The 72,089-nt window shown below is 42.7% G+C and overlaps 2 protein-coding genes across 5 annotated transcripts; one reads left to right on the top strand and one right to left on the bottom strand.

Moving 5' to 3' along the window:
* The first annotated feature begins 29,709 nt into the window (after window positions 1-29,709).
* LOC148026805 (uncharacterized) lies at window positions 29,710-64,744 on the top strand. 4 transcript variants are annotated; one of them, XM_087691336.1, is made up of 8 exons: window positions 29,710-29,977; window positions 61,813-62,117; window positions 62,272-62,403; window positions 62,768-63,032; window positions 63,326-63,480; window positions 63,932-64,098; window positions 64,400-64,484; window positions 64,607-64,744. In XM_087691336.1, the coding sequence occupies exons 2-8, from the start codon at window positions 61,866-61,868 to the stop codon at window positions 64,718-64,720; spliced, it is 1,170 nt and encodes a 389-aa protein (XP_087547462.1). In that variant the 5' UTR covers window positions 29,710-29,977; window positions 61,813-61,865; the 3' UTR covers window positions 64,721-64,744. The 4 variants fall into 4 exon arrangements, with proteins under 4 accessions (XP_087547462.1, XP_087547461.1, XP_087547460.1 ...); XM_087691335.1 differs by lacking the exon at window positions 29,710-29,977 and adding an exon at window positions 29,991-30,461; XM_087691334.1 differs by lacking the exon at window positions 29,710-29,977 and adding an exon at window positions 42,461-43,824.
* Window positions 64,745-64,822: 78 nt separating this feature from the next.
* LOC148026804 (NAC domain-containing protein 1-like) lies at window positions 64,823-66,563 on the bottom strand. Its single transcript, XM_087691338.1, has 3 exons — window positions 66,374-66,563; window positions 65,854-66,149; window positions 64,823-65,769 (listed from the first exon to the last, which is right to left on the bottom strand). The coding sequence occupies exons 1-3, from the start codon at window positions 66,561-66,563 to the stop codon at window positions 65,176-65,178; spliced, it is 1,080 nt and encodes a 359-aa protein (XP_087547464.1). The 3' UTR covers window positions 64,823-65,175.
* Window positions 66,564-72,089: the final 5,526 nt, after the last annotated feature.

Here is a 72,089-nt window from a genome sequence, read left to right as displayed (position 1 = left end):
CAGCGATGGGTTGAAGTTGTGGTTGGCCAAGTTGAGTCCAATGATCGTAGGTCAAGACGTTGAAGTTTGCTCCCTCGTTGATCAAGGCGGTGAAAGCACATGTTTGTTTTGCCGTGACGGTGATACGGAGGTATGCGAATTCCACGGCTTCCTCGTCCTCGTCATCGATTTCAGTGATTATGGCCACTCGGACTTTGACAGGCGGTTCTAACATCCGTGCCTCATGCAAAGGATGCGTAGGAGGGTAGTACTTCTTAACACGACTACCATTGAAGAAGCCTATTCCTTCACCATTTAGGGTCTCAAGTTCAACGTTGCTTGTTTGGCTGATTGCACGAACTTTGAAGGGTCCAAGACCTCTAAATTTCATCTTTTGCTTATGCCCTTTAACCGAGTAGAGGAGCACTAAGTCACCCTATTCGAACTCACGCTACTTGACGTGCTTGTCAAACCAGCTCTTACGTCGGGCTTTCTCACAGATCAGTGCATGGGTGGCAAGAAGATGAGTCTCCAAGAGACATTCGAGCTCAACTAGTCGTTGGGTCCACGCCTCCTTCCCTTCCCATCGCTCTTGAAGCGCTATTCTCAGGCTAGGAACGAAGAACTCTAATGGTAGATTCGCTTTTGTTCCATACGTCTGTCTAAAGGGGGTTTGACCGACAACTGTTTTATAAGCGGCTCAATAAGCCCACAAAGCTGCCATCAACTTGTTGTTCCAATCACTACATGAAGCAGAGACAACCTTGGTTAGGATGTTGACAAGAATCTTATTCGTTGATTCAACCTGGTCGTTTGGCTGAGGGTAGTATGGCGAGGATTTGCGACAGATGATGAGGAAGGTGGACAAGAGATGCACAATCACTTCATTGATGAAGTGCGTGCCTTAGTCACTGACCAATTCGATGGGGCAACCGAATCGTGAGATCACTTGCTCCCATAAGAACTTAGCCGTCGTTCTAGCATTGTTTTTTCGTGTGACTCGCGCTTCTGCCCATTTAGTGAGGTAATCCGTGGCCACAATGATGTACTTAGCCTGCGAATACTGTGCCGCAGGACTGATGGGCCCAATGAAATAGATTCCCCATTTTTCGAAGGGTTGTCGAGTAATAACCGGGGTTAATTCCAATCGATCTTTGCAAATTGGGACCTTCATCCACTGGCACTCGTCACAGTGCTTAACGAATCGTGCTGCATCATGGAAAAGCGTGGGCCACCACAGTTGAGACTGCAACACTTTTCATGCTGTTGTGTCGCTGCTAAAGTGACCTCCAACAATGCTGTTGTGCACTTTTGAGAGCACATCATGCATCTCATATTCACACACGCATCTGCGCAACAATCCATTTTGCCCCAACCTACAGAGTTGCCCTACCATCAGCTGATAGGGCTGGATCTTAAGGATTAATCACCTAAGCCGGGATTTTTCTATTGGTTGGTCAGGAAATCCATGCTCAAGCACTTAGACTATGTCATCTGCCCAATATGGCGTTAGATCAGCCTTAAATATGTCTCTCTCACTGGAGAGGTTAAACAGATGGGCGTCGGGCAGTTCATCAATAACACCTTGTCTAGTGGCTTCTCTGATGGAAATGCGCGACATGTGATCAGCCATGTAATGCTGTTTTCCCTTTCGTACCACTACGGAGAAGTCGAACTCTAAAAGCAGGAGGAGCCATCGAGCTATGCGTCCTGTATCATAAGGTTTGTTTACTAGATAAAGCAAGGCTTAATGGTCCACAAAGAAGGTGAAGGGCGTGGCCAAAAGGTAATGCTCGAATTTCTTCACTGCAACTACCATGGCTAATCCCTCTCTTTCCGTCGTTGAGTAATTCATTTATCTCCCTGAGTTGTCTGCTGGCAAAGCTCACTCGATAGTCTAGATTATGTTCGCCAGGCTGGCACAACATTGCCCCCACGACAAACTTAGAAGCATTGATATGCATGTGGAAGGTGATGGTCCAATATGGGGCTTGTAGGATTGGTGCTATGGTTAGAGCCTTCTCCAACTCTTCATATGTCCATTGGCATGCTTTAGTCCATTCGAAGACAATAAGCAGCTTGTACAATGGTCTAGTGATCAACGCATAATTGAGTACAAACCGCCGATAGTACCCACTATGGCCTAGGAAGCATTGAACTCCTTTGTAGTTGCTCGGGGGTGGAAGGTCAACAATGACCCTGACCTTCGAGAAGTCAGTGGCAATGCTGTTCTTCGACACCACGTGCCCTAGAATGCATCCATGCTTCACCCAAAACTGGCACTTTAAGGGGTTCAAGGAGAGACGGTATAAACAACGCCACTTAAATACTGCTCGGAGTTTGTCTAAGTGTTCGCGATCCAGGTCAAGTGGACACAGAGGTCATCGATAAAGACTTCTAACTCCTTGCAAAGCATGTCCTTAAAGATGGTGCACATGAGGCATTGGAAAGTGGCAGGGGCATTAGTCAACCTGAAGGGCATGACTATGTAAGCAAAGATGCCCCACTCAGTGGTGAAGGCAGTCTTATGCCTGTCCGTAGGATACACTTGCACCTAGTTATACCCTGAGAAGCCGTCCAGGAAACTGTAGGCTTCCTTGCCTGCCACTCTCTCAAGCATGTGCTTGGTGTATGGCAACGAATAGTTGTCCCTCTTGGTGGCAGCGTTTACCTTCTTGTAATTGACTCACACTCAGATTTTTCCATTCTTCTTCATCACAATGACTATGGGCGATACCCAGTCTATGTGCTCAATTTCATAAATGAATCTTGCTCTCATCAGCTTATTAATCTCTTCCTTGATAGCATGACCATGTTTTGGATTCATAGGGTACGGTCGCTGCTTGACCGGTATTGCATCTGGTGTCATGGGTATGTTGTGAGTCACGACACTCGGATCTACCCCCTTAAGCTCTCCTAAGGACCAGGCGAACACGTCTATGTACTCTCGCAAGAAAGCGACAAGACTCATTTCTTCTTCATTAGTCAAGTCATCAGCAATGAAGACTAGTCGAGGTGGTTCCCCTTCTTGGGCTGGGTCCACCTCCTTGACCTTGGCTGGTCCCTCGATTGGTTCGCTTGTCTGTGCTTGACGTTTGGCACCTAACAGAACTACCACCCTATCCCCCTTTTTGAATTTCGTAAATCATTTAGGGAGGTCCTGCGGTTTTCGTTGTTCTTCCGTTCGAGTATCCTTGGGTTGTTTTGCCTTTTCCTATCTCAATCGTCTGCGCCTCAGGTGGACGGGCAGGTCCCCCTTGGTGCGTCTGGTTGTGGGCGGCCTAGGGATCTTTGGATCACTATCTGAACCAACCTCTGATTCAAAGTCGAATCCCCTGCCTTTGCTAGAAGAGGTGGTCTCCCCTAGTGGGCATAATTCAGATGGTGATTCAGTTCTAAATACTGAAGTCATTCCTGGCTGGGCTAGTCCTGCTTGCTCAAGGTCTATGGCTCCTACGCGTTCCAACCAGGCGTGATCACATTCCACGCGCATGACTCCTCGCTCCATCTTGAAGATACTCTTTCTCTGCGGCTTGGAGTCTGCTCGTATTTGCTCTATTTCTTGTCCTTCAGTGTTGTATTCTACGGTATCTACCTCGCCCTCACTTTCATCATTGAAGGATTGGCAGTCTTCGTATTCGTCGTTAGAATTCCCTTCATCAGACTGCTCGTTGTCTCCTAGGACTTGTCTATCCCTGGTCATTGGTCAGGCACTAGGGCCCAGTTATACATGAGGTTTAAGTCATGCACTCTGGTCCATTGCCACTTTGGATTCATCTAAGAGATCCTGGAGTGGTTTGAGATTTGCAACTGGATTGCCAGCTAGCTTGTCCGATAGACATTCCAATATCTCTTGGAGTTCCCTTTTGTTTGTTGGGATGTGGGAATTGACGGGCTTCAACTTCCCATGAAGACTTCCTGCCATCATGCAGATTGGTACGGAGTGTGTGTTGTCAGCCTTGCCGATTGTTTTGATGGCTTGCTCACATGCCTCGTGATCAGAGAACGGCAGGTCAATTGTAGCAAGGACATGCATCCAATCTCGCTCGTCCTCTGGGCATGGGATATACCTAGTCAAGGGCCCATAGGACTTCTTAACCTGAGCATTACCCTTGAGCATAGCATAGATGGCATCTAAGTTGACTAGTGAGGCCTTCCAGGTGTCCATCTCTACTCTCACGGCATCCGTCCTATTGCCAAGGAAGATTAAGCCATTACCCCAATCTTCGATGACCCTAGCGTTGCGCATCCAAGGGCGGCCTAATAGGATGTCCTAGTCCACTCCCTTCATGACTATAAAGTCAACGGAGAACTAGACACCTGTGATCTTCACTGGCCAATTCTTAAGCACCCTGAATGGCTTGACTCTCATACCATTTGCTAGTGTGACATTAAACCTAGCAATCTCAACAGGTGGGTTTCCCCAAGTCTGAAGCACTACGTGGCTAAGCACACTAACCCCGACCCCCGTATCTACGATTCCCTTCCTCGTTGTATCGCGTAAGGCTAAGACCGGTAAGACTACATGCATCTCGAAGCCTTCCCAGAAGGAATTTACGTGCAAGGATTTAGGCATGAGGGTCTGCCGTGACCTGCTCTTGTGACCCTTCAACCCACTGCTTAAGATCTTGCCATAGGGTAGGGTGCTGCCTAAGCAGACCTCCCAGGCTAAGTGTTACAGGGGTAGTCACCAACGTGGTTAGGAGATCGTTGGGTGTTTGTCTCTCTCCTAACCTAGATTGTCCTGACCAGTGGCCGTGATTGAACCGCGGCCCTGTAGCAGCGCCGAGGCTTGGCCTTAGCAGCACCGCTTGTGGTGTAGTTGCTTCTCTTGACTTTGGTCGTGGGAGCGAGGTTGGTGTACTCACGCTGGAGAGATCATCGATCCCATCCTCTATGATGGGCTCAGCGTCTTTTAGATATTCTTGGGCTTCTTTCACCCATTCTTTCACCTTTTCTATAGCCTCTAATTGTCGCTTCGGGTGCGGGTATTCCCCTACCTTAGCGCTTCCCTTTTCAGCCGTCTGAGGGGCTGACGTCTATGTTTCTACGTCAGAGACCTTCTTTCCAGTGGACAGAGTTGTAGCACTCTCAAATTTTAGTGCGATTTTAGCTTCCGACTTCCTCCTTCGCCGTCTACGGCTCTTCTTCCCTATCAAGGCTGCATCGAGATTGCTAGGTCTTGGCAGACAGATGCCGGCTTGCTTCATTTGGGCATGGGTCATGACTCGCAATGGGATGGGCGTGGCCTTCCCATCATGGTTCTCAATACCGAACAACCCCAATGGGACAGACGGCTTGTTGGCTGAGCTAGATGATGGCTTTCGCCTTGGGCAATCGATGAAGAGATGGGTGATTCTGCACTCAGCACACCTTTGGTCAGCCCTGTCTCTGTTTTGCTGCTCCCTTTTAGGGCAGTGTGATGAGACATGACCTAGGTGGCCACAGGTCCAACAAGTGATTGAATCCTGTGTCTGCCCTCCTAGGCCTTTACCTCGTCCTCTTCCTAACGCCATCACCGGTACGAGGCGATAGTCCATGAGGACAACGTTGCCCTCGTCGTCATGCGAAACGTAAGGGCATATGTAAGCTTTCTCCTCGTTTGGTTCTTCCACATAGTGGACAGGAGCGTCACTCGGTGGGTGGGTTACGTAAGGACCAGGCGGCCTAGGAATGCTTGTAGGATTTATTTCCATCCTAGGAACGGCCGGCTTAATGTCGTTAGGCGCGGGGAGGGGCAATGGGGCTCCCCTTCTGAAAAATGGCTGCAGCCTATTCACTAGGTAAGGTTAGCCGTATGGTTGTGAGTATGGAAATCTCCTTGGCAATCTACAATGTGCGACGTCATGACTGAACCTACCACAGTTAGCGCAAGGTCTTGACCTAGGGTCTTGGCACTCGGCCGGCAAGTGGTTTCCGCCACAGTACACGCATTGGACGTGTGAGCGCGTTGGTCGTCTCAACATGTCTTGCAACTTGGCTAGTTCCATCCTAACGTTAGCCAAGTCTTGGTTCGTTTCGATGGTTTTCCCCTTATCTTGGGATGATGGGGCTGATCGCTCACTCGAGGCTGACGCTCTCTCTGAGCTTTGCGAGTTGGTCTCCTCTAGGTTCACGCTTCTAGAGCTCAACTCCTTCAGCTGATCGTCAACTCGGATGGCCTCCTCAAAGACCTTGGCTAGCGCATCTCGCTGCAAGCTCGAGTTGCCTGCCAAAGCCTTGTATAGTTCCTCATTCTGAATCCCGCTAATGAATACAGTTGATACTGCTCTTTCAGTCGATCGCTCTCCAGTGGGGATTCTCTTGAAGAGACTCCGCACATGGGTCACATAATCGTGAATGTCCTCCTTCTCTTTCTGCTTGACGTTCATCAAGTGTACTAGTAGATTATCGGAGTATCCAGGCTCGACAAATCTCTTAAGGAAGAGATCCCTGAGGCCATCAAAGTTGGCTCGCTCTACGTTATCTAAGCTCGTGTACCACGTCCTACCCTTGTCGCCCAAGCAAATCCCAAACGCTTGAGAGCGTTGAGTCTGGTTGTTGAGGCCGTTGGCTTCGCAGACTTGCTCGAACTGCTCAACAAAGCTGTATGGATCATCATGGGGATGGTACTTATCAAGTTGCTTAGCAATAAAAGGGATTTTAGCATGGCTCTTTGAGCCCTAGTTTTCTCCTAATCCTACGAGGAGCGAGGTCGCTAGAGCCGTGGCACTTTGCTCTGCAGCCGTGTTATTGAGCAATCGCTTCATGAGAAGCTCACTCAGCATTAAGTCTCCTTCTAGTGCCCTCTCATGGTCCGTTTGATTCCTACCAGCCAAGTTTAGTACCCGCTGCACCTCTCGCAACTCCATGCCTTGCCTTTGGTTCCTAGCCTACTGATCCCTATTATACTCAACCATGCTTTGCGGGCCAGCTTTCTCTCCTCTTCTAGATCTATGATGATAGCGTCTGCTGTCCTACCGCAGTGCTCATACCGAGCATGAGCATCGCAATTGCTGAACAACATCTGGAAAGGCTTCTAAGTCGAATTCCTTGCTAGATCTGCGGTCTGAACTTTCTTTTGCCATTGTCGAGTTGTCGTGCACTACCAAGCTATCGATCAGGTTCAGTAGACTCGTTAGATCCACTTCGTTGACATCCCTTGCTTGGTCCTACTTTTGCGCATTGATGGTTTGTCTATGTATTGGGTTCTCTCCTACTGGTGGGTTCCTTGAGTGGTTTATCTGGGTGAGTTCCTTCAATTATTTAATACAGTCCTCAATTTACGGCCACTCAATGTGTCTTTCCTTATGCACTTGTGCTCAATCAGGCTTTCAATTTCCTTAAGTGTGCTTCAAGTGCGAAAATTCAGAGTGAGTGCAACAACCAATTCCTAAATGTCTTACACGCTCTCGCATTGTTTTGGGCCGAATAGGCTTGTTGGTCAATTTCATGGCCGTCTTGTCAGGGTTTAGGGTTTCTCTAAGGCATTGCCTCATTCGTTTTTGGTCCAATCAAGCCTTACAACTCAGCGGTTCGCGTCTAAGCCTCTGGGTCTCGCAACTACCCACTTCTAGCTGCTAAGCAGCGGCGCCCTACGATTTTGCCTATTCCGCATGCCAAAATCAAGTTCTGAGTGCCCTACGGGCTTTCAACAGTTTGAGTTGCTGAGTTCTAGCCGGGTCCAGTCAAATTTCTGAAAATCTGAAAAAAATATACACTCGGCCCAATTGGTCCGATTGCAGGGTCTGAGTGGGTTACTTGGACGGGCTGAGGCGCATGGGCTGAGGGCTCAATTCAGGACTTGGACAAGATTGGCTCGGACGGAGTCACTCGGACGGATTGGCTCAGACGGGCTAAGTGGTTGATTCGGACAAGGTTGCTCGGACAGGCCGAGGTGCATGGGCCGAGGGCCGAATTCATCCACGGTCCGAATGATAGACTCGGGCGGGCCGATTAGGGTTTTGGTCGGATGGGCCGAATGGCGAGGGGCCGAGGGCCGATTCTGGGACTTGGCCCAGAAGTGGCCATTCGGACGGGCCGAGCGTGGCGCATGTAAACAATGCAAACTCGATTTCGATTGTTTCTCGTGCTTCACTCAATCATACCAGACATAACCCTCCAGATCCTACCTAAGGGAGTAAGAGAAGGGATTCATATACTTGGATGGAGTGGCGGGCTCGTCATTGGTGCGATCGAATCGAATCGGCCGGTAGCTCTCTCTCTCTCTCTCTCTCTCTTCTACACTAAAATGGTTGCAAATGAGTGCTTTCACACTGAAATTTTTGCCCTATTTTGCTCTGTTTTGCACCAGTAAACCCTACCCTTCTCCGTGCGATTTCCTGATCCTATCCTACTCTAAATGCAACAAGAATCGAAAGCAAAATACTGAACTGATTTCTCCATGTTTCCTAATCATCAAACAAACAAAATAACCCAAAATACTTACTTATTTTAAAGATAAAAAACACCCAAACTTCCTACCTATCTCAAGCTCCGGTTGTTCGGGGATGAATCCCTTACTTCGATGCTCAATATGAGGCGCGCAAGTGCTCAAGCTGGAATCCGTTTGTCCCGGCAACAATGGAACCAAAATGTGGGAGCTTTCTCTCAACTGCCAAGACCCACGCATTGCTTATTGTTTCAAGCGTTCCAAGCGAGCTCTAATGGCTATCTCTCACCTAGCCGACGCGCCGTCGATCCTACAAGTGTAGTGAGCTTACCTTAGTGCCAATATGAGTTGCCTCCCCTCTCCCACATACCGGTAGCTCCACGATCCTAGATGCTAGCTCAAGCATCCTCAAGCCTCCTCCACCTCCAAGCTCCATCCTTCATAGCCACGCATGCAAGAAAAGAGAAGGGAAGAGAAGAAGAGAAGAGGAGATGGTGAAGAGCTTCACCGTCTTGATCCCTCACTCTCACACACACTCACTCACACTCCCTCTCTCAAGAGAACACACAAGCAAGAAGGTGAGAAGGAGAGGAGAAGAAGAAGACTCCTTTTGCCACACACCAAAGAATGATCTCTTATTCACTTTTTGAACTTTATATATACAAACCCTAAAATCCCATGGGCACCCATCCCTTTTTTACATGACCGGCCATTGTGGCAAGGTCCTTTTTCAATTTTCCTATTTTAGCCTTGTGCCTCTAGCCTACACCCATCTAATATTTTACAATTGGCACAGGAGGGAGCCTGGCGCTCTTTTACAGGAATTTTTCGAGTTTTTTGAGGCGCCTTTTCTTTTAAGGTTGCGCTTTTTGCCCCAATTCATCTTTAGAGGCCGCCTGCGTGTCTTTGCTCTTTTTCCATTTTCCTTTTGCTTTTTCCTTCATTTTTCGCCATCTTGACTTGGGGTTAACACCTCCTGTTTGGAATAGACTAAAGTGTTGTCGAAGAAGACGAGCACGAAGTCATCAAGATATGGCCTAAAGATATCCTACATTAACCTGTTGAAGGTGGCACGTGCATTCGTAAGCCCGAATGACATAACTAGAAACTCAAAGTGTCCATATCTTGTGTTGAAGGCCGTCTTTGGGATATCTTCTTCCTTGATCCTTATGTGATAGTAACTAGACCTGAGATCAATCTTGGAGAAGATCTTTGCACCCTGAAGATGATCAAGAAGCTCATCTATTCTAAGAAAAGAGTACTTGTTCTTGATAGTTGATTGATTCAACCCTCTGTAATCAATACATAGTCGAAGTGTTCCATCTTTCTTTTTCTGGAACAATACTGGAGCTCCCCATGGTGAACTGCTAGGACGGATGTAGCCCTGATCTAGCAGTTGCTTGAGTTGTTCCTTCAACTCAATCGCTTCCGGGATGGACATTCTATAAGGTCTCTTTGCAATTGGCGCAACTCCTGGCACTAGCTTGATCTCATCATTCACTTCTCTTTGAGGCGGGAGTTCTGTCAACTCTTCAGGAAATACGTCCGCATATTCCTTTAGCCATGAAGGTCCATCACTAGACTCCTGCTTCTGATCTAACTTGTTGAGCTTAATCAAGTAGATAGGTAGTTCCTTTCTGACTCCCTTTATAATCCGAGATGCTTTGGCCAATTGAATTTTTGGCTTTCCAGCCTCACCTTGAGTTGTGACCAATTCCCCTTTAGAGTTTTGAAAGGAAAATTGGCCCTTTCCACAATGAATGTGGGTGTCATTAGGTTTAAGCCAATCCATTCCAAGTAGACACTCATGGATGCCTAAGTTCATGACCCTGAATTTGACCGAAGTCGTCTTTCCACCCAGAAAGAATTCCACCTTAGCAGTTTGCCTGGTGCAAGTGACCTCACGACCATTTGCTAATTCCACAAGCAAGGCAGGTGCTTCTACTATGACTATTCCTAATCTTCTTGCACAAGCTGGTGAGATAAAGGAATGTGTACTGCCACAATCAATCAAGGTGTCTGAATCACCAAGAACTGGCAATTCGGGCCTTTCTTATATAGAGCGGCATGGACTATCGCCCTTTCAAACTCTGCTTCCATGGTTGGATCTTCTTCTTCGCACATCTCCCTATTGGCAACGCAGGCGTTTCTTCCTCTGCCTCGGGTAGTGGCTCCTTGACCATGGCCACAGTTCCTTGGAAAGGTGCTTGGCAATGTCCTCCTCCAAGCTTGGGACATTGCCTCTTGAAATGTCCGGGCTCGTTGTAGTGGAAACATCGGAAGTTCTGGCCATTGCTTTGGGTAGGGACAAAGTTGTTGACATTATTAGTCCTTGCTTTCTTTCTTTGTCCCCAATTCTGACCTTGAACTCTCTTCATTTGAGGCCTAAATGCTCCTCTGTTCGGGTCATTATAAGACCAAGTTTTGTTACCTCTTGGCCTAACCTGCACCTCCTGAATTATAGGCGCAACTCGAATGAGTGCGTCCTGAAGATTTGATGGGCGCATAGATTCGAGACGGGTATTCACTAATGGGTTTAAATCAGCACAAAATTTTGACACCTGTTGTGTCATGTCCATCTGTGGTGCATACTTAAGAAGTGAGATGAATTTAGAGTAGTATGCATCAAGAGTGAGTCCCAGCTGTTTCAGCTCGTAGAACTCATTCATTTTCTGCATGCGATACGCAGGTGGTAAGTATCTTCCCTGCACGGCTTTCTTCAGCTTCTCCCAAGTAACAAATCCTTTCTCGATCCCTTAATCTCTGCACCATTGCTTCCACCAAAGCCTGGCTTCGTCGGTGAGCTTCAGCTTAGCGAGCATAGTCTGGTTGGCAGGTGCAGTACCGGTTGCTTCAAAGTAATCCTCCATGGATTCAATCCAAATTTCAGCATCTGCTTGGACGGACATGCCTTTCCCGTCAAATTTGGGTGGCTTAATCTGCTTGAGAAGCAACTTCTTCTCCTGGATTACAGCATTACTTGATGTAGGAGGTGAACTGGGAATCTATACCTGGGGTTGTGCCTAGATAAAGGTTTCTTAACGTCATTACTCGTTAATCGTTATGATTTATATTTCATTTCCATTTCAACTATCAACCAAGAATCCTAGCCACTTAACTTTTTTATTAATTCTCATCGACAAAATAGACATTGATAAAAAGAAGTCTTATTGCATTCATATAGGCATAGTCCTTTTGGAGTACATCAGTTCCTGAGATGATAGAGCAACTGTTACATTTAGTTTAGGGAGAATAATGTTGTATTACATTTATCTACGGGAATTGGATAATAGTATGGTTTCGGGTCATGGATCTTCAGGAATCGGTAAGTCATTGGAAGATCAAGGTATCCTTTCCTTTGGAACCCATTCTTCTTATAGCGCCCCAACACCTTGATCCTATCGGCGGGGATTATACAGGTCACTTCCTCATATACATATGAGTTCAGCTCAACCCTCCGACCTCGAATATGTAAAGTTGAGTTTACGTGAGCCTCCACAAAAATGAACAGCTTCACGATCTTGAGGTCTTCCAACCACTTGATCCTCTTGAGGTTGGTTTGAAGGTATGCAAACCGATGGGCAGCTATATAGTAGATTCCTGAGGCACCCGTACATCTTCGTTCCACGTACAAAGGTGAGGGATTATAAGCATGCTCTAAGATGTTCATCATCTCAACCCTTTGTCGATAATCCGGGGAATGCATCGCAGTCATAAACATGACTCGGAACACTAAGAACCTGTTCCATGCTTCATAATTCTGCAAGACAGCATCGAAGTAAGGAAATGTTTGGAACAGCAACATTTGCTTTACTTTATCTTATTAAGATTTCTCAAATCCTTCGTTGGTTCGCTCTAATACCAACTGTAACGTGTCCACTTGTAATCTTCAGGACACGTCTTAGCAGTCCATCGAAAAGGATGTCTAGCAAGCTCCGCCCGGCACTCCCATGGAATGTCATGTGTTTTGTGATCTAGGACTTTCTACGTCTGCCACGTAGCGGAAGTATTCTAGCCATTCCCACTCAGGACCGACCTGAATCAGGGTTTTTTCCTAATGGTCATTTCCTAAACGGCAACTAGCATCAAACCCCAAGAGAACTACTTTACACAGAAACGCAGGGCCGAAGCGGATTCTCGTTGCACTTGGTTCAAGCAAAATGGGAAACGAGAGGGATGCAAGGCTCGATCTCTCTACCATAAGGCATAGTCCCATTCCGTTCCCCTAAAACAACGTAAATTGGGATTATCGTAACTTAGACTCTAGGTCAGCGCCCTTGCTGTTCGTGTCCTTTGAAACGATCTTCTTGCTGTCCTTCATGATTTGAGAAAAGTTTCCGACCAACTGGGACCACCCATCTGTAGGACAGACCCATGGCTACATCCACCGCACTTTCCTCAGGTTGTTTTAGTTATCTAATTACCTGCCACGTTTAGTTGGACATGTATCAATCAGCTTCCTTAAATAGCCCGTTAAGCATCGGTTCATTCACGTAATCTTAGCACTTGACATAGAAAAACAGTGTCAAACAAGTTCCTTTTCAACAGGTTATCATATTTATCTTTGAAATACATTTATAAAATCCAGCTCGTAGGCTTATCCATAATCCGCTCGAAGGCTATCCAGCAATCCACAGGGATCATTAATCCAAGATTCCGCCCGTAGACTAGTATGCGGGCCTCGAGATCCAATCCTGAGTCACATTGGCCTCTTGTGCAGGGCCCGGAAGGCGAGGGATTTACGGCCAGAGCCCCCCTCTGGCACCCAAGCGTCCTCTTGCTCCAAGTAGCGCTCAACAAAAAGACCTCTCGCAGCGGGTTCGGTCCGCCTTCTCGATGCGGTTAACAACCCCCTTGGTTAGGGTCAGGTAGACAGTCGGGGATAACTGAGGCTGTCTCTCCCTTCAGGCCTTCAACTTGAAGCATTAGATATCTTTTCATCCTTTGATTCTTTGAGCAAACAAAGCAAAACGGTGCTCTTTAACTATTACAAGCATAATCATTTCCATTGGTCGTTATTTTTGGCCAACTGCTAAAGAGTGAATCCTTCTTTCCGAATGCATTCAGCATTCAATCCGGGATCAATTGCGACTTGGCAAAATTCCCAAGGGCTTGTTTGTTAACCCTTATATCCTTGGGTTAGGGCCATACCCTATTAACCCAACTTAACCAATACCTTAAGTTATATTAGCAGTAAATATGTTATTCCAATTTACTGATTGGTCTTTTGCTTCCAAGCAATTATCTAATTTCCTTATCTTGGTCACTTTTCCCAAGAAAGGTGCTATGTCAGGATGACTACTCATCCTCTTGCAATATAAACTTGCGCAAGAATTTACCAATCCTATTCCAAGGAATTGGCCATTCCCCTTATGATCAAATCACAAGATCATGCGACTCTGCAACTTGTTGCACAAGCGTCGCATCAAAAACCATGGGACTATTTTACCCATCGAATGGTGTCTTCTAATCACAAAATCATGATTAGATAGGAAACAGGGTTAGGGTGTCTTCGTACCAATCCGTTCCTGATTGCACTAGGCCGACATTGTCGGTCCTAGGGTTCCAAATTCAAATCAAGTTTCATCCTTTTGGCGAGCGATCCTTAGGGTAAAAACCCTAGATCGTTTCTCGTAATTATGTACTATTGTCCCTACATTCCGTGAATGTGGGCAAGACTTTAGAGTATAAGAGTTTCAGCTTTGGTAATAAGAGTGATTAGGCCACGTCCTCAATGTGCTAAACCCTAGTTAGCTCTTTGGGATATGTTGCATTCATTGAACCATTCCTAAGCGAGTCCCTTGCGTTTTAGGTGTTTAGGTTAACCAATCTACTTGTCTATCCTTGAAGATATTTACGATACCATTTTCGTAACTACATGATTCATTACTTACGTATGATTTGATTTACAACCCTAACTTTTCTGGTTAAGATCAAAGCATGAGTTAAGTTATGGCATAATTTCTATTGATCCTTCTGTAACATGCAATCAAGATTCATGCTACTAAGCTTTAGGGTTTTATGTTTGAACCGTGCAGCCTTTTCTAACAACTATGCAGTTGAAACGATATTTATGCCAATTGCCTACGGTTCTTAGCAACCTTCTTTAAATAATCATTTCGAAGAAATAATGCGACATGTGATTTATTCCCTCCATGCATAATCGAAGTGTACTATCATTATATCGACTTGTAAAGATGGACATTAGTTAATCTAAGTTCGTTACTTTGCAATGCATAAAAACCACTTGCTAGGAATGCATAGAGATCTTATGCTCTTCTTTTTCATTCATTTAATACAAATGACCGATTCTTTGATCGTAAATTATTTCCTTTAATTTAGCCAAGGTATTTTGATCGAAAAGTGTATCCTATTTCCATAAATAATCCATGCACAATTGAAATATCATGACGTTAATCAAAATTAGGAAAAAAAAAACTTGGACTTGTGGTGAAATGTCCACATGGATGTTAGGAGATGATCCTCTTGTGGTTGCGCCTTGTGTCTTCTTAGGGGCCATCGCAAATTCGGCCTTTTCGTCTTGGACATAGATTTATGATCTTGGTCATCTCCTTCGCACGCAAAACTCCCTTTGTGATTCGGCTTCCTTGACAGATTCCACTATCTTTCAGAATCGAGCTTTAGAAGGCCTTAAAGGTTGCCTCCACGAAGTAGGGAATGATTTCATGATTAGGACTTTACAATCGTCAAAATTGACTTCGTGGAATGCAAGGGGCTTAAACTCTAGGTTTGAAAAACCTGCTTTGTAGGGTTGATGGGAAAGGGGTTTTGAAACTCGGAAGTGAGGATTTCCACGGGAAGGTTTACTTTAAACCCAAGGCAAGGTTAGCTTATAGGATTTTCGTGGGATGAAAAAAGGGCTTAATTCTCGGGGTAAATGGGCTTTTAGAGGGGCTTGGATGAAACCCCACGGAAAAAGGGGGGTTTCTAAATGGACTTAGTGGATTTGAAAAAGGGGGGAAAGGGGGTGTAAAAGACCACCTATGAAGGGGTTAAATCCGGGGGGAAAAGGGGTTATAAAAACCCTCTAGAGGAGGGCTTAAGAAAGCCCACAGGAAGGGGGGCTTAGATCCCTCCCCTTAGAAGCTTCCAAGAAGCGTCTGTGGACTCAGTTATCCACGTGGGAAAAGAGGGGATGATTTTGAGGAGATAATGGTGGGCAAAAAGCGGACTGAATCAACAATTTGGGACGGCGTTTGATGGCGTGTTCAGCTTGTGGCGGTGGCGCTGTTGCAGCAGCGCTGGCGGCTCAACGTTATGGTTCTCTCCCTCTTCACACGGCAGCGTCTGATTATCGCATCCTTCCTCTTTCTACTCACCCTCCCCCCCGCCACAGGGGGTTTTTATAGGGTGAAGGGAGGAGGATCTCCCTCCCCCCACGTGGCCATTTGCATGGCATTCACTCCCCCATGGAATCCAGCACGGTACTCAGTCATTGCGCCTCCCCTCCCTCTCCTCCAGCACGACCGTCGGCTGGGGGAAAGAGGGGATAATTACAAAAAATTTTATCATAATTGCAATATTATCCTTTTGGCCTCCTATCAAGAGGAGGTTCTTATGAAGAACGCGGGTTAGGAATCGGAAATATTACATTCTCCATGATCCTATTCAATGTGTAGTGGTTCAAAGTGGTACTTGAAGAATCTGGAGCAATAGTTCGATGAGGTCCATCTAGATTTCTCGAAATAGATTCCAAAAAAAAATAGACAGATTTGCGCGACACGTTTGTGTTGCAAGCCCATTGGGAACAGGTGCATAAACTCATCTATTTTTTAATTGTATCACGATATGGTATACATCACAATAGTTAAATCTTTCTTGTACGTGATTGTGAACAAGCAATTTTCTATCCAAACCCCCGACAACCTCAATGGTGGTACGTTATAACTTCAGCTCCCCGATGTGAGGATAGTATGCAAATAGAGGGGTCGATATTGCAAGGGGTGGAGGCCACCGAAAGCTCCGAGCATGTAGAGGAGGATAGTATGCAAATAGAGGGGTCGATATTGCAAGGGGTGGAGGCCACCGAAAGCTTGGAGCATGTAGAGGAGCCAACATCGGGTAACAATTATGAAAATACAGGAGTCCAAGAATTCTTTGAGAACGAGCTGGACTCATCCTTTTGTGGTGACATGTCTATCGACCTTCAAGTGTATGTGGAGTTGTGTCAGGAGATTGACATGGGACCATAGGATACTTCATACTTGGAGCATCCACCTACTCAATTCGTTGATGAATCGCTTATAAGGGTACATAAGATATGCATTTTAAGTAAGATCATTTTTTAAAAGATTTATATTACCTTGCTTTGTATGATTTATATTGATTATGCTAACATCATTTTTTGTATGTGCATGTGACCTTTGTGGATATTTAGATCATCAGGATGAGTCTAGAGATGAGCGACCAGGAGCTACAGGAGATCTTCATGCGTATGTCTCCAGATCAAATGGTGAGATTCAGAGATATAGCGGACCAGGAGCTGTCTCGGACACCATCATGCCACTCTATTAGATCTACTTCGATGTGCTCCGATGCTTCAGTTTCTAGCAGATGAGGTCAACGCTCCAGACTTGGGCCAAATGGAGGGAGTGGTTCAGGGGGATGCTACGGAGATTCGAATGTAGTGAGCCCATGGTCAGCTTGGGATACAGGTGCTACTCCTCGCTCTCATGGCGGTTCGAGAGAGCATGGCTCAGGTGGTTGTTGTGGAGGTACTGACGCAGTGTCTCTGTCTCGTCGTTTTGCTAGAGTTGAGTCACCTCTAGGATTTGTCACACCTGTGGGGACGTCTTCTCTAGTCACTTTGGCTTTTGCTCAACCGTCTGCACGTGGCACCCCTGTGGGGACGTCTTCTCTAGTCACTTTGGCTTTTGCTCAGCCGTCTGCACGTGGCACCCCTATGGGTGATACTCCAAGAGATACTACCCCAGTAGGTACACCAAATGTACAGGGGTCTCTTGGATATGCCCAGGAACATGGTCGCACGTGGGAGAGGACCCATCTTAGTCATACCCCAGAGGGGTATGCCTACCTTGTAGATGATAGGTCAAGAGCCATCATCATGAATGATGAGGGGGGGAGGGTGATGCCTCGCATGAGAGAGTTGTGCCAACAAGTTTTTTGGCACAACGTCTTGGATCATTGGAAGAACTACCGGAGGGGAGCAAGGACTACATAGTAGCATCCTTGCATGAGGAGTTTCCGGTATCGACCACAGCAGATAGGTTTTCTACAGGCTGGATGATGGAGTGCATGCGTGCATACATGTCACACAGACGATCGGATGCACGCAAGGCACTTAAGAGTGGGGCTTCAAAGCCCGAGTGGCTAGACGCAGACGACTGGCGCCAACTCAAGGAGGAGGCTACAGATTCTCTAGGACGTTGGAGACAGCAGTGCGAAGTGGCGAGGGTACGACTAGAGGCCGGAGTGGTCCATCATCTCAGGAGTGGTGGCCACATGACATATCTAGAGGACTTTGTAAGTTTTTCTTTTGTTTTGTTTGCTTATTTTTTTGCAATATCCTTTGTACCGACAATCATGTTTCTAACAGTTGTATTTGGTTTTCTTTGCAACACTCCATTACAAATCGCAATTCCACCGGCCTTGAGACTCAATATGCAGAGAGGCACGGTCTCACTACATTGATCGACCAATTGATGGACGTGGTGGCCTTGTAAGTCACTCATCTTTCTTGTCCATAGTTACTATGTTTAATTAGAATGCATTATTGTATGGTAGACTGATGTGTAGTTGTTTCTTTTTTTGTAGAGTCCGTTTGATGTTTCTTTGCGGTGGGACGAGGTTTTGGATGGTGAGGATCTATAGCTCACCCTTGGATCCCTGGAGCTCACATACCCTTCTTTTTTGGTCACGTGATCTATATAGACATTTTCTATATAGTAGTAGTATCTTGCCATGATTGTACCGGTCGCTTTCATTATGCGATCATGTATTTATTTCATGTATCAGTGTTATGATTTAAGTAGACTTTGCCTTTATTTACACGAGCATTGTACACATTACTGAAACTATTTTGTATGGCCCAATTAAAGCACATAGTGCCTACCACAAAATTTTTCCCCCCTGTTATCGTCACTATTAGCGTCACAAATTTATTGCATGTGTCGCTATTAGTGTCGCAAAATGTGTCACAAAGAGTCATTATCAGTGTTGCTATTTGCATCGGTATTTGCGACGTTGATACCGACTATTCTATGGTGTCGCCAATAATGACGCTTTTTACGACGACATGGGCAAATTTCTTTATGAACATTTTCGTTGCTTTCAACATCGGTATAAGGCCTATATCTTGTAGTGTTTCCAATTGTCCCTTGAATCTCTACCCATTTCTAAAAATATTAATAGCCTCCTAGAGAGATTGCTGAGGCAAAGGCCTTACATTAACATTAATCCCAGATGGTACCCCCAATTTCTTGCTAAGGCTAATATATGTAAAAAACTAATCATCCTTGCTCATCTTTAATGTCGAGGGGAATTCGAGAGTCTAGGAGGCAACCTAGCCAAAGCTGGAAAACCCTCCCTCTAAGGCTGAAAATTTCGAAGATGATGGGTTTCAACGTGTTGCTAGCCTTCATAATACAATAGACAAATATTGAGAGAAAGGAAGAAAACAAGTAGCAAGAAAGAAGAGAAATCCACAAAGCTTGCATAACATAAGAACATTGGATACAATCTTCTCCTATGCATGGGAGAGCACCTCCTCCATGCATGTTTTAGCCTTTTTGTGCTCAAAATGTATTGAAAGCATCTTTTTGCAGTCTTGCTTTTCCTTTCTTATACAACTTGCTTTTAGCAAAATCTAACATATTCTAATAGCTTTATATCCAAAAATCATGTTTTATTATTTTTTAGGCTTTTACAATTAAAAAATCAAGTGCACATTTGTGCATACAAAGTCCTTGTGCTTGTAAGCACTTATAAAAATATAATATTTTTACATTATAAAGCATATGCTTTCTATGTACTAAATATATTTTCTAAAATATTTATTTTGCATGACTTCATCTAATAATCTACTCACCACAACGCAAAATATATTAGTATATCTATCAGGCATAATGTGACTAATATCACATCTATATACTAAAGCAACAAGTGACAAATTATGTAGCAAATGGATAAAAAATCATATTATTTTTAATATAAAAAATTATCAAAATATTATATTTATCTTAATTTTGTAACATTTATTAGGGATTAAAAAATAATTATCTTCAATTAATAAAATTTAGAAAACTACAAGGGTGGCCAACCATATGCTAGTGTTGCCTCATAAGGTAAATTTGTAAATTTCTATGAAAATAAGATTCCATGGATTTTAGATGAAACGTTACTTTATATGGTGAATCTATAATCGTGAGATATTCAATGTGACTATGAGTGGCAGGTATTTATTAGATGGTCATAAGTTGAATTTAGTGTTGATTTTTGAATATTCCACGAAATGATTTCTATATTTTATTAGATACTTATATGATACTAGTTTTTTATTTTGGCTATGATTAAAAATTACTTGTGGAATTAAACTTTTTATATCTTACTTTAACAATGGAGAGTCATCTACAAGTGGAGTAATTAGAGGTATTCTCTTAAAAGGTTTCAATAAAGTAATGCGAAAAGAATTATGAATCTACTATGCATTCGCATTAATCTTGTGAAAAATATAGAATGGACTATAATAGCTTGGAGCTAATTTAATTTTTGGATGTTTTGAAATGGATTTTAATATTCTATTTTCTTTTCATAACCAAACTAAATGATTTTCTTTAAATTTAATAGATTTACGCTTCTTATTTTCTTTGGTTGCACATCTCAATTGTGATTACTTAATCTTTTTAGTCACTTTCTTTTAAAAAATTTCTATGATGGCTAGTGAAAGTATTAGTTGGCAACTGGGACATTGGTAGCTATTCTGGTCATGGGGATATGTAGTTTCTTTCCATAAATAACTTCAAAAGATGCTCTACCTATAGCATAATGTGGAGTGTTATTGTAAGCTAATTGGAGATTGTTAGTTAGTTTATAAATGGTGTAGGTTCTAAGAAGGTCAAGAGTTATACTATGTAGTAACTTCAGTTTGGCCATTGCTTTCAAGGTAGAAAGTTGAGATAAAGTCCATCTTAGAACACGGATTTTTAAATAATACCAGCCTAAATTGATTGCAAATTTGACCATCATGATCAAAATATATAACCTTAGGAGATTCGTGATGTGGAAAGATAAGTATTAATAAAAAATTTAGCAACTTGTGGATCAAAAAAAGTATTTTTAGAATTAAAAAAATAAGTATGTTTATTGAATCTATTCCCCATTGTCCAAATCATATTATGGTGTGTGGAAGTTGTGGAAAGACTAGTAATAAAATCCATAGAAATTTGTTCCTATGATCCATTAGTAGGTATTAGGTAAAGATATAAGCAATCTATATAATTTTCCCCAATGATGTTTAATGCATTGATGCGCAATACATTTAGACACAAATTTTCCAATATCATGTTTCATTGCAGGCCAATAAAAATATTATTTGCATGCAATTATAGTAGATTGAATTCCTCTTTATTCCATATAAGCATGTATATACATTTCAATCATCATAATATTTCTAAAAGGTGCAGTAACACACAATTTTCTCTAATAATACAAAAATCCATTTAAATAAATATAATGATAAAAAATAGTGGTATTTTGAGATCTTTGCCAAATGATAGAAAAATAAGAATATGAAGCATAAGTAGTAATCATTGTATCAAAAATTTAAACTTCAATAGTAAAAACATTATTCAAATACATACTTTTGATTTTATTAAAATCAAGAAAATGATGAGATAAAATATTTTCTATTGGCCTATGACTCAAAGTATTTGCAACCACATTAATATGACCTTATTGATATTGAATCATTGGATGAAAATTTTGAATGAAAGAAGCCCATTTAATACGTCAATTAAAAAATAGGGATTGATTCAGTAAATATTTTATGGCATGTTGATTGATTTTTATGAGAATCTCATATCCCATAAGGTAGTGTTTCCAAATATATATAGCATAAACTACATTTAATACTTTTTCATCATAAGGATTATAATATCGTATGAAAGGGTTCAATTTATGACTCTCATAGGTTATAGGATGATCATTCTGTATGAAAAACAAGAAAGAAAGATTGGGAAAGTTTTGGTGATTGGAGGATACATGCATGGATCAAAAAATATTTCAAAGTATTAACAATTTTATGTTGACTAGGGCCCTATTGAAAAATCATGTTTTTACGCAATAGCATAGTTAGAGGCAAAGTAATTAATGAACATTGTTGTGACAAACTTTTGATAAAAACTTGCTAATCCAAGAAAAGATCGAACTTCATGCACACTCTTAGGATTAGGCCAATCTTTTATACTTTGAATTTTCTTAGGATCTATAGTGATGTCCTCAATAGAAACATATGTATCCCAAATATTTAATTTGGTTTTAAAATAACAAACTCTTATCAAAATTTGCATACAAGTGGTTTTGATCTAGTAACTCAAACACAATTCTAAGTATGTTTCTTATGCTCCTCTTTGGACTACTAAAAACAAGTATATCTTTGAAAAAACAATCACAAAATCTTGATAATTTAAGAAAATCCTATTCATAATCCATACAAATGTAGCTAGTGCATTAGTCAAACCAAAGGTAACAATAAATTCATAGTGTCCAATTTGTCTCTTACATGTGATCTGAAATACATTAAACGAATCTATATGAATTTGATGATATCATGATTTGAGATCTATTCTTACAAAAAAATTAGCTTCCCTAATTTGATCAAATAAATAATCTACTCTTAGAATAATGTATTGGTTTTTAACAATCGCATTATTTAAAGCTCTATAATTAATGCATATCCTAGACATTTTATTTTTCTTTTCAACTAGCAAAATAGGTGTACTGAAAGGATAAGAACTAGAATGAATCAAACCCTTATTTAATAATTCTATTACTTGTCTTTAGATTTTTTTTTTGGTGTAAAGGATTGTGCTTGTATGGTGCTTTGTGTAGTAGAGAAAACCCTAGAAATTTTTTATTTTGTGTTTGTAGTTCAATTAGGAGTGTAGTCGATGTTGTATAATTGAGTAGTATTTTGACTATTGTTGGGTGAAAGTTGAACTCAACAATCTAGTTAAAAATATCTAAGGTTTTCATAACGATGACAAGAAAATTTAGGCCTTTTATTTTGAACATTAAGACTTGGGGTTTGAGGTTTTACCTTCTTATTCGCATTGTTGTTTGTGTACATTTATGTGTTGTTACTTTTTGGTAGGATGTTAGAAGATCTATAGGGTTGAAAAGAATTAGGATGATAAGGAACAAAGGTTTTCTTCTGGTTATAGTTATTGTTGAAAGGTCGAGATAGATGAGATCGTTGACCTCAAAGAATGTGAGTGATAGATTCAAATTATTTTTTAACATCATAGGCATGGAAAAAAACATTGTGAAGTGAAGTGGGTTTAAGAGAATTTAGCTTAGCTTGGATACTAGATTGAAGTCCATCCTCATATTTGTGTTGCAGCATGCTCTTGGAAGCTTCCTCAAGCATGCATAATAGCAAAAGTCTTTGCCAAAATCTTTTAGTGTAGGTAGATATAGTATCACCATCTTACCAAGATAAATTTGACCAATTTCACCTTACCTGAAGATGAAATCGAGGTGGTAAGAAAGATTCTATAATGTTTTCTTAATAGTCATTCCATGTCTTTGGTTGATTAGTGCATGCCGAAGAAGATCGATTTGTTATTGCAAAGTGATTTTTAGAAGAGGTGTATCCATATTTACTTCATCCATATTTGAAGGATTTGACATGGTAGAAAATAAGTATTGCATAGGAACAACCCTTAAGAAATCCTTAAAAATGATTTTTTTGCATGTGAATATGTTATATAGTATTGAATAAGATTTGCTAACCCCCTACGTAAAAATAAGGGCTTTCATTAATTACTGCATAGGAACAACCCTTAAGAAATCCTTAAAAATGATTTTTTTGCATGTGAATATGTTATATAGTATTGAATAAGATTTGCTAACCCCCTACGTAAAAATAAGGGCTTTCATGGTCTTCTTGTGCTTGAAGAATAAGATTGAAACTCCTACACATAGAAATAACCTTCTAATAAATAATAAGTCGAAAGATATGAGAGCTAAAGGCTATGTGGGAAGGGGGGTTAATAAGTAGTGCCTCTCTCCTCCCCCCCCCCCCCCGGGTTACCCACTTTCATTCCACAAGACAAAAATAAAAAAAAGACTTATGGTCTAAGCTTTTAAAACAACCTAAAGGACAAATACCATCGATTAATGATGACGATTGTTTGTCTTTAACATTGGTAGAGATGGGGAATTTAAGAAAGAAGGAAGGTAGTTTCAAGGTTGGGATGCCAAAGCAACCATATCTGTGGCGATGGATTATTATAACTCAATTGAATGAAGAAAATCACATTGTTGGATGAAAACCACTATGGAAGTGGTTTTTCAACGGTCTATCATGGTTTTATGTGAAGATGATAGTGGAAAAGCAACATTGCCACATTATTTCTCTCAGTTAAATTGAAAAAGAGAGATGCTTTAAATGTTGAAGAATACCTTTGTGGCAAAACCCTCAATGTAAAGCATTTGACCACCACCAAATATTAGAATGAGCCTTAATGATGATGATGGTGTAACTTTACAAGATGGATGTATGCCTTCTCTTCGATATTGATGTGTCCACCAATCACTATACTCTAATACGATGTTGCTAGCCTTCATCATATTATAGACAAATATTGGAAAAAATGTAAAAGAACAAAATTCAAGAGAGATGAGAAATCCACAAAGCTTGCATGGCAAAAGAACATTGGGTACAATCTCCCTTCATTCATGGGTGAGTGCCTTTCCCATGCATCTATTTATAAATTATATTAGGGTTTTTGTGCTTCAAGTACACTGAAGGTATTTTTTAATATTCTTACTTTTCCTTTTTTTATACTGGTTACTTTTCAAACTAAATCTAACATTTTTTAATAGTTTACATCCAAAAATAATATTTTGACCTATTCTAAACTTTTACAACAAATAAATTAATTACACATCTTTGCATATACAGTCCTTGTGCTTGTAAGTACCTACATAAATTATAATATTTCTATGCTATGAAGCGTACAATATTTCCACCCTATGAAACATACAATTTTCAATTATATTTCCATGTTATGAAGCATACAATTTCCAATAATATTTCCACACTGCGAAGCGTATAATTTCCATACATTGAAGTGTGATTCCCAAAATATTTATTTCACATAATTGCATCTAATAATCTACTCACCACAACACAAAACACATTAGTATCCTTCCATCTATCTAATTGGCATAATGTAAGCAATGTCACACATGTGCACTCGTGCAACAAGTCACAAATCATGTGGCAAATAGATTAAATTCACAAAATTTAAAAAATATTATTTCCATAGTGAATTCATGTAAAATACCATTAATATCTTAATTCTATAACACAACCAATCTCAATAGGAAAGAGAATAATAAAAATCAGAGTCACTCATAAATAAGTCTAATAACAAAGGGAATAATGTAAAATAGATACATTCCATTACTCATGGAGCTAAACAATGGCTTTAATGATACTATTGTAAAAGGTGAAACTAGTAAGGCCAAGGAGTCCAATCCCTCTGAATCGAATGAGAAGTGGGAAAAAAGAGGTAGAGAAGCTACTAGGAGGAGAGAATACCCCCCTTAGTCCTCCTCTAATAGAAAGCTATAACAAATATTGGAATAGCTCCCAAAATTTTAAAAGGAGATTTTCCAAAGTGGGATAATGTGTTATTGGACAAGGTAAGGATTCTCAGAAGAATGATAAATTAAAAAAATAACTAAATTTACCAAATGAATAAGCATAACATTCTAACTTACAACACTAAGGGATTGACTAACCCTAAAAGAAAGTGATAGTAAGGAAATGGCTTAAAAGAGATGCCATCTCCCTTGGTGTCATTTACCTATAAGAAAATAAGACCACTAGAGAACAACTTCAAAAGAACCTAGATTTCATCGCTAGAAACCATATATGGCACTGCACAAGGCATTATAATGGAAGGGGTGCTTGCATTGGTCTTTCACACAAGCTCAAGGATTATGTACAAAAAATTATCCTAGATAATAATGGGGTTGCACCCCATCTCAAATCTAGTGAAGAATTTGTTATCATCTCTCTTTATACTTGTAATAACCTTTGGAAAGGGGAAAATTTTGGAATTCCCTATAGCTTATTCAATGCTCCATTATTTTGGTAGGGGACTTCAATAGGGTATTTGGAAAAAGGTTAGTGTGTGACAATAAAAGAAAATGAAAAATATTGAAGTATTAGAGCTTTTCATGGATTGTTTGATCATGAGTTAGGCTTCTCATGGTTTAATAATCAAGTGGGCTCTACCCTTATGAGAGCAAGACCAGACAGACTTCAATAGGCTCATTGGCCATCTTTTTTAACACAAAGTATGAGATGCTTAAAACAATAGTCATGTTAGATTTTATCCTATATAGTTGGTTGTCTAATTCTCCTTGAGTTGTAAAAGCTAGTTGGTTTTGTATAGATCCTAGATTGTTTTGTAATGGCTTTGTTAGAGTAGGGGTCAAAACAAATTGGGAGAAGGCATTCCAGGCCCCATTTTCCCTTACTTTAGCTTGGATAAAAGCAATCAAGGGGAGCCAAGCCTTTCTTAAGGCAACCAAAACTATGCAAGTTAGGGAAAGTTGAGAAATTAGAGCTAGGAAATACTCTCACTACAAGACATTAAAGACTAGAATAGAGAAGAGAAGTACACTACAATTGTTTGAAGCAAAATGAGAACTAATAGCCTCAGAGGAGAAAAAGTTACCTAACCTTCAACTCTTTACTAAACAATCTTGGGTAGGAAGAGTGGATAGGCCCACCCAAGAAATGTTCAATATCCCTAACAAAAAGAAGGAGAAAGACTTAGTTCCTCTCCTGATTAAGGACTTGATTAGGGAAGATGGCTCTCAAGCAAGCGACAATGCTGAAAACCTAATTGTAGCCAAAGATTTTTTATATAAAATATTAAGCTTCCTAGAGAGAATAAGCTTAAGGATACCATTGCCAATGCCAAGACAGCCTTAACTAGAAAAAGGGTAGTCCCTCCTAGTCTGGTTGACATCCTGGATGGAAACTTCATCCCTATTAAAATTAAGGACATTATTCGTGCCTTAGCTAAGGACAAAAGTCAAGGGTTAGGTGGACTATCTAATGATTTTTTAAAGGAATTCAAAGAACACCTCATCTCTCCCCTTCTCAAAGTTTCAAAAGAGCCCCTTAGGTATGGTGCTCTCCACCACATAGTTAATGAAGGGGTAGTCAAGTCGATTCACAAGCATGATTAAAAGGAGTTTCTCTCTAACTAGAAACCTATTACTTGCTTAACATCAACATACAAAGTTTATGCCAAGGTATTATCAAGAAGACTATTCTCCCCCATCTAGACTCTCGAGTCAGAAAGGAGCACAAAGGCTTTATAAATGGGAGATTTAGATTGGATTCCTTAACAAGCTTATGGGAAGGCATAGAATATGCTCAAAAATCAAATCAAGAATTTCTTTTTCTTTTTCCAAACTTGATTTCAATGAAGCTTGCGATAGTCTTGAATGGGATTTTGTCCTACAATCTCTTCATGACATGGGGTTGGCAAAATTATTTATTATATGTGTTAGCACCTTGTTTGGAAATGCCACAAGTAAGATTGCCATTAATAAGGTAATGATTGACATATTCTTTTCCACTCAAAATATCAAATGGGTAGGTTTGTCCCTTAGCCTCACTACTATTTGCAATAAGGTGATGATTGACATATTCTTTTCCACTCAAAATATCAAATGGGTAGGTTTGTCCCTTGGCCTCACTACTATTTGCAATAGCAATCGATGCTTGGGATGGTTAATACAAGCTAAGATTGACAAGGGCAATATCAACGACATCAAATTGCCTAATAATAGAATATGATGTTAAACTAGTTTGTTGATGATCCTAGTGGAACAATCAACAATGACCTAGTTTCATTAATGGCCTTCTGGAACTGCCTATAGATTTTATGTAAAACATATGGATCTATAGTTAACCCTACCAAAATAGTGATCAAGTCTTTAATTTGCAACCCACCAAGGTGGCTATTTGAGGCAAGCTACAATGTATTTGAATTACTTGGGATCCCTATGGGATCTCAAATAACCCTATAATAAAGATGGATTGGGTTCTAGAAAAAGTTAGGAATAAGTTTGAGAAATGGAAATGAATGTAGCTCATCTTGGCAAATATATGCTTAATCATCAAGCACATCCTCATCCCCTCAATAACATACTTCCTTGCTTGCTGGCAACCCTCTAAAGGTGGTATAAAAGCAATAAGAGGTATTAGGAAGGAAATTTCTATGGATCGGGGATGGGGATTTGTACCACTCCTAAAAGTATCATGGACAATTTGTACCACCCCTAAAAGGATGGGAGAACTTGGCCTATCCAACATCCAAATCCTTGGCAATAAGCTGGGAGCCAAGTGGGTGGCTAGCAGCTTGAATAGAGAGGGTGAGGACAAGATTGCTTTGCTATATGATGTGCCTAGAACTTTCAAGTAGAGAGATGGCCCAAAAGGAAAAACTTAAGATCATGTAACTATGATAATTGGCCCAATAAAGGTTAAAGTCAAGGGGTGACTAGCTATTGCTAAAGGACTTTGGGAGGGCTATTTCTTGTATGAGAAGTTACTAGCCCTATCACCACACCCCAACCTCAACCTTCCATGGTCTCAACATATTTGGTGTGGCTCAGCTTTTTCCATAGTTCCATCTCAAAACAATACCCAAATATTCATTGAGGGTTTTGCTTAGTAGAGGATATGCCCATTCTCCCCTCCCAGATTTGCAAAAGACCAATGAGCCTCTATGCTATGAATTGATGAAAGGTATCACATCTCCTGGAGCCTTGAACAATGGTTCTATAGATTTAACAACTCGTGGAATCAGACAATCCATCCAAAGATGTCCTGCCTGATGTGGCATATCACCCTCAAATGTTTAAGGACTAATGGGAGAGCACTCAAGGCTGGCATAGGTATTGGGATGTGCCCAAGACGCAAGACTTAGGTAGAATCTATCCCCCATCTTTTCCTACATTGTCCTCAAAATATTTTTTGTTTGCTTCAAGTCTCGGTGATGCCCTATCACCCTATTAGATTGAGTTAGAAGGGAGTCTTGTTAAGGGTAACATATGGGGCCCCCACTCTAGTGTGGAATCAGTTGAGAAGCTACTACTTATGGAATACATGGATTTATTGATATAAATTGATTTTTGAAAAGCGATATGTTGATTTGGACATTGTGTTTGAATTTGATTTGTTTGTGTAGGTGGAATTGGATGGTACCAAACTGCAAAAGCTCCATAATTTACTAAACCCTGAAGTTGAAAGTAAACATGGAGCGGATTGAGGCATAGCAACCATTCTCCTTGAAATCAAGAAGAAAGGTGAACTAGGAAGGATCATCGAGACATGGATGTACTTCAACTAATGCTTAGCAAGCTGAACTTGGTCTTTGCCGATGGAAATGTAGGTTGAGAAACTTCTTTTTTGAGAAGTGCGACTCACCAGTTTTGTAAAGAACAACTAGTTGTTGTCCAAATATGTATGGAGTATTAGGGTGCTTCTTGTTTGTAAAGCTATCCACAAAAACCCTATTGTTGTCCTGTATGGAGTATCTCAGTGCTTTTTCTTTCTAAAGCTATCCACAAAAATTGTCTCTAAAACAATTGTATGCATACTCTCATTTCCAATACAAATTTCAAGCTTCATTTAAAAAAAAAAAAAAGTTGCATTAAGAGAAAAGGAGAGTGTGAAAGTTCCCTCACAAGTCTACCTTTTCTATGACCAACTAATAGGACTAAAATCCCATGATTAGCACAAGATATGCTGTGTTAATCTCAACCTTGATAGCAAGTAACCTCATATTTCACTATTTTGTGTTGATTCGATGTTTATAATACTTTACATTTCTGGCAACTCATACTACCGATAATGATTGCAAGGTGTCTTACTTTAGAAATATATTTTTCTATTTAAAAGTTGTTGAATTTAGTGCAATGGATCTTACGTAAGAAGATCAAGATGCTCTTTATTGAATCCACAAGGTGAGGAGCAATGAAGATGGTCTATCTCCTTGAGAAATACTTGCCCGATGGGATCATGCTGTGATGCGACAGTGTGTTGTCTTGACATGTCCTGCGAGTTGGCTTTTGTTGCGTGCTCAAGACGTAACGCGATGCTGCATGCCCGTGGACCATGTTGCTTCTGCAGGTTCCCTACGGGGACCCGTGGGCTAGGTCTGCACCGTCACAGAGAGCCTTTTATTTTCACACTGAAAAATAATAATAATTAAACACAGAAAAACAATAATTAACGGAGTTTGATTGGAAAGCGATGTGGGAGAGCGCCTCTACCGTCCACCGTCTGCTGCTACAGCACAGGAGAAAGGGAGAGAGAACGGTAGCCAGGTTTGATCCTCTCCCTCTCCTTCTCTGGTTTCCGTCATGTTTCTCCTCTTGTTTCTCTTCATGTTGAACCTCTGTCAGCATGAATCTAGTATTCTTCTCTTCCATATCTGCATGAGCCAGCCACTCGGGAAATTGTCTTGAATGTTCTGTACATTGTTCAAAATCTCAATCAAACCATACGGGCCTTTGTTTCTCTTGTGCACGCTATGTCAGAAAGTCAGGATATCCCTTTCTATCGATGTCCCCCCCCCCCCCCCCCCACACACACACACACACACCAAAAAACCTCCTCATACTCATTCGGTGGTCCATTCTGTTAAGGAAATGCCACACTCATCCTGCAAGTTTTATCGACTGTTCTTTTCCTGACGCCAGCGCAGTACACTGCGGTTGGGTTGCTGCATGGCATTATGTTCGCCCGCAGCAATGCGTTGAACTATTATCGTTTGGGTAGACTGTAAAATAAACTTTAACGATGACCAAGGTATGTTGGCCCTCTGACATTTTGCTTTTAAGCTTACATGCTTCAATGCGATTATTGATAAAGCCTTTAGCTAGAGAGGTAAATCACACGCCTCTCCTACATGAAAGAAGTTTCTGAACGGTGGAAAAGGGCTCAGACCCCAGCCAAATGAGAAAACGGGCCTTGTTGACGATAGGGCTCTAGGTTCTGGTAGCAGAATATAAACAGGGCTCTAAAAAAGTCAGGAGAAGAATGAAAGGGCATCCTAACTAGCTAATGCTGGTAGACAAGGAAAAGTTTTACACAGCTAATGCTAGTAGACGATGAAAACTTACAGCTCGAATCATAAGGATCCCATTGTATGATGGAGAAATCTTTTTGAAGGCACTAGTCATTGACATCTTCAGAGCCATAGGGTCCATCATGCTCACCCTTGAGTTGTGAGGCCAGTTGCCAATATCCACGTGTCCATAGAAGACTTGGTATTTTATACTCCCAGAAACATCTGTTTGGTGGAGCATGTAGCAATGGTCCCCAAGTCTGGGTCTAAAATCTTGCGCAAGTGATGATATTTTCCATGGACAAACCGCCTAGTGCTCGACTTTCTATTTGGCCCAAACCTTTGACCATGCTCATTTGAATGTTTCAATCTTGTTCTTTGTTTTCCTAACATAGGGAACTACCTCCCTTAAATGCCCCAGATATCTGAGGTAGAGCCATCGGGTTAGAGTTTGTCCAGAGACACCTCACAACCAAGTATCACAATGTACTTGTAGATTGCAGGTGCTGCATTGTTTTGTTGGTTGAGTGCTGGATGCATATTGAATGAATCACACTCGACACACAGTGAGCCCTCTCACAAGGAGGAGGTGCTTGTGTCCACATGAATTTAATCCATGATCTCATGGCCCATGTTATGAGCCCAAAGGCCTACTAAATGTGTTTTTGTTTTGGTCACTTTAGCTGTCCACTACTAATTTTCAAGTCAAATCATATGTTACTTAAACCTTCAGATCAGTAAGCCTTCATGCCAATTAAATTGTAGTTTGACTATGTGTGCAATACACTTGCCTCTTAGGAACTATGAATGTAGGCACAATGACCATGAACTTGAAAGATGTAAACAGAGGTTTCTTGGGTGCCTCTACTTAATAGATTCTCTAGCTCTATTTTACTCTTAATAGGTGATGTTTTTTGTGATTGCAACATGGGACCTTTTCAAATGCACAAGTATCGTGCATATGAAGATAATCGACAGCTGCATGTTTATTGGTGCCTTGATTTGGTGGGGGCACTAAAAGATCAAGGTGTACAACAAGAGAGGTGCTTGTGTGATAGGCATCTTGCATTTGCATAAAAGACACACCCTTGGGAGGTAACAAGTGACAAATTTGAGACCAAGTTTACAAATGGAGGCAGCATGCATGCCAGTTACGGAGATCTATGTTCATATAGGACCTAGATCCTCGAATGAAAGAGGAGACATTGATTTGGGAAATATGAGCTATCTAGTGTCAACCTTTCCATCAAATACAATGCAAGGAATGTATGCAAGTCTTAAGGCCTTCCGTTTCTCCTTTTGAAACATAGGTAATGGGTATGAGTTATCATGAAGGCTCAAACCCATAGTACCACACCATTAACTAAGTATTCCATAGGTCTAAATCCTATCTCTTAACTGGGTGGTGCTGGTGTAAGTTGCAACGATGGTGGGAGCTCACTCCTAAACCAAGCAGTGATGGGGATGTTGAGCCACAAATATCAGGGGTTGCACTTACTCATCATCATGGATTAAACCCAACTTTAGTCTCCTTAAAACAGTCCCAGAAAGCAATTAATGCCAAATTGTCAAAAATAAATGGCCTATTTTTGATAGTAGGACAAATTCAACCCCAAATCCTCTGTAAATATGAGTTTGTGTTAATGTATCCATAATCTCTCATTACACCAGCTAGCCTCCAGCACTCATCGCCTTCTCACTGGTGCCCACACCCCTTTTGGAGGACATCGCCAGTTTGTGGAGGTTTTTCAAAGTGATACCCTACCATCAATGAGGTCTTCTACAATTGATTGGGAGCCATCCTACTGCATCATTGTCACCATCTCCACTTTGCCTCCCTGTCTACACCTCCTGAACATCCAAGTGACCTGTTCTAGACTCTTTTCTTGTGTTTGCACAGTTGACTTGCTGCCTAGCTGTTCAAGGTGATCTGTAACCTTCATCTATATCGAAAATCCTATGTTTTGGTGCTGGAACAGGCCACCCAGCATCAGACATTATCCACAAGCTGTTTTTGTTATTCCAGCATCTCTGTTTTGGTATATAGAGGTAACTATCTACTGCCACTGTTGTGTTTAACCGACAGGCGGGCTGCCTTGTTGTTCGGTGAGACATCTCCCTTGATATGAATTGCTGACGTCATCATCCAGTTTCCCCTTGGAAATGACTTTTGGTGTCATGGGCGTTAGATATTTAAATGATCTGTTTTGGTATATAGAGGTAACTATCTACTGCCACTGTTGTGTTTAACCGACAGGCGGGCTGCCTTGTTGTTCGGTGAGACATCTCCCTTGATATGAATTGCTGACGTCATCATCCAGTTTCCCCTTGGAAATGACTTTTGGTGTCATGGGCGTTAGATATTTAAATGATCTGTTTTGGTATATAGAGGTAACTATCTACTGCCACTGTTGTGTTTAACCGACAGGCGGGCTGCCTTGTTGTTCGGTGAGACATCTCCCTTGATATGAATTGCTGACGTCATCATCCAGTTTCCCCTTGGAAATGACTTTTGGTGTCATGGGCGTTAGATATTTAAATGATTTAATGTCCTAGACTAAGGTTCATGGAAAGTTTTAACACATTAAAGTCAAAGAGGTTACGAATTTAAATTTCAATAATGGTGTTTACTTGCCGTATTTGCCACCACCGGCTAACCAAGGTTAGACTATGGCCAAGTCATTTTGTTTATTAGTAAATTGTCCCCCAAGTATTTCAATTCCATGCAATGAATTATCTCCCAGCCCTTGTTTGTAGTGTACATATCTTGGGTGCTAGAATGTTTATCCTGGATGCCAGAACCCTAACTCAGAGTGTATTTTGACTGAGTCAAGCACATTAAATGTGGCTGATTGGTATTATCAACGACATTAATGCTGGCCAACATGCTATTTTGATGTATTTCCTACATAGCTAAAGGTTGCTCCACTCCACTGTAGTATTCATCAAATATGGGCACACTACATTCGTTGGAGAGAGGGAGGTTGCTGCACTTTGTTGGCTGTCCTCAGCTCATACAGTCTGCTACTCTTGAGCCTTGGTATATGGATTCCATTTCCCGAGTCTATCCTCTCTGAGTTTTTTTGTATTCTTGCTGTTCTTTTTTGTTCATTGTGTTTACAACAGATCTACCAATGCCGTTTCTTTGCTTCCATTGCTCGACTTTCTTGACATGGTATCAAAGCTCAAGTCTCTTGCTTTTGGTGCCGCTTGTGGTATTTGACTGCTGTTTTCAGGTCTGATCACATGTAGACTGATCCAAAAACTTGCATTTGTTATTGTCTTGATGTGGCGGGCCTAGACTATGGTTCCTATAGCTGGGCAGCAGCTTTCAGCCACCAAGTGGCCTGTTCTAGCCTGCCTTTTTGCTGTTTTCTACTGTACAGCTTGCACTTTGCCTAGACAGTTCATGTTTTTACATCTATAACTAATGTTTTGCTGGTTTTAACACTTGTTCGTTTTGATCATATGACCTCTATGTTGCTTGAGTATGAGGCTTCTTTGTGTTGTGAAGGAGGTTACCAGCTTGGTCTGGTTGCAAATAGAATGCTTTCGTTGCCCTCCCTAAGACTTTGGTTCTTAGGTGCTCCTTGTCTCCCTTGAGGATAGAATGTGACTTTGACTTCTCCTTTTGGGTTGCCATCTACATCTAGGGGTAAGGGGACCGATTATAGAACACCTAAAGAAAAATATGTATTTTTGGGGGGAATTCACAATTTATATCTTTTTGAAGATTTGAATATATGATCATATAGGTGAATATCAAGAGGAGTTGAATGAGTCTAATATTGAATTTTTATTTTTAGATGAGACACGTGAGTCATCATTGATGGCAAGGTAGTCAAATACAGACACATGGCCCCATGTGATAGACACCCTATAGATATGGATGACAACATGAAACTATAATGGTCCACTTTGGACACACCTAGGATGGAGGAGGTGATAGAGAAGATTGAGTATAGAGACATATTGGAGTCATGAGAGGGGATTGCCTAGAGTACAAGGATATGTCTAGGAGTTTGCATGTAGGAGCTACATGAGACATCAAGGCACCACCCAAAGGTTAGAAGTGGTAGTTTTGATCAAACAAGAGTTATAGGATAGAGTTTGTATCATGGCATGCAACCCTAATGTGCATTACATGTGAATCAGAATGGTGGTCTCTCGAGACCGGATGCTATAATTGCCCTATGCTACTTTACCCTAAGGGGTCGAGATATGCTATTGAGGATCCTCAATACAAGAGAGAGGGAGATGGAGTGGAGGATTCGTCCCCTTTCATAGACCTTTCACATGAGATTGTATACTATTCTAGACTAGGAGAGATTCTCTTGGTAGAAGATTTTAATGTCAGGATGCAGAGCAACAAGATATATGATTTTGAGGATCTAGGGCAAGTATAAGTGATGGATGTAGAGGATGCAAGCACAAACAACGTATTAGTTGATATGGGAGGAGATAGCTCTCAATACAACCTTTACCTACTAGAGCTAGGGTTGTGACACCATCTCATTAGCTACAATGGGATGAAGAAGTGGCTTTGATTTAGAGCATTGACTGGCTTTCAGTCCACTAGCTCTAGCACAGTGGATAACATACTAGGGGATCTAGTTAAATCCTTCATCATTCTCCCTTGATTGGAGTGGATCACACTTACCTATCCCTTGCCATATCCACCTCCCCACCCCCATAGGTTACAGCTACCACCCACACCCAGTTCACCACGTTCTATTTCACACACGAGCTAGCTGATATATATAGCCATCATGGCTATAATGGGCTCGCACAGTTTGAACACACTGCTCTTAGGGACACTCACCTCTGTCCTACACTTAGCCACCCTCTAGAGTTTCATATACTCAACACATACGTGGACTCACATGACTTGGGACCATGCACTAGAATAGGTGGCATGATTTTTGAGTGTAGGGAGCTATATAGACACCTTTTGATATAGAGAGGACTAGGATCTATGCTAGAGACAAAGACTCACAGGTAGATGAGGACCTTGACTCATCATAACATGGCATAGACTACGGGAACCACACTGCCCTGTACCCATTGATGACCCATAGATATGACACTTCTATGTAGAGAGCCTATATGATGCACCACGCTAGTCGCCATTGATTCCTCACCCATTGGAGCCATGCCTTACCACATTTGCTTTCTTTACACATGATGTGGTGAGAAGAGCAATAGATTGTCTCCAACATGGATGATTGATGGATCACACAGGTATATAGGATAATTATTTCATTTACGAAATGGACATTTTGTCTCCTCTCCTTGATTTCATGTTTAACGGGGCCCAACGGAAGGCTTCCCAGATGAGTGGACAATGCATACCATTGTGTCTATCCCCAAGTCCGGAGATCCCCTTGAACAGGACCATCATGGTGGGCCACACATTGGCCAAGTTATATAGAATAGTGATGGAGGTGGGACTCAACACCTATGCAAAGAGAGGAAGATTGAAAGCAGTAGGATAGGCTGGATTCAAACGGGACGAAGAAGAGATTCTATTACTGCTTTGTGGATTTCCGCAAAGCCTTTGATACAGTCCCATGAGATAGACTCCTACATAGGCTGTAGACATTGGGGATCCCATTGAACATGGTTTGGGGCATCTATACACTATACGAGAGGGTGATAGGTTGAGTGAGATGCCTAGGTGGACTTTGATTGAGGCATCTATACATTATATGAGAGGGTGATAGGCCGAGTGAGATGCCTAGGTGGACTTTCAAATGCGGTCTTTAGCACCATTGGAGTGAAGCAGGGGTGTCATCTCTCCCTACACTCTTGAGACTCTACATTGATGAGATAGAAGAGCACATCGCATGAGGAGGAGATAGCCGGATAGGTGGAGGGTAAAACTCAAACCCTAAACGCAAAACTCAAAAACTCAAACCCTAACGCAAAACTCAAAACTCAAACACAAACAGAAGAAGGGAGAGAGAGAACACAACTCTGAAGTGAATGAATGCTGTAAATGAATGTAAGAGTGTATAGTGTGCTCAAGGGCAGAGCAATGTCGGAGTGTGACATCCACTGAAGACGGATCCCAAGTTTGTGACCACCAGTCGGAGTGTAGGAGTGTTGAATAGTGAATGATAGCAGGCCGGTCACCAAAACGCAGCAGTCTAGAGGTTGGAAACTCGTAAACATAGCAGTGTACCACCGTTCGGAGGCTGGAAACTGTGCACAGTCTGCTGTAAACAGCAGGCTGAAACAGTGTTTGAGAGTGGCAGGGTCTGCACTGCTGAAAACACAGGCTGTCTGACCCTGGAGATGATGGACAACAGGCTGAACAGTAGTCTGGGACAGTCTGGAGTAGTCACCAGCAGGAGCTATCGCCTACAGCAATGGACAAGCTGAAGATAATGTGGCTGTAGTCGATGATGGCTGGACAATAGATGGAGGCGGGCTGTAGGTTGGAAACTGGGCGCCAACAGCAGCAGAGGATGCTTGGGCTGGTGTAACTTGCAAATAAGGATCATCGGTTGAATGGGGGCAGCTTGTCTATATATAGACGTGGAAGGGCATCCCAAAAAGTAGGGTTTCCACTAAACTCTCTCGAACCGCTCCCAGTTTTAGGGTTTTCATTGAACTCTCTCGAACCGCTTCCCGTTTTAGGGTTTTACTCTAAAAGAGCATTTTTAGTGTGTTTTGGGGTTGTTTAAGAGGCTAATTAGCAAGTAATGCATATTTTAGCTCAACACCCTCTCTTAGGCCCAAAACTGAGCTGAAAGGTTAGGCCAGTCATTGTGATGTTTATGTACCCAAGGCGTCCCACCCCAAAGCAGCCAAGGCATCGGACAAAGGGTGCACGTCGGCTGCCCAGTGGCCTATCAAGACTACAGAGGCGATGGATATCTTACCAAGGGAATCCAAGTAGTCACCCCAGAGAGGACAGGGCATCAGACAAAGAGGGCATGTTGGCTGCCCAGTGGCCTACCAAGCCCTACAAAGGTGGATGGAACTACATGGTTTTTTTTTTTTTTGAATAAGTGAAGTAAATTTGATGGGATGTGGCCGATTGAGTAAAAGTGACCCAGAAGACGGGAGTAGTGAGGGTACACCCAACACATCACAAAACAATACAAGCTAACCCATCCACTCAGGGTGTCGATGACGAGGAAAGATAGATGAGGTATCCATGTGATGAAGAAGGATGGTGGTGTGATAATAAGAGCTGCCGGTGGAAATAACTTAGGATCCGTGCAAGTGGTCCTCTGCACAATGAGATGCAAAGTATGCTACATATTGAAGAATGCTCATGCAGCAGGTGCCACTTGGATAATGTCCCTCGTGGGGAAATTGTTCACTTACCCAAGCGCCCTAGTACAAGGATGATGTAATCATGCAATGCAAAGGGTAAGGTACAACAGGGAGAATAAGCCAATGTCGAAGACAAAGTGTTGAAGCTTGTAGAATACTAAGAAGGGTAGGAACCCCATCTCAACCTGGATGTAGATGCTGAAGAAGGAAGAGGAGACTAATGTCGGTCTTCAAATGGTGCCGAGAACCATAAGGAATGAAAGAAGATGAAGTGGATGAAGCACCTCGCTGGAAGAGCAAGGTAGAAGATGAAGTGGATGAAGCACCCCGCTAGAAGAGCAAGGTAGAAGTCACCGCCATGATAGCATCGAGAGAGATGCTGCACGATCCGCCTAGGGAGGGAAAACTGCCATGTTGGAAGAAGAGCAAGGACTCCTAGGATGATGAAACCATGAAAGGAACGGTGCGCATCTCCACGTCTCTAGCCCAGGGAGGACGAAAGCAATCTGCAAGATAGCCCTACACTGAAAGACAAAACCTTGCAAAAGAGATGAGAATTTGCAAATATAGAGGTTAGTGGTGAGATGCTTCAAAGCAAAACAGAACAGAAAGAAAATCTAACTCAAAATATATGCAATGAATGTGTATGTGTGTGATTAAATGCAGCGGAAGACAAATAAATGAAAAAACTAAGGATAATGAATCCTATGGGCTCGACTCTAAGAGTGCGAAAAATGAATGCTAGACTCATCTAGGATATCTGAAAGGACCCAGAGGCATGCGAGTCGAAAAAGGTGGCTATCATCGCGTATGTCCAGTAGCAGGGCTCTGCCAAGGGAATGCCTGACGAGGTGGAGAGGAAGGTGAGATGAATGCATGAAGTGCAACGGGATCGAAACCTGTAGACTAATTAGCCAATCCCTCAGGGGTAGTGAAAGAGATGGGCCGTAGAGGCTGTACTCGAGCCACATGTCCAATAGTAATAACGGGTGCTGAAGGAGCAGATGAAGCAGGAGCGGAGGGCGTAGCCCCATTGGACTGTGCAATCGTAGCGGTCTACTGAGGCTTTTTAGGTGGAAGACCTTGGGCCTTGGAGCAACACTCCTCGTCCACATGGCTTGCTCTCTGGCAATGTGTGTAAAACCGGTTTTTCTTAGGGAGTTGCTGCCAGATAGGTCTAGATTCTTTGGTTCCATCTGAGGAAGAGGAGTCACCCTTTGATTGGCTTGCCTTTGCATCTACCGAGTTCTTGCCACTAGTGGTTGTCCCTTTCAAAGAAGAGGCAACCAACCCCCTCTGCTCTGAATAAGGCTGTGATGAGGATTTTTTGTGGACTTCATCATACAGCCTCACGTAACGCAAGAACTGGCACTCAAACTCGTAGAAGGTTGGCAATCTAGGTTGGGAGATGATGTGCTGAATGAAATTGAAGTACTTGTTGGGCAACTTATTCAAGAAGAATGTAACCTGATTGTCATCTGACTTTGGAGAGCCAGTAGTGGCGAACTCGGCAAGTAACCGCCTATATTCAGTCCGCTTGACTTTCAGATCATCCCCTTCCTTAATAGAGCACTCTTGAAGCTCAAAGTCGAGAGTGATGCGCCGAGTACGATTACGAGCCGCATAGCGGTCGAGAAGGTGACTCCAATGCTCTGACACTAGCAGGAAGTGCTGCAACTGAGAGTGAAACTTAGGAAGCAATCCCTGCATCAGCTCAACATTGGCTGTGGCATTGCGCATGCTCCATTGACAGATGTAATCAGGGTGACCTAGTCAAGGGTCTGGCATAGGCTCTAGACCAATGACGAGGTCCCAAAGACCCTAAACTCAAGCACTTGTTGCATGAAATTAGACCAGGTGGTGAAATTTGACCTGTTAAAACGTGTCCTATTCGTGAAGGCATTCTTGGCCGTTGCAACAGGAGTGGTAGTGCTTGGAGATGGATAGTGTGAAAAATTGTAGTGTGGCTAGGATGGGGGAGTGGAGTACACTTGGGAATGGGCCCCAGAGTGCCCACTAGACATGCGTGCAGTGTGCAAGGTGAATCCATAGGTAGGGATGGGTTGACTAAGCATGGGCATGGTAGCCACATGAGGAACCCAAGGAGGTGGGACGGGAACACGGTGAGCAGAAGATGGGAATCCCTGCGTAGGTGTAACCCAAGGAGAGTGTGAAGACGCACCATAAGCTGAGGATGAAAACCCCTGCGTATGAGTGGTCATGGGAGATGTGAAGCTGGGGATAGTGAGGGGGATACCCATCACAATCGTCCCAGGAGTTATGGGTGTGCTCATGTGCTGAAAGGTGAGAGGCACTGTGTTAAAGGGTGGGATTCCCCCTAACGAAGTACCATGGTGCAAAGAGGTAGAGAATGGGGTGAAGGAAAAGGTGCTAGGAGCGGAGATGGAAGATCCAACCCCTAGGGGGTGTGATGCAGATGTGGAGTGTAATCCAAGGTTTTGGAAAGATGATGAGAGGTGTGATATAGAAGAGGGTGGGATGGGAGGGAAGTGAGAAGTGTGTGTGATACGCTCAAATGAAATAGAAGCTGTAGATGTATCTGAATTTCGTCTGCTTCGTGAGCCCCCTCTATTAAAGTTCACATACGCAAAGCCATCCGGATCCTGTACCTCAAAAGAAGAAACAGGTGAGGGCTTTGATTCATGCAAAACAAAAGAATTGTACAAACTTGACATTGGACCTGGCTGAGATGATAAAGATGGATCACCAAACGTTCCAAATGCCGTATGTCCTCCATGATTGGGGAGAGGTGGCTAGCCTTACCAACCGGTGCGGATGCGGTAGCAAAACTGGTAGGAGGGGTATAAACATCACCATACTTGTTGCGATAGTACTCCTCAAAGTCCTCCTCTTTCATGTTAGTGAAATGTGGTGAGAGAGAACAAAACTCAAAACTCAAACACAAACAGAAGAAGGGAGAGAGAGAACAAAACTTTGAAGTGAATGAATGCTGTAAATGAATGTAAGAGTGTACAGTGTGTTGGGCAGAGCAATGTCGGAGTGTGATGTCCACCGAAGACAGATCCCAAGTCTGTGACCACCAGTCGGAGTGTAGGAGTGCTGAATAGTGAATGGCAGCAGGCTGGTCACCAAAACATAGCAGTTTGGAGGCTGGAAATCGGTAAATGTAGCAGTGTACCACCGATCAGAGGCTGGAAATTGTGCATAGTCTGCTGTAAACAGCAGGCCGAAACAGTGTCTGAGAGCATCAGGGCCTGCAATGCTGAAAACGCAGGCTGGCTGACCCTGGAGATGATGGACAGTAGGCTGAACAGTAGTCTGGGACAGTCTGGAGCAGTCGCCAGCAGCTAAGAGCTGTCGCCTACATCAGTGGACAGGTTGAAGATTGTGGCTGCAGTCGATGATGGCTGGACAGTAGATGGAGGTGGGCCGCAGGCTAGAAACTGGGCACCAACAGCAGCAGAGGGTGTGTGGGCTGGTGTAACGTGCAAACAAGGATCATTGGCTGAATGGGGGCAACCTGTCTATTTATAGATGTGGAAGGGTACCCAAAAAATTAGGGTTTCCACAAAACTCTCTCGAACCGCTCCCCGTTTTAGGGTTTTCACAGAACTCTCTCGAACCGCTCCCCGTTTTAGGGTTTTACTCTAAAAGAGCATTTTTAGTGTGTTTTGGGGTTGTTTAAGAGGCTAATCAGCAAGTAATGCATATTTTAGCTCAACACAACGTACATGACATGCATCCAAACAAACTACCAAGGAGAGCCCTTGATGCCTCTAGGCAGCTAGCTTTAGGCAAGACATGAGACCTCATGGTATGTACATGTCAAAGAGTGGCTCATAGCACATGAGACCGACATGGACCATCTCCTCCCCTTTTTGTAAGACCTTGAATCTACCTTCATATACCTCTCTCACATTGAGAGGAGCTTGGTCATGCGATAGGATCTTTATGAGTTGCACATACAACATACATGGATCTCATGCCAGTAGCCCCTTCCCTTGAAGGTGTCATACTATAGGGACTACTTTATGAGGATTACAATAGATGCATAGTCGCTAAGAAACCCGTTTCATAAGATTAGGCACCTCGTTTCATACGTGGGCTTTTCAAAAATCTATGAAACATGTATTTTAAATTTCCAAAAAGGCCCTACTCCAAAAAATGCATTTGAACTTTTGTAATCAACACTTGACTCATAGATTCATTTGATACATTAATATGGACATTGCCATTGGTTGTAAGAATTTTTATTGAATTGTTTATATATATTTTGATGGCTTCTTTTATAATTAAAGCTAATATTGTCATCATGGGCAATGGTCTATGACGCATGCTTATGAAGATGCTATGTTGAATCTTCATTTGTATTTTATAGGATCATGAATTATGATAAATTACATTATACAAGTCATACTCTATTTGCATAAAGTCTCATGATAGTTTTGTTCCATCTTGAATGAAACTCATTTCTAATGTTTTAGGAAACTTATATGAAACCTGTGAAACCCCTTTTGTATGTCTCGTTTAAGAAACCCTTGGCAACTATGAGCATATGGTTTCATGGAGAGACTTGGATACCTAGACATATACATGACACATGAGATGCGGATAGCCATTGGCTAGTTTTGGGTTTCCTCTCATCAGATTGAGATCGAGACTAGGAGAGCCACCTAGATCCCCAGAGAGTGGGTTTGTAGACTATGTTAGGAGGAGGTGGAGAGTGAGGAGTGCTGCATCTGCAGATGCAGAATCTACAATATATTTTGAGCTAGTACACCACATTGTTTAGAAATTAGAGGAGGTATCTTTCTCTGGCTAGGCATGGAACCCTAGACTAACGCCACTTAGGTTAGTTCCTAGTTGAGATTTAGAGGCTTTGTACATAATTACTTCGGACATGCGCTTTGCAGAGAGGGGGGTGACTGTTACAACTCACCGATTCAAAGTGGCCACACCCACAACACCTACACAGAGAGGGGTGATAGTCCAAAAAACTGAGGAGATTAGAGTAGCATGTTGACCGTGGGTACAAGAGTACCAAATATAAATGCTACACTAGAGAGAGGAGGGAGATCTGCCAGTGACACGAGTAGGACTTGATAGAGTTGAGGGCACGGTCTAGATACTATCCCCATACTATCTCATTAGGAATGTATGATGCACTCTATCGTCAATTCCGATCAAGTGGAGCTAGTTATCAGTGTATCATAATCAACCACACAACTAGACATGTATTGCTCTAGATATTCATCTCATCATCTTCTTCTTGTATCTCAACATGGGTATGATTTTGTAAATCACTTTAGCTTCTTTGTGTAGTATATCACTAATTATTTTCTAGTAGTACAACACACTTTGATGTCTAGTGACAATCATCATTGTACATAGTTTTGTCTCATAGGCCAATCTTGCATAGAAACAGGGAACGGCCATTCCAGCTTGTAGGAATGGCCTAACGCGTTTCAAACCCTCCGAGGAGCTGAAATAGCCAGGGAATGTTTCCTACTGTTCCCAAGCCCATTCCTTGCCGTTCCTTGTTGTTCCTTTCCGTTCCTTGCCGTTCCTGTTTGGAATGGTTGTTCTAGGCTTGTTGACAAAAAATTGACTCTACTTTTTTCTTTTGTCACACTCCTTCTACCACACGTTCAACCATCTCCATTGCCTAATGTGCACACACTAATCTCTCTCTCTCTCTCTCTCTCCTAGGTTGAAGATTCAAAGTGTCAAGACAAGCTACAAGCCAATCATGAGTCCATATGCAAAGTTCAATTTTGATGCATTATCAACTCTTGCAAATCACAATCAAATTTCAGCGCTATCCTCAATTCCAAGGTAATCACCCATTTATATTGTCTAATTTCAAGGGAAATTGGGGTAATTAGGGCATTTGGCGCAATTTAGGGCAATTTGGAGCTATGGGTGTAATCGAGTCAATTTTTGGGCATTTTGGTCAATTGGGAGCATTGAGGGGTATTGGGGCAATTAAAGGGACATTCGTGGCATTTGGAAATTTGTGGTAGTTTTGAGGTGTTTAGAGCAATTTGGGGTAATTTTGGGGCATTTAAGGCAATTTGGGGTAATTTGGGTCATGTAGGGCATACTAGGGGCACTTAAAGACATGTACCATTCCCCTCGTTCCTGTTACCTGACCTTGGACATTCCCCTCGTTCCAAGGATTCCAATTCTCGTTCTCGTCCCCGTTTCCCGTTCTAGGTAACTATGCAATTTTAGCCTTAGAAGACGTTAATATATCTTTCTCTCAACGAGCTGAAGACCCAAGTAACAAAGGAGCTCAACAAGTGGGCGAACATAGTGAAACAAGCACAAGCCGAAGTGGCTGAGAACTCCAAATGGATTGAGGTAGCCAAGAAGTCACCAACAAAGAAGGAGGAGTTTGTGAATGCAGCACTGGAGGAGGAGAAAAGGAGAAAGCTTAGAGCGCTCCACATCCGGGTGGTCAGATGGAAGGAAGGGGATAGCCCCCTGGCAGATGCCCAACAGATATGTGAAAAGCTGGGAGTAGAGGACACTCAAATAGTGGAGAATGCATGGCGTGTAGGGAAAGACCTCACCAAGGGGAGGCCTCTTATCCTCAAATTTGCCAACTTAGAATCCAGACGAGTCTTCCTCTCTAAAAGGACAGCTCTAAAAGGGGAAAAAGTCTACCTGGAGGATGACCTCACACCCGCACAGGTGGCACACCGTAAAGAATGCATGCCACAGATCCTGGAGGCTCGCAAAGCGGGAAAATGGGCAGTATACAGAGATGGTCGGGTCATCATCACAGATAAGCGCCAATGACGGGGTGCGGCCTATGAGACCCACCTGAGTTTTGCAGTGTGGAACTGCAACGGAGCTATGAAAACATATGCGGGATTATTCTAGGAGACCTTCACCAGCAAGGACATCGTCCTCTACACAGAAACCCACCAAAGCCCAGGCACATACTTACCAGAAGTGAGGGGATATAGATGGGAGACGGCATGCCGCCCTAGAGCCGGAACAAAAGGAGGGACCCGAGGGTCCGGAGGGGTGGCTGTGTTGTACAGGGAGGAGCTACAGCCCATGGTGCAAGTATGTGGAAAGATGAGGAAGCCCGGTTCATGTGGATCTGGATACACACAGATCGCCCCCGAGACATATACATGGCGGTGTGCTATTTTCCACCAGCACACTCCCCATACGCACCACAGAAGGGCGAGTCACCATACCTACCACTGTACGAAGATATCATGCACTACTCCAGCTTGGGGGATGTCATGTTGGCTGGAGACTTCAACGCACGCACAACACAAAGGCAGACCCCCTTCTTCGAGAGCGAAGACCACATGTACAAAGAGATTGCACCGGAGGAGATAGGACTCAACCGGGCGTCATAGGACACAGCTGAGTGCACCGAATATGACGAACACCTACTGGCGTTAGGGGGGGCACACGGATTGGCCATCCTCAGCGGTCTCTACAGATGGCCCGGGTTGGATGCCCTCACATGCTTCCCACACAAGCACGCGGCCAATTGCATCGGACGGGGGGCACATGAGCACCCACACAGAAACTGGGAGCAAGCACAGTGGACTATATCCTCGGCCCTCTATCACTTATCCCTGACGTCCAGTCCTTTAAAATATCACCTCGCCCACTCGCAGTGGCTGCCGACCATGCATACCTACAATTTGACATAACTTGTAGGTATGACCTAACCCCCCCAGCAAGCAACCCCCCAAGATTCCCCAGGTACCACTTTACCAGGCTAACTGCAAGCACATACTCCGACCATCTCTATTGGAGCCTGCAAGAAATGAACCCCCATGCACCACTGGAGGAGGTCATAGCACACTTGGTGGGCACACTACACACCTCAGCTGCCGAATACTTCCCCCACACATCCCCCTCCCCCCACCCCACCCCTCCGAACAAGAATGTCCCACAGAATAGCTGGTACGACGCAGAGTGTAGGGAAACCCGGCTCCGTCTTCAACAGGACGAAGCACGGGGAGTACACACGCTTAAACATGCACGCTTGATCTTCCGTCGCCTAGTGCGACGGAAGAAACGAGCCTACCTCTCCAAAGTGGAACACGAATTCTACTAGCTATTCTTAGGACAGGACAGCAAAGAGGCATGGAAGGCGTTTCAGGAACCCCAAGCCCAGACGCCCATCACCTCCCCGAACACTTGGCACGCATATGCAACCTCACTATACCAAGTACCCAAGCAGCCCCAGCTACCCTGGCCCCCAGGGAGCAGACCCGGATCATCCACATTCTTCAGGACGGGGCGGGTTCGGGACGCCATTGATAGACTCCAAAATGGCCGTACCCAAGACCACGAAGGCTTGGTAGCAGAGCATTTGACCCATGCTAGAGACATACTGGCACCTCTCCTAGCACACATGTTCAACAGAGCCCTATGCGAAGGCTTCCCAGCCAGTTGGTCAGCCAACACCATAATACCTATTTTGAAGGCCGGAGACCCCATGGTTCCCACGAACTACCGAACAATCATGGTTGGCCATGTACTAGCCAAGCTTTATGGATCCATATTGGACCACGAGCTGAGCAAGTGGGCAGAGCAACACCAACACCGAGCTGTAGGACAAGCAGGGTTTAGGAGGGGGTTCTGCACCCTTGACCATATCCTCACACTGAGAGCCATCATAGAGGAGGGCAGAGCACATGGAAGACGGGTGTACTGTTGCTTCGTGGACTTCCGCAAGGCCTTTGACATAGTCCCATGAGTGAGGCTCATGCAAAGACTACAGGAACTAGAGATACCAACCGAAATACGATGGGGGATACTAGCACTATACGAATCGGTAACGGGCCGAGTTCGGGCACCGGGAGGGCTGTCAAAGGAGATCACCAGCACCATCGGAGTCAAGCAGGGATGCCCACTCTCGCCCACCCTATTTGGCCTCTACATTGATGAGATCTCAGAGTACATAGATAGATTGGGCGAGGAGGGATCAAGCCTGGGAGGGACACTGATACCTATCTTACTATATGCGGACGACATAGTCCTCATCTCCAGCACACCCGAAGGGCTACAGCGCCAACTGGACGCACTACAGGCCTTTTGCCAAGACAAAGACCTAACTGTGAACCTGGGGAAAACCAAGGTCATGGTGTTCAACACGTCAACCCAATGGCTCCGACAGTCGGTACCCCCCTTCACATACGGCGGAGAAACCGTGGATGTGGTCCAAAGATATGTCTATCTGGGGATTACATTCTCTGGACCGAGATTTGCCCTGAGAAAAGCCGCGGAAGATAGACTAACCCGAGGCTATGCAGCTCTCGGGTCAATGGAGAACCAATGTGCACGCATACAGTTCCAGGAACCCCGGACAAAGCTCTGGTTTTTTGACACCTTGGTCACACCAGCCCTCCTGTTCGGGGCTCCCATATGGGGGTCCAATCTCTACCACACGCGGAGGGCCCCACAGGATCAGCCACTGCCTAAGGAGGAGGCCACCTATGAGGGATGGGAGCAGATGGAGAGACCCTTAATACTTATGATCTCAGGGATGATCCGAAGCAAGCCCTCCGTACCACACGAGATCATCCGCGCGGAGCTGGGGGCACCGCCTCTCGTGGCTGAGGCCCTCTTCTAGACCGTGACCTTCTTGCGCCGAATATGGGACCTGCCCCGGCACCGGTACCCCAGACTCTCCTTGAAGTCATCCAAACAGCTAGCAACACAAGGGGACACTGAGTGCTTGTATGCCCGAACAGAGACCTGGCTACGGCTCCGTGGCCTGCACATGGACCACCTCCCCCCACTACAATAGTCTAGACTGCCCACACCTGGAGCTCAGCCGAGAGGAGGTAAATCGCATCACCAGAATGGATATCATCCAGACAGACACCGCCAGGACATGGGTGACCCTCACATCGGAACTAGGAACCAAGAAGGTCTTCTACCGAGAACACTTCCTGCATATCTCCCCGGACGGCTTCATCACCCGCCCAAGCTACATGGACACACACCTGTCTCACGGGGTCAGAAGTGCCATCGGATAGATCCGCACGTCCTCACACCAACTACGGGTCGAAACGGGCAGATACGGGGCCAACCCCCTCCCCTTAGAAGACCGAATCTGTCAGCTCTGCCATCTCGAGCGAGAGACAGAGGAACACTACATCTGTAGATGCCCAGTGTACTACAAAATCTGGGGACGCTTCCACTGCCTATTCAGCGAAGGATTCGGGCCACTCTCCAAGGTGATGGAATTCAAAGACCAGAGATGCCTGGGGCTCTTTCTACTGGAAATACGACGCCACAGAGACCACCTCCTACGAACCACGGAGCGAAGACAAGGAGCCACCAACCAACGCACACTCAACGACTTCTACCAAATACCAGCTACCCTCCCCACCACCGAGCCCCCACCAGCCCAACCGGCCTCCCGGCCCCAGGGGACCACCTTAGAAATAGCCACAGCGAGAGGTAAAGCCCGGCGCCCACGCCCCGCCGTCCCCCGTCCCCGCAGAGGACACTGGTCGAAGATACAAGGGATACTACGCCGCCATCGGAGGGCCCTGCCCCGCCGCTTTAGCCTCTCCATGCTAGACCGACCCATGCGGGACATCTTAGGATGAACACCCCAGGAGCAGTTCCACACTGCACTGGAAGTACCTCTAGATTGTATCTAGTCCAGATATCATTTTGTACCTACTCAATTTAGTTCAACATAGCATAAATGTTAGCTTCACTGGGACTTTTGAAATCTCCCAGACATTTGTATGCAACATTTTGGTCTCATAGGCCAACTTGGCCTGTTGTAGACGTTAATATAACTTTCTTTCTTTCTTTCTTTCTTCTCTCTCTGTAGGTTTCAAGTCTCTCTTTTGTGTGTCTGTGTGTGGTTTTCCTTGTTTCAATTTCGAGACCTTTGGCATTTTCCTTGTTTTTAGGGTCCCATTCTCATTCCTTGTTCAAAGTAACTATAAATCAGTCTATGCTAGTCACCTTTTTATCCCAAGGTAGTAGCCAGCAGGTATTGAGAAATCACTCTTTCAAGTCTTGTCGCTTAAGTTAGTGTTTCATCACAAAGAGCCCCAAAAAGGGCTGGGCGCCCACATTTTGGGGTGCCGTCCTAGAGTGATCAGTGGGGTGCCACCCTAGATAGATTGGTGTCTATCTATAGGTGACCCCTCACTTAGTTGATTCCATCTCTTGGTTGGTTTCCTATCTCCAGCCCTTCCACTGCCCTCACACTAGTTCAAAAGGACATTGCGGTTGTTGGCTTGTGGCTCTTCTCCATCACCATCTTCTCCCTCAGCTTCAAGCACCATCACCCTTTGCGTTTGGAGCATCCTCCACATGGCGACACTATCCCTTTGCTTGGTGCCAACACCATTCTTCAGACTCCACCTTCACTTGTGTTTTTTAGTTTAGAGTTTTCCCACCATCTGGCATCACCTCCTCTTGCTTGGTGTTAGCATCTGTTGCCCTGGTGTTAGCATTCATAGCTTGGTGTGAGCTCTCCTACCAGGCATTATCCATCTTCTACATTTGGCAATTCGGAGGGCTATCCCCTTCCTTGGCGTCATCATCCTCTTTGTGGTGTCATCATTCTCCACCTTGGTATTAGTCTTCTGGCACTTGGTGTCATCATTTCCACCTTGGCGTCAGCCTTTTGGCAACTAACGTCAGATTTGCAGCCCCTGCCACCTGCGTTTTGCAGTCAGGAGGCTCCGTCACTTGCATTTGCAGCTCCCAGGCTTTTGGCGTTAGTTCCTACTTGGCGTTTTACTGCCTTGAGGCCTTTGCCGTTTGCGTTTGCAGCCTTGGCTCACTCCTAGCTTTTGAGGATTGTGGTTTGCTCCCTCGATAGTTGGTGATCTCCTTCTTCCTCCCAAATGGCACTAGAGGACTGCGTTCCACTCCCTCAACAGTTGTCCTTCATCTTTAGGTTACTTCAATAGCCCATTGCTCGTAGGATTGCATTTTGCTCCCTTCACTGTGAGGATTCCCCATAGGTGCTACCACTTGATTCAGACATGATAGTGTAGTTATCCTCTAAGCTTTGGCTCTGCTATATCAAATTTTCTTCACATAGCATAGTTTAGTGCTTCATTATCTTCTTCTTCATCATTGCATATTGTGACATCATGTAAGAGCGTACTTGTTTTTTTGACATGGTATCAAAGCGCAAAAGCTTAGGGAGCTAAAGATCGTGCTCATTAGAGATGGCAAAGATTGGTTGGGGGTTTGGCATCATCTATTGATTTCCCTTATTTCCATTGCATCATCCAAAGACAAAGATATCCTTCTCTTCCTCTCTCTCCCACCCTGCCTTTTACAGGTTGACACTCTGGTGCTATGACTTCTCCATAGGCAAATGGACAGACCAATGGGTGCTCCTCTTTCGGCATCACTTGACCCGATCAACACTTGCCAACATGGACCTTCGCTCCCTATACTGTCGGACTATATGCATCTATCCTCGGGCACTTGTGCCACCTCTCCCTTTTGGGCCAAAGAGTTTATTCTACACTGGCTTTGAGATTTTTATGCTCAAGGCAATAAGACACATTCGATGCGCACTAAGATCTTTCGAGCAAAAGGAGGATCACTTCGTACTTCAACCTCCTTGTGACGACTACAATGTGCTACGCAGGTTGCTTCTACTTCTTGTAGGGTTTCAAGAATGTCACCTCGACAACTTGCAGTTCTGGAGTCCGCTCCCCCTAAGAGATAGTAATTGTTGGATACTGTCTACTTGTTAGGCCGCTCCTTCGAGAGACAATGGTTGATCAATACCTTCCATTACTTCGGCTCCTCAGTCCACTCCATTGAGAGACACCGACCATGTTCGAATTTGCCAATTCTATGGGCATTGAGTGTCCAATGTTTTGGTTAGGTGGTTTGTTGTGTGAACTCAACCACATTAATAAGTTGTGTCACTTCTTCTAGAGTTGGTTCTAGAGTTAAATTAACTCTAGTTGAGTTAGACCTACTTAAGACCTATTGTACTTTCATTCTATCATTTTAGCACTTGCATCTTTTGAGTGTGGAACTGTTGTCTGCTCTTTCTCATTGTCTTGTATTCACTCTCTCTCTTTCTCCATTTCCAACATTTGGTATTGAAGCAGCTTCTATGTGTGGATTTTGAACATCCACTATTAGCTGGTGACGCTCCGCCAAGGTCCTGTAGCAGCTAGCCAACATTGAGCCTAAGGAATAGAAGTTGCTGTTTTGGAGGAGGTGTTGCTGTTGTTTTCAGCCTGTATGCAGCCTTGTACGTAGTCTTGCATCCAACCTCGCACACATAGCCTTTCTTAGCCTTGTTCGTAATATTCTCATCCTTGCCCGCCATTTTCTTAGCCTTGCTTGCCATTTTCTCAGCAGTGCCCATCATTTTGTTAAGTGGAGGAACCAACAAATCAATGAATTTGGGGCATTTTCCATCTCCATCAAAGTGGGTGAAGACCAATTGAATTTGATTGAAAACAACTTCAGCTCTGTTAAATCCAAGTCTTGGAGCTTCCAAATTTTGGCACACTTCTCGAGGTTGCTAGTAAATCCTAATTTTTATTGCAGATTAGGATTTACAGTAGAGAAATTTGAAATTTCTCAACCTCTGGTGATCTCAATGTTGTAATCTTCGGAGCTAGGTTATAGAAAGGTTGGGAGATAAGAGAGAATGCGAAAGAGAGAGAAAATTTGGACTTTCTTCGTGAAAAACTGAAGAAAATCAGTCATTTACTGCTGCTGCCTTATCTCAACAGCTTGTAGATGGTGTTGCTTACTGCAAATTGGTCTTCTCTTGCCCTTGGCTACTTCAAAAGGTCTCCAATGTTTGCAAATGAGACTAGTAGTATCTTCCCTAATGCACTAAAAATGCCTCTCCCTAGCCTTTAAAGATGTTTTTCAGTCTTGCATGGGCATTTTGGACAAGTGGCAGCCTTTCCAAATGGCTTTTCTAGCATTATTCATAGTTAAATATTAATTTTCAGTCTTTAAATACTGAAAATTATAATTTTTTCAATGCCCATAAAAATAATTTGACTAGCCAATAATTAAATTAGCTAGGCAACTTCCATTCCCAAGTGTCTTTGTGCCATCTTTTGCCAATAGATTGACATTAGGTACCATTAAACACCACTTCTCTAGTGTCACCAATTAATGCTTATGGCCGTATGAATGAGCTAGGCCAATAACTAGCACCAAAGGCTTTACTTAAACAACCCCAAAACATGCTTAATTAAGAAAGAAACCTTGTTTATTTAAAAAGAAATGCGTTCTTAGAGAGTGTTTGTATCCCATAAGCACAAACGCACTTGGGAGGGCCCAAACTCTCTATAAATAGATATGCCATCCTCCATTCAGCCTTAATCTCGTTTTTGCAGATTTCAAGTATTTCAACTTGCTGTCCGTATCTCGGATGTGGGGGACATTGTGGTCCAAGCTTGGCATTGCTGTCTACAACATTCTGGCATGTACTTCCAGTCTACCACACACTATTCGGGGCTAATTTCAGCATGTTAACTATTGCTCCTAGTTTTTCTTGCTTTTTTAATCTTTCTCTCTCGTGTAGCTTGTGTTTGCTCTTTTCTCTCTTGTAGCCAGCGTTTGTAGACTTTCTCTCTGCTCACCTGTGTTTTTACTCTCTCTCTCTCTCTCTCTCTCTCTCTCTCCTACTTGGCTGCGTTTGCTGGTGTTTGACATTTGGAGGCTCCCTTGCTACGATTCGGGATCCGTTTAGAGTACAACACACTCTCTAGCTCATTACCCCTTCCCTGATCCTTGAGATAGAGGAGTTTAAGATACAGTTTTCATTCACTACATAGTGTGTTTATTGCATGAGCATTGTATATTCAATAGTCATATCATTTCATTTATTCTTTGTGTTCATTGTCTCTGAGTTACCCTAACCCTAACTGTGTTCTTCTATCAATCTATCAGTCTGTGCTTGGTCGTACGGTATTATTTGTGTTTCTGTGTCAGGGAATTTTTTCACATGGTATCATAGTCGAGTTCTTTGAGAGAAACCTAGGCCTTGATCTAAAAGCTCCACACAAGAAGCAGGAACAACAGAAGGGTAGATAACTTCCAACACTACTTCTATACCACTTTTCACATCCGAGCTAAATACATCGACGAATGAGTTGGAGTGGGTCTCACAACTTGCTTTATAAGCTCTCAACATGGCCGGATAGACATTGGACTACCATGGAGTTCCATGATCTTACGAGACCATTGCAGCTGAGTACGATCTCATTTTGATGCATAGAGCCCAACAACAGATAGAAAGTAAGTTTGAATTTCACCCTTTAGATTTATTGCACCGATCTATTGACCGTACAGGAAGGGCCGAATCTCCACTTAGGACTGGCCATCCGCAAGTGGAAATTGACACAGAGTACACTCCATTGTCTTCACACTTATTCTCTTTGGTGCTAGGTATATCTACTATTTCAGATTCTGTTAATAATGATTCCCCTTCTCTTATTGGTATGGATGATTTTCATGATCGACGTATACAAAACAATATTTGGTTTATGAATAATGAGAAAGACAGATATTTCTTTATGAACTCAAGACTAGGTAAGTGGTTGAAACAAGAAACTGTGAGTACTTCTTCCCCTTCTTATCCTTCAACAATTTTGTTTTCAAAGGTCAAAATGAAATAGATGTATCCTCATTATCATCATTTCAATTTAATGCATTTAATGGATAAAAGAAATCCACATTATTTTCCTAATCTACACTTATCACAAATACATTTAATCTACCTCCCATCCCATCCTCTTATTCCTTTGCCACACTCAATCTCCATTAAGTGCACTACATGTTACATCTCATGTAGAATCACATGTGTTTTCATTCACCACACCAAGGGGTTCTTCAAACTTAGGCACAGCCGTTAGGACCTATCTCTTTCTCAACCGGGTGGTGTTTCATCTTTTCCTCACACTTTTGAGATCATTGTAGCCTGGGTATTTTCCCCAATCTCTCCGGAGTGTGGATCATTTGGTGCCCCATTTCTACCTACCCACCATTTCCCCCTCTTTCTTCTTATTAGACATCTGCACCAAACCACTATATTATCCTCCACATCCATCTTACCCCACGTTTCCGATACCTCATGGTTCTACCTCATATTCTATCAAGCATGCATTTAATCACAAGACTTGTTTTAATGGGTTAAAATTTGTAACTTGGTCGAACTTGATGAGATATGTCCTTGACTCAAAGAACCTATGGGATCTTGTGTAGGGATTAGAACCCTAATCCGATTTTGCACTTGTTCCATACGAGGTCGTTTGCTCATGGAAGGCTAGGAATGTCTTCGCTATTGTTGAGTTGATACAAGGCTTATTGCTCGAGTTTCATTCTCAGCTTCAGCATTTTGACTTAGCGTCAGAGTGATGGGCATACTTGATTGACTGTTATGTGGCTTGGGATAGGACCCATCGAATAAATTTGGAGCATGAGTTTCAAAACTTCAAAATCTTTGATCGGGATGACTTGAAAGTCAAGTCGGCTGAGTATCTCCTTGCCGAATTTTCCATAAGGACTCCTAAGTCCTCTAACGATCAGATCACATTGTTTCTTAACAAGCTGCCACGTAAGTACTTCAATTTTGTGTAATAAATGGTTTCGTTGCCCAATTTACCCACATTCTATTAATTTGAATATCAGCTATTGTGTTATGCACGTCTGTTTCATCAGTTTCATATAAATAATTCCTTAGAGGGGGTTCTTGTTGCTCATTTTCAGAAGGGGCAGCAAGGAAAGGGTAAACCAATTCAAACTTTAAATTAAAATCAAAATCAAAATCAAGATTAAATTCAAGTAGGGGAATCACAAGGAAACTCCCAGTCTCAATCCAAACTTGGGTGGTTGGCCATTTTTACGACAAGTGTTGATCAAATACAAGATGCACATCACCAAAACCCAAGTCACAGAACCCCTCCTCTCAATCGAGCAATCCCCCTTGAGGGTGGCAGGGTGATGGCAAGGGGCAATGGAAAGGTTATACCCACACTGTAGCGGGTTAGTCATCTCAGTCGTCAACAACGTTCTCAATTGCGAAGGGTTTGTCTGACTGGTCTGCAGATGCCCACATCGTCTCCGTAGAGACATTTGATGCGAGTGTCATCCACATCTGTGAGTTGCCTCCCAACAAGGTTACGACAGAGGCCCACTCGTCATAGCCGAGCACATCAACACTTGTTTGGATTGTAGACAGTGGAGCTACACATGACTCCTATAGAGGACAAGCCCCTGTAGCGGGGTGGGTCCGCGTAGGAAACAGGTTGCATTAGTTTCGCCACTGACAAGGGTCCGGATCTAGCTTCGATGGACAATGTATACTATGTTGCTTAGCTTGCGGTAAACTCCTTATTTGTTCAGCAACTTTGCTGGTTGGGGCGAGCAGTTTTCTTCATAGTGACCATAGTTGAGGTCCTTGACTCTTAGAACGGTTTAGTGATTGCCCGCGATGAGGCAAAACCTAATGGCCTATGCCACACAACTCATTTTCTTATCGAGCTGACAACTGAGGGCTCTGTGTTCCATAGCTTTCAAGCATTAGCCACATCTCGGGAGCCTATGAACGATGAGCGTCTTTGGCATTTCCGCCTAGGGCATCTTGGTTATAACTCCTTTATGAGTTGTCTTGTCGTGAGATGGTTGAGGGTCTTCCTTGCTTGAAGCTAGCTCGAGATGTCTGTAAATCATGTCAGCTTGCGAAGCAGTATCGTACCCCATTTTCTTAGCAGTCTATAGCACCTCTTAGATTGATTTACATTGATCTTTGTGGGCCAACATTTATTACTGCCTTGAACGGTGCGTTGTACTTCTTTTGATAGTGGATGATAATTCGAGATACATATGGGTGTACTCCTCAAGCATAAGTCTGATGCTTTCACATTCATAACTAGACGGGTTGTCGTGTTGGTTGCATGAGGAGTGATACTGGTGGTGAGTTCATCTCCCATGAGTTTTTCCAGTTTCTACAGAAGCATGGTATCTTTCGCTAGCTCACCTCTACCAATTTCCCCTCTCAGAATGGAGTCATAGAGCATCGGAATTGGACAATCATAGAAATGGTATACTCTATGTTGTTCGCAGTAGAGCTTCCTGAGCGCCTTTGGGTTGAACACTACGGTGTACATCCTCAATCGGTGCTCCACTATGGCTCTTCCTCAAAAGACCTCGTACGAGGCATTCTTTGGCTTTCCACATGTTATATCTCACTTCAGAGTCTTCAGGTGTTGTACTCACACACACATGCTTGATGATAAAATAGGGAAAATTCTTTGGTTAATTCATACTAGGCTAGACTTAGCTTACTCAGTCAGCATTCTTAGTCAATATTTCACAGTGCCTAGGATGTCTCATTGGATTGCATGTCTTCATGTGTTGCGTTATTTCCGATGTACTTATTCTTATGGCCTCACTTGTGGTTTTGATTTATGTTTGCAGGGATACACTGTGTTGGGATGTAAAGGTTCTTTATTCACCTCTGTGTATTGTACACGTGTATTGTTATGTTGTACATGTGAATGCATCCTTACAGGCCCCAAGTAAAAATACATTTTATTCCTTGTGTACCAACACATCGTTGGTACACCCAAATCGGCTCGCACTCTCTCTGTCACTCTCACACTCACCTGCACACTTCCCTTGTTGCAAATCTTCACACTTCCGCTAGCCGCGCACTCAACAATTGGTATCAGAGCATAGGTTGTGCACGCTTCTCGAGACCAGCAGGTAGCAGACGACCAGTAGGTAGCAGTCGAACCAGCTGCCAACCAGGCTGCAGACAAAGTGGGTAGATGTGACAGGCGGGCTCCAGGTCAGCGTGACGGTCGTTGGGAACTGTGTGGCGGGTGACACATGACTGGACCTGCTCACGACCGGGCAACCAGTTGACGGGGTCCAGTAGGGACCAGCGGGGAAGCTACGCGTGGCGGACTGCGCGTGACGGTAGTTGATGGCGTCCAGTGGGCGATCGTTTCAAGTTATGCAAAGCGGCCTGCAGGGATTGACGTCCGTCAGACGGGCAGGTCAATGGCTCTCCATTTTCTTTTAAAATCAGAAATTTCAGTTATTTTATTTCTCCCCTCCGAGCGTTCACATGCATAAGCACAGATCATAAATTTGTGCAAATTTGCTTCTTGAGTACTATCACTTTTGTTTCAACGGCCAGTATAACTGGTCAAACTAATTTTCTAGGCATCAAAATAATTATTATACTAATTTTCAGTAATTTTAGACTGAAAATTAATATAATAATATGGAGAATGCCGGAAATTCATTTGGAAATGTTGCCACTTGTTAAATTTTCCAAAGGGAGGGAGGGAAAAACGTGGGAAAGGGTGGGAGAGCAAAATTGAAGGCTTAGAGAGTGACTGAATCATTCATGCTTATTGGAAACACAACGTGAGGAGCTGGAGCACCCATCATGTGCTAAGTTTCAGCCATTACCAGCAGGTGTTTGCAGATTTGGAGCAGCTGACAGTTGCAAAGATCCTAGGCAGTTGGGTGACAGCCTTGGTTGAATGCACCAGTAGATTTTGGGTCTCTAGGTGGAGGCAACAACATTTATTGCTGTTGGGACAGGGCAGCAGTTGCATTTGACTGATTTTCAATCATTTACTATGACAAAACCCTAAAATTTCTCTCTCATTTCCCTAGCTTCAAAGATCTCAGCATTTGGACCCTTGGAGGTTGAGGAATTTCAGTTTTCTTTGCTATAAGCCCTAATTTATAGTAGAAATTAGGGTTTTGCAAATGCATCGGGAAGTGTGCCAGACATTGAAGTCTCCAAGACCTGAATTATTCAGGGCTGAAGGTAATTTTTAGCTGAAATCAGACGGAGGACTAGCCAGCCATCAAATTTGGGACATTTCCTCTCTTCTCAAAGTGGGTGAAGTCCAATTGACTGCCTGAATCAAGGGGCAAATCAGATTGAAGATTTGCTGGTCGCTTTGGACAGCAAGGGAAGTTTGGATTGCGAAGGGGATTGGGAGCACCCCATTGTTACTCAACTTTCATTTCAATAAAGCTAAAGAAATACTGAAAGGGGTGCTAGTTTTGGGGCTAATTGGATGTCCATTGTACAAAGATCAGTAGGTAAATTTGTATTTTCAGTTTTGGAATAAATGCTTAGTATTGCAATTAAGTTTTTATTGGGGAATTACCACCCATCCACTAAAGGAAGGTTGGTTTTATGGTTCCATTGCCGGGATACGATCAAATCCTTTGAATTGGTGGGTTTGTGGCACTTGATTGCAACTTGGGATTATTGCAATCTTGCTGAAATTGTTCTCAGGAGTGAATTACAGCAAGTATGTCTTCACACGGTGATACAAGATCAAGTGGAGAGGATGCATCACTCCTTGGCCATTCAGTTGGTGAAGGGAAAAATGCAATGACTAATGTTGGACATGGTTCTTAGCATGGGCGACAAGTTGAAAACGTGGAAAATGATCCAAATGTGGGCACTTCTATGTATCAAGAGGTTGAAGAATTCGATGATACTTTCAAGGATGGGATGCAAACAATAGCAAAACTCTTTGCTGAATTGGCAAAGGATCCCTAGTTTACTCGATTCTTGAATGTTCCAAGGAAGGACAAGAAAGGCAAAGAGAAGAAGACATCTTTTAAAGCTTCGGGACAACCGGGAGAACAGAAGTAGATGCCTAAGCCTTCTTTGGAAGAGCTCAAAAAGGTAAATAAATGTAGAAACTTACGAAAAGTAACATTGATAGGTGTCTAATTGTTTGGTGAATTCAAGTATACATACTGGAAAAGATGTACAAAGTTTACATGTTACAAAGTGCTACTTGAAACTATCCTTCAGGGTGGTAATGACTTGATTAATCAACAATTACAGTAAGCATAAAATTCACATAAACTGAAAATGCAAATGTTACCAGTTGACCTTGGACAATGGATAGCAGTTGGTCCTTTGCTCTTCAATTGCCTCTTGCTATCATAAATAACCAACAAGCCTTCAAACCAATTTGTCCCTTGGTTTGTTGGGAAATTGGTCTTAAATTGTGGTACTTGTGTTACAAATTCAGACCCAATGTTTGTTGGTTGAATGGCCACTTGAATCTCCTGAAATTGACCCAAGTTTTGCAACCGATATTCAAGTCTCTAGGCCTTCAAATTTTTAGCATGCTTCTCAAGATGGTTGTCAAACGCTAATTTTTGTCGTAAATTAGGATTTACATCAGAGATTAGTCAAAATCTCTACCTCCAATGGTTGATTTTGTAGGAAATTGTTGAGGAAGGATGAGAATAAGTTGGAAAATGAGAGAGAATGCTAAAGAGAGAAAATTTAGACTTCCATCGTGAGGAAATGGAAGAAATCAGTTTTGCTGCCTTGTCTAGACAGCCATGAAAGCTGTCTCCATTGACACAACATCCTGAATATGATGTTGCTTGGCTAAATAGTCCTCAAACTGCTATCACCTACTCTGTAGTCTCTTCTGGGCATGTCAAATTGCTATCATCTATTGCTGTAGTCTCTTTTGAGCACGTCATCAGCTCTTGGAGGGCCTTCTACTGGTTGGAAATGGCTTGTCAACTATTTCAGCGGCAATGGCAGCTCTCTCTCTCTCTCTCTCTCTCTCAGCTTTCTACAAGTTGGAATGACTCTGTGTGTGTGTTGCCCCCCGCCTAAAAACCGTTTTCTCCACTTGCAATGGGCTTTTGTTTTTGGGTGGAGAAAGGCTTGAAATTTGAAAGATGCCTCCAAGATGTACCCAAGGTTTGAACTCACACACCCATGTACACACACACACACACACACACACACACTCTTACCAATTGCACTTCAGCCCCATTTTTTTTCACTTGCATGGGAAAGTTTTACCAAGTGGTAACCTTCCAAAACAATTTCCAGCATTATCAAGCTTTATTAAATAAATTTCAGAATATTGTTTTTAAAAATTAATTTGATAATTATTTACGTCTCAAAAAAAAAAAGTCTAGCCAACAATTAAATTGGCTAGACCAATTTATCATCCAAGTGATCCTAAGCACTCATTCCCCAAAATTGTCATTAATTAATTAATTAATGCTAATTTCTTAGTGTCATCAGTGACACTAATGACTAGTTAAATGTTCTAGGCTATAAGTTTTGACACTAGGTACCACTTAGTATACTGTATTTGTCAAGCATAACATATTATAACTTTTGCCTTCAGCACCAACTGATATCTCAAAATCATGGGTCCCACATTCTCAAATAATTAACTTACACCTCACATGTGCAAGTTACATTTGTACATTCGATTAAATTTTAATCAAATGCCAAGTAAAGCACCAAAGTTCCATATCCTTGTGACACTACTGCCCTTAGATGCTTGATAAAAGGCTCCATGAATATAGTGGGTGGAAATCTCTCAAATAGACAATGTATACAACAATATGTAGATAATCTACATACACTCAAGAGATCTTGGAAAGGTTGAAGGCATGTCCTCCTCCATCAGTTTTAGTGTGGTTTACCCAAATTTCACTTGAGAATTATCATATCAAATGTGTACTTAGGTGCTACATCTATTAACCTACAAAAAATAAGGTGAAAATTAATCTTCAACTTGTTGGCCAAAATTTTTGGTTCTTGTACAACCTCAAAAAGAAAATCATTAGGTTAAAAATGAAACTGAAAATCTAGAATTTTGGGTTTTAAATGTCCTAAAAAGCTGCTTTATAAAGAAGGGAACCATTGGGGATGCCATTCTTCATCCTTTCAGTCCATCATCAATGCACCCAATTTATCCCATTGGCTTCAGCCATCAGCCTGGCCATAAGCTGCCTCTATCACCATCCTTGCTACCACAATGTCAACATCATCCTATTTAGGAGATGGATGCTGTAGCTCTCTCTGTTTGGTATCATCATACTGCTGGTTCGAGTTTCTTGCTGCTGTTTCAAGCCTTCCCAGCTCTGGTGACTGGTGCCTCAGCCTGAGATCTGTCCCAGAGAGCTGAATTTTGCTGATGTCATCAGCCATGCTGCTGATACAGGTTCTTCTGCAGCATTCCGGCCCACATGTCATCATTGGAGCTGGAGACAACTGCATTTTGCTGTCTTCATCAGTAACACTGCTGCTTAGTCCTTCAAACACAGGTTTCTGGATGTTTTTGGTCTGGAGCGCAGGAGTTCTGCTGTGTTTCAGATCGGTCCGAGTATTTTCATAAGGGTTGCTGCTCAGGCCTCCAAATGCAGGTTTTTGGCTGTTTTCGGCATGTGGGACTGCTGCTGTGGCCAGGATCCATTCGAGCATGACTCATGCTGATTTTTGGCATCTGGACTGCTCCTTAATGCCCATGGCCTCACAGTCCTGGTCCTTGAGGATGGAAGCCTTGTGGCCCTCCTTTGCTCTTTGAAAACCCTTGTACATTTTTACATTTTTCTATATCATCCCCTTCATTTCTTTGAGCATTCATCGGTTTTTCATGCATTCTTACGCTCTCTCTGGTTGGCTTAACATCTCCTGTCAGCACCTTTTTCCCTAAAACCTTAGAAGCTCAACAAAAAACTAACATGTTGCTTCACTGAGCCCAAACAGTGTGCGCCCACTTTGTAGTTCATAAGAAATGGAACTGTATGTTTTTGCTAAATTGCAAAGCTGTCAATAAGTTAACCACAACATTTGTGTGCTCTGGCTCTGGATTCTCTATGTTTGTGGCTGGTGAAAGTGTAGGGCAATCAAACCCAGCTAAAGGAGGGAGACGGTTTTAATACGTTTAACATTACATAGTTTGAGCCTGTTCTCTTCAAATCGTATAGTTATGGCTCTTTTTATCTTCGACTCTAACTGGACACAGTTTTATTTGGCAGACCATCTGTGCTGGCCGATCAAAACATGGCATCCTTTTGAAATTGGAACAATCATGTCTGAAGAACACACAACTCAGGGACTTCTTGTTGAGGATTCCACAGATGAGGAGAAAACACATCCAAATAAGGAACAAACTCAGGACCCAAATGCTGTGTTAGAGGGTGATGATGTGGAACTTCCACTCGGCCAGAATTCTAATCTTGTGGCTGGAGATCCAGATGCAGAAAAATTCCATGTAACTATGAACATGGAAGGTGGTAGCCAAGGCGTAATAAAACTAAATATAATGTCACGTTTTCATAAAGTATCCATTGGAGTTAGTCCCATTGATAAATGGGAGTCCATAGATAGCTCGGTTCACAATTATGTGTTATAAAAGCTGCCCTTTGATATTATCTGGTACATTTGAATGTAATGAAATCATAATCAATATTGTCTAGCTTAACGTGGGTGGTCAGACACATGGCCAAAAAGCGACTGCAGTCCAAACTCAAAAGAAAAGGAGGCGATGGCTTTGTGAGCAATATGGCTTTCCCTCAAACTGTAAAGCACACGATAATTTTTTAAACTTGACAGCAGATGAAATGGAGGTACTTCTGCTCCTGAACTGAAGAAATACAATATTCATTTCTTCTTTTTTTTGAGATTTGCATTTTAATCTGTTTTTTAAAACACGTTGTCCAAGCCGCTTGGCTTGTTGTTTTGAGGTAGCTTTCAATTTCAGCAAAAATATAGGGGCTTGGTTTGCCATATTGGGGTGGGTTTATCATAGGTGGGCTTATCATAGGAAAAACTTAATGGGTGATTGCTTTATGGGAGCTATGGTATCAAATGTAAGACCCAGACATCTTTAACCAGACCTAAGATGTTCTTCAGGTGATCTCCTTAGACGTGCTATGGATGTGCAAGTTGTGACAACTGTGTATCTTAATCATTTCCTTTTGTCATGACTAGCAAATAAAAAACAGACAGGAAATTCTTGCAATGAAAAAAGAGGCTCATTTCAGAAAAATGTTCAGCTCCTACATTACTGGAATAATTGGAGATGAGGGTATCATGAAAGAAATGAATGACCTAGTTGCCAAGTATGATTACAATAAGGCAAAGAGGAAATGGCGGTTGTACCAGCATTGGCATAGAAAGGTCTTTGATAACATAAATGAGCAAGTGGATAACAAGTTGCAAACAATGACTTCAGACAAAATCAAAGAAAAATTACGTGAGTTTATCTGCTCTAAACAAGAGCTTGCAACAAGAAACTTTAACAAACATGCAAGCACCTCATATTCAGAAAACTATTGATTAGATCTTCACAGCCTGCATGCTTAGTTAATTTTTTTTTACAAACTTCTTTTTGACTTCAAGAACCTTGGTTATACGACAATTTCATATGATGCCAGATTATATGCATCGATCTTCACATTTTGATTAATCTCAAGGGGAATACTCTAGCTTCATGTCCTTCTGTTGCAATGTAAGATAAAGCTGAATGAATTCATCTATCTTTTGCAGGATACTTCCACTACAAGTACATGGAATCTTCAAACTCTAGGCTACTCTTCAGAGACATAATTGACAACAGCTTTTATAATCCATTTGAGAGCTTGAAACATACAGTCAAATATAAAGTCAGTTTTTCTGATCCCCTCAAGTACAACATTGATAAGGCAAGTAATCATTTATGATAGAGAGCAACTTTCAACCAGACATGAACATGTTGATGACTTAATCTTAATCCAATCGATCCTTGCAATACAAGTGTCTTTCTACATGGGTAGGATGTGAGAGATAGTTGACTAGTATATTCGCTCTGTCTAGCCTTGATACTTCTGAACAATGAGATGGACCTCTTTATACAATGCAGGGTATGTCAAATAAGAAGTTTGATGGTTTGATTATTTTAAAACTAGCTGTTGCTTACTAGATGGTAGAAGTATCATTGACCCTCCTGCGAATTGCTTAGTCATTTTTGTCTATGTACATTTGTCATTGTATGCCAGCAAGCAACAGAAGCATACAGTGGTCATAGCATAACTCATAAATGGAAAGTGATATTTTATATTGGGCTCCTACATGTTCACAGAGTTCTCATAAATCTCCTCAAAACTGCTACTACAGGATAACCTTGAAAGACTTGTCAGAGGTGAAGTGATAATAACAAAACCTGTGACGAGAGAGATTTTGGATACCAGCAAGTGGAATTACGCAGCATTCAGAAGCACAATATGGGGTCATTTGAATGCAGATGAAGAAGATGGTTCTCATATGCCCATAAAGAATACTAGGTATATCATCTTTTACTTGCATTTCGGCTTTCTATCTTGTATGCTTCCCCTCTATATTTTCATCAGATATAGTCCTCTAATCTTTGGTCTAACCATCAAGAGTGACCCTATTTATGAAATCTCTTTTTTTCATTTGAAAGACCAAGATATATTTTCATCAGATATAGTCCTCTAATCTTTGGTCTAACCATCAAGAGTGGACCCTATTAATGAAATCTATTTTTTTCATTTGAAAGACCAAGATTGTTGGAATCTTGTCCAATGCTTTGTGAAACTAGCATAAGAGTCTTTTTAATTGCAGGAAGTGGGCTTCGGATGACCTGTTACACAATGTGAGGTTCGTTGGCAAGCAGTATTGGAATGAAGAATTTCCTCGAGGAAAATATGCAAGTTTTCTTACCTTATACTGCTTGAGCGGATGGGCAGTGAAGATTGGAGTCATTTGTTCTAGAAACTTATAAGTTGTGTGTGAACTTAAGTGCATATTTTGTTTTACTCCTTTTTACAGATTGTACCTAATCAAGGTAAAGGATGGTCCTTCCGTGTCAGACATGAAGGCAAAGCAAAGGTATATGGACTAGAATGTTTGACCCAGCCCAAGCTACAACTATATTATAACTGATCATCTACAAACTATTGGTTCGTGTCTGCGTGACAAAGGAATACAAAATTTCTGCAATAGAAAAAGGGGTTTTGCATTACAAGAGCAATGATCACATCTTGGTGTATGACAATTCCCTACAATGGGGGATTAATGTCCTTGCAAAATTCCCATCTTTGTCTGTAAAGGAACTTGTCTGAATATAATTTACATCAATCAAAATCTAGCAGTGTGCCACAATGTTTTAAGTCTACCTATTCACACCTACTAAATTACAAAGGAATGCTCGTCTTCTTTCATTGGGATAAACTCCCTCGAGAAGCTTTACAAAGCGTTAAAGATCCTAAACACCTGTGTGTAACTTATAAACACCATCTTACTCCAGTCCACACTGACTGCTAGATGTGTTGGATTAGTTCCATCTCCTACACAATAAATTTCAGTGTGCCATTCGGCACTCTATATCAACGGTCTATCTAAGTTGTCCTCGTCACAGAGGACCACTTGTGAGAGCTGTCTAAATCTCCTGCATTGTTTTGAGTTTTGATTTGCTGAAAAGAATTCTGCTGTGTAAGGCTTGGTAAATAGAACAGGTTCCTCTTCAAAAACTGCTCTTCATCACGCAGATACTCCAAAGAACCCCTGTCAATTGAGCTGAAATCAAGTCTTGAAGGGTCCACGTCTTGTGACTCTGACTTGGGAATGATTCCATTGTACTGAGGGAAAAGGTATCGGGTAAACAGAGATGGATCCATCGACAACGTTCTGGCATTGCGAGCAGGATCTAGGATGGCCTGATTCTGCTGCCTGGCCAGTATGGAACCGCCAGTATGGCTAGGGATGGTGGCTGTCGGTTCAGGCTCCGAGAGAATACTGTCCAAGAAGGGGTCAGCATCTGGTAGTGCATTGAATGAGCCAATTTTGGGGAGGACGCTGAGCTTGGGGTCCCCTATGTCAGGCAAATTAGCCAAGACATCCTCTACACATGATGTGTCGTCACAGTCTTTGGTCCCATACTTAGGGATACGACTGCTTTTTTTATAGATTCGACAGAGAACCCAATCGTCCAGCTGCAGAGGCGCAACCAAAAGACGCTTAAAAACAAGTCAGGTGGTTTACTAGTTGAAGATACCAACAGTGAAATGATTGCCTACCCGAAGGGATTTTCTGGCAGAGAAGGGGCTTGGCCGACTTGAAGGGCTTTCTGTCAGCCGGTACTCGTGCATGATCCAGTTGGTCTTCACACCTTTTGGTGGTCTGCCCTTGTAGAAGACAAGGGCCTTCTTAACACCCACCTTCTGTGAGCCACCTGTGCTAGTAATGGGTTTGTCTGTGCCAGTGGCCTTCCAATAACCAGAGGCAGCTGCTCGATTGGGACGAGCACCATTCGGGTATTTGCGGTCCCTGGGGCTAAAGAAATACCATTCATGCTCTCCAAAATTAGCCTTTCCTGTAGAAACACGATTGCCGGGAGAGAGAAATGTCAAAAACCAGTGCTTCTATCGACTCAATGAAGTTTCACAATTCTGGAATTGCCAGGCATCTTCATTAGACAGCCACAAGGATTTGAATTCCGAATTTAATCGTCAGCAAACTCCAGCTTAATCCAAGGCTCAAGATGCAATGATAATCAATCTCAGCTGGGGTTTAAACTCAAACACAATATTCAAGTACCTGGTAGCTCCCATGGATCAAACTTGTACAAGTCGACCTCCGCAATTATGGGCACTGGCAAAGGAGTGGAAGTAGCCTTCTTTTTGAGGTAATGGATGACGAGCTCCTCATCAGTGGGGTGGAATCTGAAGCCAGGAGGCAAGATGGGCTGGCCGGAGGGGGGCCGAGGAGCTGCTAAACCACCGTCCATATGGTGTGGTAGGAGGTGGAGAACTTGTGTTTTGGGCGTGGTGGGGGGGAAGGGTGGTGAATGATTGTCAGAGGGGGGGAGGGGGGAGCATGGGGGGTGCTAGAGGATGTAGAGGAGGCAGAAGGAGAGCATTTGGGGGGAGGGGGTGGTGTGTGGGGGGGGGGGGTACTGTGTGTTGTTACTAGGCTACTGTGCAAGAAGACAAGCTGAGGTGCTCTCCGTTCCGATTAAGCGTTGTCCGATTGCTGCAAAATGTTCCGGCAGCTGTGTGGAGAGGCGGTTAAAAAGAGAAAGGGAGGGGGTGGGGGGAGGGATGCAGGTGGGCGGCTCTGAGAGGGGGGTGGGAGAGAGAGGGAGAGAGCGCAGAGGAGAAAAAGTCAGTGCGTACACACACACGCACATGCGAACAGCAGGTCTCTGTCCAGCGCGGCACGCGTGTGGGGCCCGCCGGCCTCTTCTGCTGCCACGTATAAGGATCAATCCTTTCCGACCTTCCCGAGCTGCGGGATCCGCACCTGCCACGCTGGCGCCGCCACGGTCCCTATCACTTGCAAAGTTGCGAGGTCTTTAAGTTAAAAAAAAAAATAAAAACTGCATATCTATTACCCACCCCCTGGCACTTTTCCGCACGCGCTTGCCACGTTGCGAGATCCTGCACGCCTTGGGGACCACTCTTCTACGTGTCTGCCCCAGCGCCCTGCTCCCACGTCAGCCCGCTACACGACACCATCTGCCACATCAGATCAAATCATTCAGGCCGGTAAAAAACAAAATCTTAAGTGCGGCCCTTCTCCCCCACTCTTCGAGCGCCGTTGTTGTGCATTCGCTGTATGTGACCAGCCTTCCCCAAGTTGCTGCATTGTGAATCGTGAGAGATATATATAATATGTATATAGCCACATCTTAGGATTAACGTTAGTTTTGCTGCAAAATTCAAATCATGCAAGCCCGTTTATGCGAATTCTCATATGTACAAATGGCCTAAGGACCATGTTTTGAGTGGAAACGTTGGGTGGCAGTTTTAATTTGAGCAGCACTTTTTTGTGTTACTTCGAGAACTGAACTTCAGCATTGTGGTTTTGCAACATGTGCATATTAGAAGGTGTTTGTCTTAGCACCCTAAAGGATCAAATACCACCTTTTGAGTGGAAAGGTTGGGTGGTGACTTTAATTTAAGGAGCACTTTAATGCGAATAGATATTTTATTATTATGCCTTTGGGATGTGGTGCATAGGGTTTGAACTCACACACCCCCATAACTCAACCCATACCCAAACAGCTACGCCACAAACCCATTGGCCATTTAAGGAGCACTTTGGTGCGTTACTACTAGAAATATTGCAACATTATAATCTTGCATCATGTTGTAATCTTGCATCATGTGCATGGTGAAGAGAGTGTCTTAGCACCATAAGGATAAATTATAGGTGTCATGAATTATATGTTTGGACTCGCGAGAGTTGTGTGCTAGCCACCCCAAGATAACTACAAGGATAAAGTATAGGTGTCATGAATTATATGTTTGGACTCGCAAGAGTTGTGTGCTAGCCACCCCAAGATAATTCTAAGGATAAATTATGGTTGTGAATGATGTGTTTCGACTTGCAAGATGTGTGCTAAACAATGTATAGTTAGGCATTCGACAATAAATCAAGATTCCAAATGTTATGTTAGTTCCAAAGATAGTAGTTCACAAGATTTGAGTGCATTGTAAACTTTCATGGGCACGATTATGTGATACTTGACAAGTACTCTTTGAACATTGTATATTGTTGCACTCGACCCCTCTTTGAGGTTATGCATGTTCACACAAGATATAAAACTTTCCATCAATTTTCTTCTTCAAAGTCACAGATTCACATTCATGACCCAGTCAATGGTTATTTGGTTTTTGACCCACTCAAACATTGTCGCTAGTCGCAACCCACATATTTCAAACTTATTTGATGGGGCTTTGGGCAGAGAACCACCGGTTTTTTGGACTTAGGTTGTGTTTACAATAAATAATTGTGTTGAGTTGAGATAACATTGAAAGACTACACCATGCTTGGTGCAAGAGTGGAGGGTGGGTCCATGTCCAAAAATCCTATCGTCATACATCACGAATGGATGGATGATAGAGGGGATAGGATCTTGGAGGCCACGTGGGGGGGGGGGGGAGAATATCGACTCTTCTTCTTTGATGGTAATAAGCACGTGACAATTACATGGGGGGATATGGGGATGGAATATTATGGAAGGAAACGTAGAAGTTTCCCCTCTTAAGACAAGACAATACATGCCTAGAGAAAACAACCATATCATCACTTTGGAAGGTATGGAGACTGGAGTGAAGGAGGGGACCTTTCAGGCTTCAGCTTTTCGTGACGTGGACACGAAAGAGAGAGAGACAGACAGAGATCGAGTGTGCGTGTTTGTGTGTGTGTGTGAATCGGCACTTGCCAACCAAGTACAAGCTAGAAAAGCCCCAGCTGGCAGTCCGCTTCTTTCGTCTTTATCTCCTCGTGCGTCAAAAGGGCTTCCAGCAGGCCCTCCCACGCGGCGGCCTCTGGAGTGACGGCTGACGTCAGCATCCATGCCACGTCATCCCGTACGGGCTTGTGTACCTCCTCCCCTTATCTTTTCCCGGCCCTGCTTTGTTTTTTCGCCCTTTTCTCCACTCTATTTATGGCATCATTGCTCTTTTATATTTAAAAAATTGATTTTTTTCCCGCCTTCCTTTTTCTCGGTTTTCCCTTTCCTTTGCGGCTGTTATCCGTTCAACCTTGTGACGTGTCCCATTTGCATTTTGAGGCCCCCTCCCTAAAAGAAAAAAAGGACATTGTTGGACTTAAGACAAAACCATTGTATTATCCTCATTGACCATATGCCCTTGGCGTGCTCTATAGTCTATTGCTTCCCTTTATATATATATATATATATATATATATGTATCTTTTTGGGTTAAATGAGGTCCATCTTTCTCATCAAGTGAATCGCTTTCCCACATCCAAAGGGGCCTTTTGACATTGGTAACATATAGGCCCAATGCTTTATTGACTCTTAACCTCCCCTTTGCAGTACTTTAAACGTTGACAGGTTTGTATCACCCTTTTCAAGTTGATGCCATGTATGTTCTCATGGACATGACACCTCGTGAATGTGGAGGCTTGCATTTATGGTTGTGGAAGGTATGGGTGAAGATCTTGTAAAAAAACAAGACCATGAATGTTGACATCCTAGTATCACCCTCTTCAAATAGACACAACAATTGCATACAAATGCAAACTTTTCTGAGGATTACATTCATGTAAAGTGGTGATGTCAAGACCTAAACCAAGGAATAATATTTAGGGATCTAGGCATACAAGATTAGGCTTTATTCTTTTACTAACACTTGCTTCGAAAGCATAGCTAGCTTCAAGCTTCTCTATGCTTCATAGTCACTTTCTATGCTTTCAATTAAAGCATGGAAGGTGTTTTTTCTTGAAGGCATTCATCAATTGGTGCCTTTCATGTTAAACAAGTCACTAATTCAATTGTATGAGAAAAATAAAATGAGACTAGTATCATGAAAAAATGTATACGAGTATGGTTGAGAGACAATGGATAGTAAAGAAATACAAATCCATTTGTCTACTTATGTATTAATTGTCAACTTGAAAGGAGTCTTTCTATAGAATGGTAGCCATTCGACATGTAGATGTAGCTATGAAGGAGCTTCATTATTAACAATAAAAAAATCCAAGCTACATTATCGGCATTGATGTTAAAAAATAAAAGTTAGATAAAGCCAAGAAGTAAGGGTGATCATGACTAGAACTTTAATGGTGCTCATGACCAAACTTTTAATGTCACAAGTTGATAAAGCCAAGAAGTAAGGGTGCTCATGACCAGACTTTTAATGGTGTTCATGACCAAACTTTTAATGTCATAAGTTGATTCCTTTCACTTAAGGTAAGTTTTCTTCTCAAAACATTATGTTTGAAATCCTCATAATAACATTAACGAAATTTAGTCACCAAGCATGCATACCACGTGAAAGGCTCTATATTACCTTATATGTGTGTAACATTGTTTGTCTCTCACACCATCCTACCATCATACATATAAGAAATAGGATAATAAATTCATGGAAGATGTGAGCATCTTGAAAAAAATTTGATGATAGCCACATTAATTGGACTTGCATACAATAGGATTGCAAGCTCTTATCACATTATTGGATTATTGATATACATTAGTTTTAAAAACGTTTTCATATTGATGATAGTGTAGTAAAAACCCAAAATCAAAGTAAGTTTTCAATAAGGAGAAAGCTTTTAAAGATGGGTGTAATAATATATATTGTGCCAACATGATCTATGGCTTATCATTAATATAGGCTAGTGGCAAAATGACCTTAAAAATATGTGTGGACCTAATAACACACATTGCCTAAACACGATCCATAGCCCATCATTAATATTGTAATAGATACTCAAGCAAGGACAAACCTTGGTTTGTATGCAAGCTGGTACAACCCTTGGTTTCATGAAGTTTCTAGAAGATTTGAGAACATTCTAGAAGATATATGCATCATCATTATGTCATCACTGATGTGAAGATGCCATGTGTTAGCATGCATATCATGCTATGTGGCATTCTCTTGTAATGACATGTGTCCCCCTTAACCTCCCTAGGCTATAGTATAAATAGGGGTCATGGGCTAGAAGCCCTTTAGTCTTGCCAATACCACTTGTGAGGCTCCTGCGAGGTAAGTCCTTTTCTAGTTCTTGTTTTGTTCTAGTCTTGTCTTATAATCAAGTCACACTTGTGAGCATTCTTTGTAATCAAGTTCTCTTGTAATTGAGTTATCTCGCAATGAAGTTCTAGTTCAATTTCTCTTTCAAGTTTTCCTCTTGTAAGTTGTGAGAGCAATCTCCTCGCTCTTGAAGAGCACTTGCTGTGCCCATAACAAGTATAGGCTAATGGCCAATGGCCATAAATGTTATGGTTGTAACCACGTGTAGTATATCATTGCTCTTGTGACATGATAATACCATTGGAACAACAATTTGTTTCTAGCACCATTGTGAGTGTGTGAAAATTGATGATGGATTTGAGGGTTTGGTTTATATTTGCTCAAGTTTGCAACAGCTAAAGATTAGTGAACTTGCCATGACTAGGATGTAACATTCACTTGATAAGAAATGCATTTTAAAGCTTTGATACTTTGCTAGCTTGTCATTCAATCCATGTGTGAAAGAAAGGTTGTAGACTTTAAAATTACTAAAAGTGACAACTATATTTTGATTGAAAGGCATACTATTGGAAGCTGAGAGAATTAAGACTAACTTTGATTAGATATGTAGGACACACTATATTGATTAGCAAGATAACAAATATTGAGGAAAATTTGACAGGCACATAGATAAGCATGCATGCACATATATTCTTGAGCCGATTTTAATAGGTAGTTAATCCCCTTCATTGACTAGGACTTGAAAGATGTTACTACGAGAGGTTGGTGCTTCACAATTATTCTGAGTTGAGAGACAATAATGC

The sequence above is a fragment of the Lygodium microphyllum genome, chromosome 13 (assembly GCF_053477565.2).
Source record: "Lygodium microphyllum isolate KBCC chromosome 13, Lygodium_microphyllum_v1.1.10, whole genome shotgun sequence".
Classification (NCBI taxonomy): domain Eukaryota; kingdom Viridiplantae; phylum Streptophyta; class Polypodiopsida; order Schizaeales; family Lygodiaceae; genus Lygodium; species Lygodium microphyllum.
Note: the sequence above shows the minus strand (reverse complement) of the source record. Positions and strands in the feature narration are given on the sequence as shown.

Bases quoted from the DNA above. Each gene is read 5' to 3' on its own strand.
- LOC148026804 (XM_087691338.1), bottom strand. From the start codon at position 66,563: ATGGACGGTGGTTTAGCAGCTCCTCGGCCCCCCTCCGGCCAGCCCATC. The intron at 66,150-66,373 runs GTACTTGAATAT...GTGTTTCTACAG, and splicing joins TGATCCATGGGAGCTACCAG to GAAAGGCTAATTTTGGAGAG. The intron at 65,770-65,853 runs GTAGGCAATCAT...GCGCCTCTGCAG, and splicing joins CTGCCAGAAAATCCCTTCGG to CTGGACGATTGGGTTCTCTG.
- LOC148026805 (XM_087691334.1), top strand. From the start codon at position 43,749: ATGCAAAGTTCAATTTTGATGCATTATCAACTCTTGCAAATCACAATC. The intron at 62,118-62,271 runs GTATCCATTGGA...GTGGGTGGTCAG, and splicing joins TAATGTCACGTTTTCATAAA to ACACATGGCCAAAAAGCGAC. The intron at 64,099-64,399 runs GTATATCATCTT...TTTTAATTGCAG, and splicing joins ATGCCCATAAAGAATACTAG to GAAGTGGGCTTCGGATGACC.